This window comes from Urocitellus parryii, chromosome 11 (genome assembly GCF_045843805.1).
Source record: "Urocitellus parryii isolate mUroPar1 chromosome 11, mUroPar1.hap1, whole genome shotgun sequence".
Lineage (NCBI taxonomy): Eukaryota > Metazoa > Chordata > Mammalia > Rodentia > Sciuridae > Urocitellus > Urocitellus parryii.
The window spans coordinates 109,441,853-109,504,493 of record NC_135541.1 but is presented as its reverse complement, the minus strand read 5'-3'; the positions used below and the strand labels follow the sequence as shown (position 1 = coordinate 109,504,493).

The 62,641-nt window shown below is 40.1% G+C and overlaps 1 long non-coding RNA gene across 1 annotated transcript; it reads left to right on the top strand.

The window, feature by feature from the left end:
• Positions 1-4,256: 4,256 nt before the first annotated feature.
• LOC113195666 (uncharacterized) lies at positions 4,257-37,292 on the top strand. Its single transcript, XR_003302434.2, has 3 exons — positions 4,257-4,318; positions 18,353-18,462; positions 37,095-37,292. It is a non-coding gene; the product is annotated as an uncharacterized LOC113195666 (long non-coding RNA).
• The last annotated feature ends 25,349 nt before the right edge of the window (positions 37,293-62,641 follow it).

Here is a 62,641-nt window from a genome sequence, read left to right as displayed (position 1 = left end):
CACAGATTGCATGACACCAAGAGGGAAGCCTAATGTATAATGGACTTTGACTGATTGGAGCATGTTGATGACTCTGGTAGTGACATTGATAATGGGAGAGGCTGTGCATGGGGTGGGAGCATCAGAAGGGAAAGGGGAAATCAACTGAACTCTGAGGCCCTCCACGGTGGGTCTCCTTCCCGTGCAACTTCATGCACAGTCTTCTCTCTCTCTCAAAGAACAGCTGAGATTTCTTTCTGCCTCTCCCTTTGCTGGGGATGCTTTTCCCTAAACTAAATCCCCCAGGCCTTCTCCTCCCATTATCCCCTATCTTCCATCCCCCAGGGGCCAGTTCATGTCTTGCCTTCTCCAGGACTTCCCCTCCGGTCTGTCCTCCTCCACAATCTCATCACCACAGTTACATTTATTGAGCACTTGATTTTAAATGCTACGCACTGCTAAATCTTATGTAATCCTCACAACAACCCAATGAGACGTTGCAATGACCATCCCATTTTACAGATAAGAAAAAGGAAACTTAGAGAAGTGGAATACAACATGCATGAGGTAACAGAGTGGCAAAATGGGGATTCAAACCTGCATGGGGTCACTGTGCCTGCAGAGACCACCTGCTCTATCACTTACCAGTGTCTCAGATGGCTTCCTTTAACTTTTCTGATGAACATCTTTCCAAACATTACTTTCTCTTCCTAGATATAAAGATGCATGCTGCCCCAAATACATAGGAAAAAAAAAGGTTGCATGAATTTTATGTAAAATGTGCATAAATCAATCCCTTGGTTCTTAAAGTTATTAGCTACAGAAACAGGAAGTTTTGTCTTCCAACTCGATTTTAAATTCCTCAGTGTTCTTTTTACTTTTGGATATCCCTCTCTAGTGCAATTAACTCAGCACTAAGCACTCAGCAGGTGCTTTATAAATGCTCATTGACGGAAAGGATATAACAGAAAAAAAAAGGCTAATTTGCAGATGGGGGTTACAATAGGTTGTCACAAAGGCCCGGAGGATAGAAGACATGTCTGTTATCTCTCTATGGTCACTCACTTCTAGGTGACTTTGGGCAAAAAAAACTTAGGTGAGGAGGTTAAGAAATGAGCCTCCTGTCTTTGCAGCTCTAGAGGAAGGCCAGACACATTCGTCATGGTCATCAAGCCACCTCCTGGGGAGGGAGGTTTGGAGGGGAAGGGCGATAACATCTATCAATTGCTCAGAGCTTCCTGCAGAAGCCAGACCACACATGCTCTGAGGGTAATTGCAGGGGGAAGGAGTAGGGCAGGAACAGGAGAGCCAGTCCTTGTGCTCACCCAGCAGGATGTGAAAAATTCAGCTGGGTTCTTTTTATAGTTTCAATCATCCCTGGTAATGAAGATTCTGCAATTAGAACTCAGCTGGCAGTTGTGTTGGGGATGTGTGAGGCAGAATGGGATCTTGGGTCTGCAGGAGGGCAGGCCTGTTTGTCAGAAGACTTGAAGGCACCCCAGGGATAAGGACCAGAGCTATTTTTACAGACTTTTTCCTAGCCATGATCACACCTTAAATAAGTTCCACTTGGGCATTACAACTTTTTACATTTTCTTTAGCCTACATTCAGTTCTCGATTATCTATACAAATGGAGGGAGATATTAATATAATTAATATAAAATGGTGGCACCTCCCTCATTTATTTAGGCTCCCACTATATGTGAATTTGTGATAATTTTACTTGGGCTTGTTTGGAATTTACTTGTATGTACTCTATGAAGAGAACATTTGTTAAAAGCCATCCTAAATGGGTTAGCCTACTTAAGAACGTAAATTGCTTTCAAATACTTAAGCAGAGTGATAGGTAAATTTTTATTGAGCACTTGCTATGTGCTGAGCACTGTACTAAAACCTCTACGTATGTTATTATCCATAACTCACTTAGACACCTTGTTAGATAGGCACTTGTATGATTCCTAATTTATAGGTAAGGAAATGGGCCTCTTGTCCAAGGTCACATAGCTGGGGAAGTGGCAGATCCCATTTCTAGCCAAACCTGACTCAGCCACTCCTGCTCACAAGCATGAAGCAATCAGCTAGTTACAAACCAGCCTCCTCTGAGCACAGAACAGCACTGAAGGGCTCTGCATGGCATCACTGTTAGCAATTGGAGTCATCAACATGGCTGTTTGAAAATCTTTGCAGTAAAGGATGGGGAAGCAGCAGTTTCGCATTCCTTGCTTGTTTATGTACCTCATGGTTCCTTCTCTATTGAACTTAAAAGTCTCACTAGAACTCCTACACTCTGACAATCAAAATTTTATTATAAAAATGGAAAACACATCTGCTCAAATTGACACGTCCATCTGATGAGCCTCAAGCTGCTGTCAGAGTCTTGCACTGGGTTATGGGCTGGGCCGATGCCTCCTAACCCTTCTTCAGGTGAAAACTCTGGGATCAGATATACCATGATCAGGCTGCCAGGTTTGGGGCGGTAGAGGGTCATATGGAAAAAAAGAAATAGAGGAAGAAAGAAAATGCACTGCTTTTCAGGGCTTCCATAGTTATAGAATGCTATAATCTATTTAATGCTTTTTAGAGGAGGGGACATCTGGAGGGGCCCACTCACAAATGTGCAAACTAAATTCTGTCACATGAGAAGCAGCAATGCTCTGCGGGTACAGATGACTCTGATCAAATGTGCTAGTATCCTAGATCATGTGGGACCATCACAAAAGATTACTACACACACACACACACACACACACACACACACACACCTTCTGAACAGAATGTACCGGAAAATCACATTCTCCTGGTACTCTAAGCCTACAAATCAACCATCAAAATGTGAAGTCCTATTTTACACTCGTAGTTGTAGCAATGCAACAAGATTTAATAAATGATATTTAGTGCCAACATGCTAAAAATTGATAAGCTGGTAATGTTTCCTTCTGAAGACTGAACCAGAGAAAATGAATTGAAGCTTAAGAGAGTCAAGTAGCTACTCCTAAAACAAGAGATTTTGGATGCTTTGCAAAATCAATTTCACTAATATCTCTCTCTCTCTCTCTCTCTCTCTCTCTCTCTCTCTCTCTCTCACACACACACACACACACACACACACACACACACACTCACACAAGAATTTTATTCAAGGTAGGAAAGCAGTTTAAAGCAAGTCTGCTTTGGCCTTAGGTTGGATTTTTAGTTTTGCAGAAATGTGGCTATGTTAAAATAGAAAGAGAAACCTAAGTATGGCTTTAAATGTAATGAACTTGGCATTCCCCCCTGCCACACAGATTATCCTGAACAAACCTTCAACATCTGGTTGACTTAATCTCTGGTAGATTGTCCCCACCTTCCTCAGTTCTACTGCATTCAGTAGACAGGAAACAAAATATAAATTCATTTTCATTTAAGTAAATCTATGCTTGGAAAAAAAAACTACATTAAAAGGAATCACCAATTATCCTCCAAGGACAACTATCCAAAGCCCTATTTTTGTGATCATCTTTGTGCCAATGCTCACTTCCATTTATGTGGGTAAATAAGAACCCACAGATCGTAAACAGTGCACTATAGATATTGCTATGCACATAGGCAGAAGTTGGGGCAATGCGAATATATTCTCCTGAATTTATGTTAGGTAAACCGTGAGGGTGGGCTGCACATGGCCGTGGATGGGCCAGGATGAGAGAGGTGAACTGAAGAGATGGAAGGAGGTAGGTGAGGAACAAGAATCAAACCGTCGTGGAAATAGAGGGTGCCCAGTAATGGAGGAAAGAAACCAGGGGTTGTGCAGAGCTGCCCCCAGCCCACATGATGGCATTTTGGAAATTAGAGAAGGATGTGGCTCTGGGTAAATGCAGCCCAGTGGAGGAGTTCACAGCTGGGCGAGCACTACTCAGAATGGGTTTCAGTCCCCTCTGTATCCTGGGCTGGGTCTTGTGCTCAGGATGCAGACTGTTGTCGGGAGTCGCTCTGGACAGGACCTATGTACGTGGTGAGTCTGCCCCGGGCTGTGTGTGTGTGAACTATGAACACTGAGCACGCAAAGTGCACTGGACTGACGATGCCTCTGTTTGGCTGGAGACATGTGTCCTTTTTGCTCGCTGTGCTCTGACCCCCACACAGCACATGAGATAGGCCTGGCCTTCCAAGATGTCAGTGAATCTGCTGACAGCAGACATCACCAAGCTAGACTCAACCCTCTGAAACCTGACCCCTTGCCTCATGTGCATGGCTTCTCCCCAATAAAAGGGCTCAGCACATGCTCCTTGCCCTCTTTCTTGCCCACTGTGCCCCGCTGGTGGGAGTTACGGCTGAGGAGCAGTCACTGGACCCAAAGAAAAGGTACTTTCTATGTCTGTGTCTTTATTTAGTCCCCAAATTCACTTGGGGTGACCCTGACCCGTTGAGTCATGTGGTCACAATAGACTACAAATATAGAAGGTTGCCCTGAGGTCAAGGCGAAGAGCCTGGAAAGATCCTCTGAGGGATGTCAGGGAGACTTTGGGAAAATGTCATAAAAATAAAATTAAAAAAAAAAATATACACACCTAGCTTTGAAAATGTCTATAGGAAGAAATAAAAACAAAAATCCTTCTTGCTCACAAACCAATCAAGGAAGTTGATACTTTCTTGAATATTCTAGGGGAAAAAAAATGTATGTCTAACATGAAAGTATTTATATGATATCAAATATATGTGCGTGTGCGTGTGTGTGTGTGTGTATATATATATATATATATATATATATATATATATATATATATATATATATATATATATATATACACAGGTCATTTTATATTTACCTAAAGCATTCCTATTTTACATACCTTCTGCCCCTTGCTTTCCCACCTATTTTGACGTCGTTTCATATCTGTGTATATTAACCTGCCTTTTTCCTCTTTGTTGGATACCTGGAATCCCATGATATAGACATAGTATTGTTATTTGATATTTGATATATAGCCATCTGTTGTTATTTGCTGTTTAATTTCTCTCTTGTCTCTCACTGTTCTGGTTCTGCACTAATGTCCCTTCCGATCTTTCTCGGTACATTGGTTGAGTAGGGAAAATGAAATGGAACCACAGAGTTTCTGTGTTCTATTTATACTTCCTGTGGAGAGTGGCTCAGTGGACTGAGTTACATTGAATTATATGTGGCTCTGCTTCCAGATTTCCTAAAATGAGAAATTGAGGAAGAAGTTACATTAATGACCTTCCTTCTTGAAGTTTCAATCAAGTGATAGGAAAGCAATCTGCATAGTAATTACAACACCCTTCCAATTGAATCCTTGTGCCCCAGTGGAGGAGAGCGTGGAAGTCATATCTATAATGAAATTCAGACCCATCCGCTTCTAAACTGCAGGAAGGTTAATCAGGCTGTGCAGTCACACTCAGAAGAGGCATAATATATAAAATACTGGTCACTGGGACAGCTCACATTGTTCTTCTCAATGGTGGAGGGCAACAGGAAATAAGCTGTCACCTGGACAAGGTTTGTACTAACAGGGACCTTAATCTGGGACTTCTTAGTACATTATAAAGGTACTCCTGACCGTTCTGAATTATGAATGGAAGACACGCCTTTCCCAGCATCTGAGCAGAAAATATAATGTCCAGAGTCCTTGCCCTAAATCCTCAAATCAAAGAATTATGAGACTAATGGATGGTACTGTGCTTATGGGTCGTATTTGGGGAGAGTTAGAGATATTTAGTAGGAGGAGAACAGAACCCCACTGGTACTTCAGTTACTGAGAATGTGAGGCTGGGTGGATTTATTCTCATGGCATTCCTCACATTCTTACAGAGTGCCCTGATGAAATTTCACAAAGTCTTTCTGAGATTACATAATATTGCCTTCTAAAGAAGAAATAAATCTTTCGATTCTCAGGGCTTTGGTGGTAACTAGAGAACCACCACCTGGAGTTTAAAACCTGCTGACTGACATTCAGGAGAATTCCGTGGTCTCCAGGTTGCTCCCAGGGAGCCCTCTTTGCTTTTCCATTGCCAAGTTACCTCCAGTTCTGCTGAAGGCTAGCAAATAGATGAGACCTGGGCCACTGGATGTGTGCATCGTCCAGTTGGGCTCTTCAAAACAGAAGCGAGGCCTGGCAGGGTAGCTCTGTGATGGAGCACTTGTCTAGCAAGTGGTAGACCCTGAGTTCTATCCTCAGAACTGCCTAAAAGCAAAAAATAAGACAATAACAACCAAAATCAAGGTAAGTTTTATTCCTTTTTTGTTTATTTTTTTGTTTATTCCCAACAACTGCTCTAACCCCAACAAGATGTCAGAGAATGGTATTTTTCCCAGAACCCCAAAGCAACCCTTATCTTTGTTGAACTAGAGGTTCTGCTTGGTCCTCTGCAAGGCCTGGTGATCGGTGGTGTCACATATGAGGTGGGCCTGTATGGAAGTGCCAAGTGAGAGGCATTAGAGAGCCACCAGTTATTTTACATAAAATGGGACATCTATAGCATAAGATGCTATAGCTGGATAGTGTTGCTAGATTGTATTGCTTTTTAAAAAAAAATCACTGAGTGTGTGTGTGTGTGTGTGTGTGTGTGTGTGTCTAATCACCCTCTGACTCAACATCACAAGGATTGTATTTTGGGCCTACCCAGATAATCTGGGATAATCTCCTCATCTTGAAATCTTTAATCACATCTGCAAAGACCTTTTCCAAATAAGGTAACACTACAGGTTTCTTGGAATTAGGACCTCATATCTGTGGGAACTATTTTTCAGCCTATTAAAAAATGCTTCTTCTATATATTTCCTATATTGCGATGCCCGCCCATTAGCATTTTATAAATGCTTCCTTAATGGAATCGAACTTTATTGGAATGAACCCCATCTGTCCAAAAGATGAGCCTGAATGAATGACCTGGACAGGCGCCTCACACCAGATTTCTCACTTCAGGAGGAAGAAAACCTCTCTGCACTGCGTGTTAGACCCTGAACCGGGCTTTTCCCATACTTTGCCTCACTGAATTCTCTAGCTTTTGCCATCTACTGGAGCAAACCCAAAAACAAGAGATAAAAAGAGAATGAGGTAACCGAGTGAAAAAAAAGGAAGTGGGAAAGCAGTTTGGGGTTGTTTTTCTCTTGCACAAAAGGTGGAGGATGAAATTGAAGCCTCAGGGAAATGAACTAGAACATTGATTCACATTCTCTCTGCTCATTCACCCGTCTAATTCTGTTTACATGAACTAGTCCCATGGCCGCAGGAACCTCTGAGCATGACTGTCATGGAATACAGTGGCACACTTGGAAACAACTGCTGGCCACTCAAATTTCTTCTCTTTGATCAATCATAAATTCCAATTTTTTTCCTGATTCCCAGACCACTTCTGTTATCTACAGGGTTTTGCTGTGTAAGCCCATATATTCATGAGTCAACAGAACGTAACTTAGTTTCACCCAGGAGAGATGAAATGGCTTTGACTTTAGTAGATAACAACAACAACAATAACAAAAATCCAAAAGGAATCTAAAGTTTGGAGCTGGAGGAAGAAAATGCTTAGGTTCAGAATAAACTTTCAAGAATGTAGAGGTATAGGATGATTAGAGACAGAGAGAGATAGCTCACATAGGGATGCAGGACAGCAAAATGTTAGTTGAGGAGAACCGATTATTGGTTACATGGAGAAAACCATTTAGACTGCAGAAGGTAAAATATAGGCAGCCAAGCAAGGAGGAATGGTGTCTGTTCTCTAGTTTCATGCATATTTACCTTCTATGATGAAAAGTCTCCTCAGCCACTTCATAGAATGTTTTCTTCTTCTCCTTATCTGGCGTGAAGCCCATCTCTCCTTTGACATACGTGAAATAGGAGCTGAGGATTTTTAAGTCCCTTTTACCAAAGAGCTGGAAGATGGGTAGTCAGTGCCCATGCTGCTGTCAAACCAACACTCTTCTCCTTCCTGCCATCTGGTATTTTGTTCTCTGCACATTCTCATCACCAACCTTGCCAAAATCTTAAGTTCTTCCCAAACCGCCACCTTCCTAGATGATACCCATATGGACAGCCTATGTTGGACCCCATCACGCCACTGATCCTCTTCTCACCCAAGTCACTTGTGATCTGGTTACTAAACCCAGTGGAAATTTCCCCATCCTTAGCTTTTCTGCTGCATCTCTGGAATTTTGGCCATTCACCCCTCTGAAAGTGTCCTTACCTGGTTTCCACCACTCTCCACCTAATCTTCTCTCTGGATGTTTCTTTTTGTAAGTCTTGGTAATCCTTCAATGCTTTTTCTTCTATTTGATTTTTTTTTCATGGTTTTGACTACCATCAATGAACTAATGATTTCCAAATATTTCTTTCCAGCCCAGTTCTCTCCCTGTGGAGCTCCTGACCCACACAGAGAACATTTTCTTCCACTTGCAAATTCTTCCAACACTTCAATTTCAACCTATTCAAACTGAACTCACTGTCTATCACTCCAAACTAGCTACAATTCTGTATATTATTAGTTTGATTTTTATTGATTTATGTTTAATTGTACCATATGAAACATGGATGTTATTAGTCTTGTTATTTTTTTAGAGTATATTTTTTAGTTATAGGTGGACACAATATATTTTATTTTTATGTGGTGCTGAGGATTGAACCCAGATCCTTATGCATGCTAGGTGAGCGCTCTACCTCTGAGCCCCAGCCCCAGCCCCAGCCCCTCTTATTATTTTTTAAAGTAATTTGATTGGAGCACAAAATACAGAAAAATTGATGAAGTATATATAGATTGATGAATTATTAGTAAATGAGCATTAATCTAGTCATCATCCAGGTATAGAAGTAGAACATTCATCAGCTTCTCAAATGTCTATCTATATGCTTTCCCAATCACTTAACTTCCCTCTCCTCTTAAAGTTAACCTTATATCACAAATTAGTTTTATCTGTTTTCCAATTTCAAAAAAAATGGCATCATAGAGTATGCATTCTTTTGTGTCTGGCTTCTTTTGCTTAACATCATGTTAGTGAGATTTGCCCAAGTAATCTCTCTAGGTGTGGGTTCATTTATTTTCATTCCTGCATAGTGTCCATCCTGCAAATATATCATCATTTATTTACCCATTTTATCATTGATGGCATTTGGACTATTACAAGTTTGGAGATATTATAGATGCTATTTGAACATTCTGGTATGTACCTTTTGGCACATATACCTCTGAAAGCTTCTGTCCTTTGGTCCGTCACTTTTAATGCTTTAATTAATGACTCATTAGATCCATGAGTCACTCAAGTACATTAGGCAGTAAAGTAAAAAATTCAAAAAGCTCTCGCTATGTTGTAATAATTGGCCCAAAGTAATGAAGTTAAATTTAACAGAGATAAATGTAAAAATTTCCACTTTACTTCAACAACTGAATTATATAGCATACAATATTATACAATATTGTCAGTTTAAACTGAAAAGGCCTACATTATCCAATATTATGGGAATAGTTAAGTAAATAATTATCTTCTAAGTGAAATACTAGATGATATAACTAATTGAGAATTTTAGTTGTTCAAGCATAAGAAAAATTTATGATTAATTGCATAAAACAGATGTATATATAGGTTATAATTATAACTTAATCAAACATATATGTGGAAAAATTTTCATAAAATGAAAAAAAGTAGTAGGATGGTGAGACTGGAAATTAAATTGTCTTTTAATATCACCTTTAATATTTTTAGGGTGCTATTTCAATGAAAACAGAATTACTTAAAAGTTGTTGCACATGGATGGGACATGTCTGGGGAGGGGCAGGGAAACAGAAAATTTGAACCCTCTTGAGAAGAACAATGCACTAATCTCATAGACCATGACATTGGTAAATCCCTGCCTGCTGGCACTGGGGAGGATGTAAAGGGAAGTGTGGGTATGTATGATACAGGAAGGTCCATGAACTAACCATCATGGAAAAAATGTGGGCAGTATGTCTGTGATAGGATTTTTTTCTCATCTTAACCAAACCAACCAATCAACCAACCAACCAACCAACCAACCAAACATCTCCTCCATAGCATGAACATTGTAGGGCAGTAGGGAGGATGCAGAAGGGCAGCTTCATAAGGGATGGAGGTAATGGGGCAGGGCAGCAGTGACCGTGTCTCCTGCTGGAGCAGTATTGCACCTGAGGAGAGTCTGTTGCCCAGGAGCAGTAAAGAAGGGCAGTCTGGACAGAGGGTATCCTCCTAACAGTGACTTCGTGGCTGACATTCTCCATCCATCACTTGGGTAATCCCTCCAGGGATGCACCCCGAGATTGGGGTCCTGGGAGACATTTAGCCTTGCTGACTTGTAACCTGTAGATTGAATCTTTGCTATATATTTTCTTTATAACTTGATTCTTTTCTTCAAGTGACATCAATCAATGGAATGTGTAATATGGTTAGACAAGACACCAGTTGCCCCATTCAGCAAAAAGTCACTTCAGCACTTGCTCTGGGATGGTGATCACCCTTAAAATGGTGACCTTCAGCCCTCTCTTAGAGGGCTCTGGGACTTTAAACAAGCCTCCTCTTTATCTGACTGAAATAATTTCTGTCTCTGTCCACTGTGTCTATATTATAATGACTTCTGTGTGTGTGCACGTGAAATGTAACAATCCTACAGAAAGCTTCTTTAAATAAGTGTATGATCTTAACAATTCATAAAAACAAACCCCTGTGTAACCTATCTGTGTCAGGACAGAACATGATTAACACTTCAGAAACCCCTCCTGGTTGTAACCCCACCTTTCCCTTTTCCCCTAAAGAAAAATATTCTCTTGATTTATATACTATTATTTCCTTAAGCTTCTTTATAGTTTTAGTTCAAAAATATTTTTCCCTTTGAAAAAAAATTTATATCAATTCCAGCATATAGTATTTTTTTTTTTTTTTTTTTACTGTTCGGTTCTTTTAACTCTGTATTACATCTTCAAGATCCATTTTCTAAGGGTCATGTAGCTATACTCACCCTCCATTTCTCATGGAATAATATTTCATATTATGGATATACCACAAACTTTTGTTACTTATTCTGTTCTTGGTAGACATTTAGGTTATTTCTAGTTTGAAGCTCTTACTCAGTACCGTTATGAGCATTCTTAAACATGTACACAAAAGCATGGGTTTTATAGGGTATATGACCTGGAGGAAAATTGTTTGGTCCTAAATTATGCATCTCATATTTTACCAGATGATGTCGATCTGATTTCCTTGGTAATTGTGCCAGTTTATATTTCCATAGGCAGTGAATCAGCATTCTTGTGTCCTTAGTTTGATATCTAGTGAGTGAATAGTGGATACCTGTGCAGTGTTAGTGTTCATTCCCTACTAACTACTGCAGCTACAGGAGGTTAAGCACCTATCTGTGCTTATTGTTTAAATGAATTTCTTTTGTGGGGTGACTGTTCAAATTTTCTCCCCATTTATAAATTATCGCCCATTTTTGTTTTCTTTTTGATTTGCAGGTTTGTAGGAATTCTTTCTATCTTCTGAATATGAGCCTCTTGTCCGTTTTTAGATGTTTCACTTTGCGGCTTGACTTTTCTTTTTCTTCAGGGTACGTTTCAGTGAACAGGAGTTCTTAATTTTAATTTGTCAACTTTTTCAAACTTTCTTTTATGACAAAGGGCTTTGGATATCTTGTGAAATCTTTCCTGGCCCAGAATTCATAAATCTATTCCACTAGAAGTTTCTTTAATGTGTTTTTCCAATTTAACCTCTGATCTACCTGGAAGTAATTTTTAAACTTTATGTTTTTTTTTTTTTAATTTTTAATTGACACATAATAATTTCATACTTACAAGAGATACAGTGTGATATTTCAATACATGTATACAACATACAAGGATCACATCAAAGTAATTAGCATATCAATCACCTCAAACATTTATCTTTTGTTGTTGTTGTTGTTGTTATTTTGGAAAGATTCAAAATTCTATTTTAAAATATACAATGGTTGTCAACCATAGTTGTCTATTGGACTATAGAACATTGGAAGTTATTCCTCCTATCCAACTATACCCCTGTGCCTATTAACTATCTCTGTACCTCACCCAGCCTTCCCAGAGTCTGGTAACCACTTTCCTTTTCTTCCACTTCACTTCTCCCTTACGTCTATGAGGTCAACTTTTTTAGCTTCCATGCATAAGTGAGAACCTGTGGTAATTGGCTCTCTGTGCCTGACTTAGTTCTCTTAAACTAATGTCCCCCAGGATCATACATGCTGCCTCAAATATCAGAATTTCATTCTTTATTTTATGACCAAATCAGATTCCATTGTGTATAGATACCACATTTTCTTGATCCATTCTTCTGTTGATGGAAATGACCTCAATTTCATCAGCCTTATCCAGATGGCAAGTCTCTGAAATCCCTGAACAGAGAAGTGATCTACCAGATCTTTAAAATATTAAAAAGAATATATATATATATATATATATATATATATGTGTGTGTGTGTGTGTGTGTGTGTGTGTGTGTGTGTGTGTATATGTTCATAATATATATTACAAGGTATACATACAGTACTTGTATACATACATACAAATAGCCATAGTTATTTATCGAGAGCAGAAAAATAGATATAATCATCAAGGTGGCTATGTTTTTGAGAGAGGCAGAAAACAAGAAATCTGATGGAATTGCGGTAATAGAGAAGTCAGGGGTCTACTAATTGGTAGGTGAAGCTGACAGCTATTATTTTTTCCTGTCTTGAACAAGATGCTTCTAGAAGCCTTTCAAGGAAGTGTGCTTCTTGAGCTCCAGGCCTTGTCTATCTTGTTCATTATTCTCTATTCTCCAAATGGAACACTGTGCCTAGCACAGCAGAAACATCCCATAAATATCAGTTGAATGAATGAATAAATGAATGAAGTACTCCTAAGATCATGATTCAAATGGGAGCTATCATCTTTTCATAGACCATCTGCACAGTCTTAATGATAATAATGATAACTTTTGCTACTCGCTCCCAATGTGCTAGCCAAGATGCTAAATGATTTACATTTATCATCTCATTTATTCCTTGCAACCATTTTGCAAGGTAGCAATCATTCTTACCCACATTTTGTAGATGAAGAAAACAAAGGTGCCGAAGAGTTAAGCAACACCACAAGCTAGTCAGTGTTGGGGTCGATGCCGTAGTGGTCGATCTAATCCAGGTTTCCTAACCCTTGAAGCTGAAGCAGTAATGATAGTAGCTAATGATGACTGATTGCTTGCATTGTAGCAGGTACGATGTAAAATTCTTTTCATGTTTTATCTTATTTAACCATGACATAAACTGTATCCGTTGATACAATTTTTATCCCCATTCTACAGATAAGGAAATTGAGACAAGCACTTCAGCAACTTGTCCCAGATCATCCCACTTGTAGGCAGAGTATTCAGTATTTGAACTTCAGTGATTTGACTTTGCAATCCATTCTTTCACCTACATCCTATCAACCTTCCCTGAGGCCCAATGTGGCTTGTTTCAGAAAGGAATGTCTCAAACAAGCAAGACCAATCAGAGCCCTTCTCTGGGACTCTGAACTTGAGACTGTTTCTTTCTGGTGGGGAGGATGTGAGGCAATGACCCTCCACACATACACAGGCCAGCAGGTACCATCTCTAGTAGAAAGCCAGGCTGTTTGACACAGAGAAACCAAGAGATAAGGTAAGAAGTTTGGGGCTCCTTCACTTAACCCCTTGCTCTTCTTTTTGTTAGATAAGCTTTCCAACAGTGACGCCCCTTTTATTCTGCCTCAGTCAGTTCAACAGTGTTCTTGTCGCTATCAACCCGAGTAGTCCTAGCTGATACAGAAGACTGTGGCGCTCTCCCAAATGGGCCAACATTTATGAAAAAGCATCAAAGCACGTTGGAGTTTAACACAAACTGTATTTCCTGACTTTCTATTTGATGTATGAATGAGGATGATGACTTTGATAAAAGTGCCTTCCGTGGGTTTATAAATGAGTAATAAGTCGGATTTTGTTTTGTCAAATGCGGTAACATCTTGCGTACATCTTTCCAGTGAAGCAGATGGCCTGATACATACTTTCTTAAACTAAGATTTTTTTTTTTTCCAACCTGCTCATCTAATATGTCAAAATGCAGATCCTTTGCAATTGATAGCTTTTCTGGGAAAAATGGTCATGAGTCCTAGACTCCCACAAATAGATTTAAAGTGGCATTTCTTTGCTGGGTTTTGAGACTTTTTTTTTTAAATAGCTCTCTGAGTCTCACGTGCCTTATCTACAAAATGGTGGGACTGAACTTCAAGGAACGTTTATAGCTTCCAGGGTCCTTTTGAATTCTAAAATTCATAATTAAAATTAAGTTAAATATCAGCTCAAAAGGAATTTGAGGCCATTTGCTTTCTTGGGGCCTAATGTTGACATTTCTCATTTCAAATGTGATCTTTTGTTGTTGTTGTTGTTCAACTCTTCAATGTCTAGTGTCACATTTCTCCCAGAGTCTTCTGCAAGATGGCTAGACCTTAGGATGCTTCTCAGGAAACACTTTGTTCATTGATCAAAAATTATAGGCTCTCTCTTCTTAGGGGGATTCATGGGGCACACACACAAGCAATTTCAATGCCCTGAGCAATTTTTTCAGTTAAAAAAAAAAAACCCGATATAACTTACATTACCCTAAAATTTTCCAAACTTATTCGGTCACAACCCAATCTGCAAAAACATTGATAACACGATTGGGAACTGCCAGTTTAACACATTCTCTTTAGTTTTATATAGTAGAATAGTTGTCATGATTGCCTTCAGTGTGAGAATGTTTAAAATGTCATGATGCTATTTTTACCTCACTTCCTGGGTATAACTTTTTAAAAAAATTGTCTTGAAAAGTGACTGTTAGGTGATGATGATTTGATTCTATGACGAGGTACCATCATACTAATCCTTTCCCTGAACTCGAAACAGCTATAAAGATTCCTTTTGGTTGGCCAGAAGAGGGAAGCAGAGGACCTGAGATGGCATTGGAAACCCCTACAAGTGACTTGGGAACAATCTTGAGATAAGGCAGGAAGTCTAAACGCTTGCCTTGGAGAGACCATCTTTCAAGTACAGTGATCCATTTGCACTTCAACTGTGTCATCTTTGGAACTCAAGGTTCCATGGTTGGAAGCCATCACTTCCACCATTAAGTATTTCCTAGAATTTCCACAGGAAACAGGTTTCCTTAAAGTTGGGGAGCACCAGGAAGGGGTTGATGGCGGCATCAGTAATCAGAGAGACAAGACCAGGGCAGGAACAGATCTGGAGTGCACAGCAACAATTTCCAAGAGCTGGGGTCTTCTTGCTGCACCTATTGATATCTATGAGCCACCATTGCTTAGGTGGGCTCAGAGCAGAGTAACCATTTGCCAAGGCATTAACTCAAGTGGCCTTAAGAATGACAGCTCTGTTTTCATTCACGTGGCTTGTTTTGAGGGACATGATGTTTGGGGAGATAATAATGGGTTTGGATTCATGGTTCTGAACGCTGAATCCTGTCTTGCCAGAGTTATGCCCTTGCCCATGGGGTCTGCCAGGGTGACATCAAGTTCAGAGGACAGGGTCAGGAAAATGCAAGATGTTTTGGCTCCAAATACTACTCCAAACCATTGAGAAGCTGGGATAACCACAGAAGGATTCTCCATGTCTTGACTAAAGGCAAAATTAAACATCAAGCCTAAGTGGGTCCTTCTTAGCACCTTTCCCCCCTAAGTTTATAACTTTCTCAGGTTTCTGTGTTTTAACTTTTTGTTAGGGGAGGGGGAAAGGACGAATCCTAGGATTCCAGTGGAAGCACAGGGAAATGTGCTTTAAAATTTTGAGCAAAACAACTTCTTAGCACCTCAGAGGTACAAAAGAAAAATGCCCAAGACATGAACTCCCAAGAAGATGATGTGGCCCATAAAATGCCCATGAACTTACCTCATCCTCATTACCCTTTTACCACTTTACCTTGGACGTGTGGGTGGGAATTAATGAGAGAGAGGATGAGGCCAAGAAAACGGGGTGAGGAACGTGGGAGAGGTCATCCTCTAACTCCCCTTTCTTTCTCCCTCCACTGGCTTCCTCCTTTCCCTTTTTTTACCCTAATACCACCTGTCAAAAGCCCCTTCACGTAGACTTCAGGGGCACGGCACCCATGCTTTGTTCTGCTATATTTTCAGCTTCCCATCTTGCCGTAGTCTGGCTGGGCACAATTCAGGAGCCACTTGTCAAAAGACACGAACTTTATTTTTAGAACCACACACTCCAAACAGAACAGCTCCTCAGGGAAAACCCTTAGAGCCCAAATGCCACCACCGGCTTCCCCCAAGCCTCTCTCACAAAACAAGCCTCACCACCTCCCACAATCCTCCTGCTCTTGCAGCCGATTGGCTGGGTCCCATGGGAGGAGCCAAAGAAGTCCCCCAATGAGCATCACCGCAGAGGAGCCAATCAGCTAGATGTTGCTGGGGCAGCTGTGGGCCAATCATCAGCTGGCAGTCTGAAAGTTTGCTGGGGCCTCTTGGGCTGTGGCTCTCAACACCATCTCTTGTGGTTCTGTACGGAGGAGAGAAGGGTTTTACCGATTCTTAATGGTATTGCCCTCTCTTCCTGGCAGCTCTCTCATTTCAAGTGTCCTGTTATATGCCACTGGATTTCCAGGGGAGTTCTGTGCAAGGCAAGGAGCAGCAGCAAATGAGAATCAATGTAGGACACTGTTCACAGCTGAGCTAAGATCCTGATACTAGGGTCTCTGCTCAAGGATGCACTTGAGCACCCGGCTTGAGCCTCAGTGTCTCCCTGGATCTTTTTATTTCTCTTCAAATTGAAATGCTACGCATATTAGTTGATAGAAAAATCCCTGCCCTATGAGGTCATTTACCCTCTGGCACCATGCAGAGGAAGAGAGAAGAAATCTTACATCCCTTCTTATCTCCCGGTGGCAAGAAGCAGAAAGTACAGGAGAGCAGGGCTCATCTGCTGCCATTTCTACACAGAACCCACACCCACTAAAAATAGAAGCCAACTCAAAACCTTGGGCTGAGACCAAACTGTTTACCGACTTTCTTCCCTTGAGTTGGGGGCGGGCCAGTAGGGAGAGCTGTGGGGGATATGAACAAAGACAGGATCTCCATTGTGTATAGAGAAAACATTTCCCATACGGTTCTTAACATCTGAAAATAAGTCATTACTAATTTTCGACTCCTAGGAAGGAAATCAACATTTTCTGAATGTCTATTATGACTTAGACTGTATGAGGCAAGCTTCCTCACAGTGTCTGTCAGGTTTCTTGGTTGTAAGTAACAAAAGTAGTACTGACCTACTTAAAGTGGAATAGAATTTAGCAAAAGGATATCAGACAATTCAGAGAATTGGCCAGGCAAAGCAGGTAATCGAGTTTATATATTCTGTAGCCAAAATCAATTCCAGAAATCAAAGGATCTCATCTTTGACTAGGGGACAACTGTTCAAGTTGGTTCATGGGGACACTGAAATGTAAACTTTGGGAAACTTCTTTTTACCTGGGACAAGATATCCTCTGCTCTGCTTGTACTTTTCCCTTTTCAGGCTTAGAATCAGACACTTTTTTCAAAGGCGTTCCCATTCATTTGAAAAGGAAATGATGTTTAGAGGCTATAATCTGGCCACCAGTGGTCTCATTCCAACTGGGTTGGTCTTTTTTTTTTTTCCTCCATAGGCCTCTTTAATGGACAAATGCAGCATATATTATTTTATACATATCATATCATACATAATACATCATGAACTTGTATTGACTGAGGCTATAGTTTGAATATCCCTCAAAGCCATGTTTTAAAGACTTGACCCATAGCGTAGCACAATTGGGAAGTGGTAAAACCTTCAGGACAGGAGCCTAACCAGAAGTACGAAGGTCATGGGGGCTGTGCCCTGGATCCCATGCATTTTGTCTTCCTCTTTGCTCCCCAGCTTGGGATGTAAGCAGTTTTGTTCTGCCATGTGATCCCCACTGTCTAACCCCATTGTCAGCCTAGCAGGCCTATCAGAGGTCCAAAGCCACGAGTCTGCCTGATCATAGACAAGAACCTCCAGTACTGTGAGCCCAAATAAGCCTTTTCTCTTTCTAATTAATTATCTCACAGGTATTAAGTTTTAGTGATGGAAAGTTGACTCACATAATAGTTTCTATACAGACTCAGGAGTGTATGGTTTTTACCCAGCCTTATTGATCTTTCATCTATATTTTCTTTCTCCCATATCAAAATTCTCAATTTTCAATGGGACTGATATAGACTGAAATGTGTTTCCTCAGAATTCCTGTGTTGATGTTCCAACTCCTATAGGGCTATATTTGAAGATAGGGCCTTTGGGGAGGTAATTAAGTTTATATAAGGGTCATAAGAAGATAGACAGTTTTTTTTCCTCTTTTGCAGTCTACATAGAGGAAAGGCCGTGTGAGAACACATGTACAATCCAAGAAGATTGAGCTCACCAGAAACCAACTGTGCTGACACCTTTATCGTGGACTTCTAGCCTCAGAAATGTGAGAAAATAAATTTCTGTCGTTTATGCCACACAGTTGATGGTATTCTGTTATGGCAGTTGTAACAGACTAATATATTACCCTAATTATTTATATACTTTAGCCTTTAACACACACACACACACACACACACACACACACACCATTGCCACCATTCACAATATGACTCCTATATGACTCCATTTAATTTTTTAAAAATAAATAGTAAATAGTTTAAAATTATTTATTTTTGCAAATTTTTTATTTGTCTTTAGCATATATACCACCAGAGATACACAGTCATTACCTTGTTGGAAAGTCACTTTTACTAGTCTCTTTCCATGTAGTTAAGCTATCATTTAGATACAAATTAGGATTATTTCCTTTTAGCTTCTACTCTTAGGGATTGCTTTTTAAAATTTTAAATTGGTTTCATAATTATGTAAAATATTACATGATTCTAAAGTCAAGTCTACAAGACATGCTTTACTCATCAAATGCTGAATTAGCATCTCTATGTCCAACTACAACTCTGTTTTCCCAGAAGGCTAAGAATATATTTAGGTGGCTTTATAACAACCTCTGTCACAGTGATCATTTGTGTTCTCTCTCTGCTTAGTTTTAATTTTTCTTTTGGGTTTAATAATTTATCATAATTTGTCCAATTTTAGATTTCTTTATTTTTTATCTTGCGGAAGACTTAGTGTACTTATCACATACAAGGATTTACATTTTTATCATATCTGAATAACTCTCAATAACTTTCTCTTCAAATATTTTTGGTTCCTTTTAGTCATACATAACAATAGAATTTGACATAATTATAAAAACATGGAGTATACTTTTTGTAATTAAGTCCCCAGTACTTCCTCTTCCCCTCCTTTCCTCCCATCCCGGTTCTCTTCCCTCTATTTTTTTTGCTATTTACTTATAGTTATTTTTTTTAAATTAGTGTCTTGTGGTTGTATGTGATAGTGACACACTGTGGTATATTCATATATGTACACAGGAAAGTTTGGTCAAATTCATTCCACTGTCTCTCCCTGTCCCATTCCTCCTCCCTTCCCTTTATTCCCCGTTGTCTACTCCACTGATCTTTCTTCTATTTTTTTTTTTTTTTATCACCCACACCTATTTTGAACTAGCTTCCTCATATCAGAGATAACATTTGACCTTTGACTTGGGGACTGGCTTATTTCACTTAGTATGGTAGTCTCCAGCTTAATCCATTTACCAGCAAATGCCATAAAGTCATTCTTCTTTATTGTGTATGAATACTCCATTGTGTATATATATGCCATATTTTCTTTTTTTTAGAGCTGAGAATCAAATCTATATTTATTTAATTCTTTTTTATTGACTTTTTAAAAAAACTAAATGACAGTGGAATTCTTATTACACATATACAGCACAATTTTTCATATCTCTGGTTGTATATAAAGTATGTTGACACCAATTCGTGTCTTCATACATGTACTTTGGATAATGATATTCATCACATTCCACCATCCTTGCTAATCCCTTGCCCCCTCCCTTCCCCTCCCACCCCTCTGCCCTATCTGGAATTCATCTATTTCTCCCATGCTCCCCCTCCCTACCCCACTATGAGTCACCCTCCTTATATCAGAGAAAACATTTGGTATTTGTTTTTTTGGGATTGGCTCACTTCACTTAGCATTATCTTCTCCAACGCCATCCACTTACCTGCAAATGCCTTGATTTTATTCTCTTTTAATGCTGAGTAAAATTCCATTGTGTATATATGCTACATATTTTTTTTATCCATTCATCCATTGAAGGACATCTAGGTTGGCTCCACAGTCTAGCTATTGTGAATTGTGCTGCTATAAACATTGATGTGGCTGTGTCCCTGTAGTATGCTGTTTTTAGGTATAAACCAAGGGGAGGGATAGCTGAGCCATTCATCTGTTGAAGGGGCCTAGGTTGGCTCCATAGCTTGGCAATTGTGAATTATGATGCTATAAACATTGATGTGACTGCCTCACTGTAGTATACTAATTTTAAGTCTTTTGGATATGTACTGAGGAGTGGGATAATTGGGTCAAATGGTGGTTCCATTCCTAGTTTTTGGTCTCTTCAAATATTTCTTCTCTCTCATTTCCTTTAATCTTTCCTTTTGGAACTACAACTAATTGCTCCTCCTTAGTCTCTTTCCTGACTCTTAACTTGGTTTTTTATATTTACAATCCCTTTATCACTTGGTGTTACACTCTGATTAATTTCCTTAGATTAACCTTCTGGTAAAATAATTAGTTCTTCAATTGTGTTTATATCTGATACTTAATTTTTCCTTTGAATTTTTAATTCAAATTGCTAGATTTTTCTTTTAGGAAAGATTTTTCTAAAAGTCTATCTCCTCTTTTCACTTTGTTTTAAAAATACATATGTTATAGTCTCTTCAGATTATTGTTGAAAAGTTAACGTATTCTTCCAAGCTTCCAGAGTAACTCTTAATCAGAAAACATGTTGATTATGATTATTATGATGATTTGCAATTTTGTGTAATGAACCTGGATCTTTGTGTATGTTAGGCAAACACACTGAGGGAAATATAGTGAGTAGCACCTCCAGTCCAAAGGTGTGGAATCATTTTGGTTTTTGTTTGGGGGTACTGGGGATTTAACCCAGGAGTTTGTTCATGCTAGGTAAGTGCTCAACCCCTGAGCCATTATTCCCAGCCTTTTTTTTTTTTTTTTTTTGAGAAAGAGAGAGAGAGAGAGAGAATTTTTTTTAATATTTATTTTTTAGTTTTCGGCGGACACAACATCTTTGCTGAGGATTGAACCCGGGCCGCACGCATGCCATGCGAGAGCGCTACTGCTTGAGCCACATCCCCAGCCCTGTTGCTAGTATTTTTGGTAATTGCCATTCTGACTGGAGTGAGATGAAATCTTAGAGTAGTTTTGATTTCCATTTCTCTAATTTCTAGAGTTGTTGGACATCTTTTTTCATGCATTTGTTGATCAATTGTATATCTTCTTCTGTGGAGTGTCTGTTCAGCCCCTTAGACCATTTATTGATTTGGTTATTCATTTCTTCCTTTCTTTCTTTTTTTTTTTTTTTTCGGTGTTAAGTTTTTTTGAGTTCTTTATACATCCTGGAGATCAGTGCTCTATCTGATGTGCATGTGGTAAAGATTTTCTCCCACTCTGTAGGCTCTTTCTTCATGTTATTGATTGTTTCTTTTGCTGAAAAGAAGCTTTTTAGTTTGATATAATCCTATTTATTGATCCTTGATATTACTTCTTGTGCTTTTAAGAGTCTTGTTAAAGAAGTCAGGTTCTAAGCCTACATGATTAAGAGTTGGGCCTACTTTTTCTTATATTAGGTGCAGGGTCTCTTTCTAATTCCTAGGTCATCAATCCACGTAGAGCTGAGTTGTGTGCAGGGTGAGAGATAGGGGTTTAATTTCATTTTGCTGCATAGTGATTTCAAGTTTTCCCAGCACCATTTCTCTAATGTATGCTTTTGGTACATACATTGTCTAGTATGAGATAACTATATTTATGTGGGTTTTGTCTTTCTGTCCTCTATTCTGTACCACTGGTCTTTATGTCTGTTTTGGTGCTGATACCATGCCATTTTTGCTACTATAGCTCTGTAGTATAATTTAAGGTCTGGTATTGGGATGTTTCCTGCTTTACTTTTCTCACTGAGGATTACTTTGGTTCATTCTGAGCCTCTTATTATTCTAAAGTAATTTCATTTAGATTAGATTGCTTTTTCTATTTCTGTGAAGAACATCATTGGAACCTTAATAGGAATTGCATTAAATCTGTATAGCACTTTGGTAGTATGGCCCTTTTGATAATATTATTCTGCCTCTCCAAGAACATGGGAGATCTTTGCATTGTCTAAGGTTGTCTTCAATTTCTTTCTTTAGTGTTCTGTAGTTTTTATTGGAAAGGTCTTTCACCACTTTTGTTAAGTTGATTCCCAAGTATTCTATTTTCTTTGAGGCTATTATGAGTGGGATAGTTTTTCCTAAATTTTCTCTTAGCTGATTCATCACTGATATATAGGAATGTGGTTAATTTTATAGCCTACCACTTTGTTGAGTTCATTTATGAGTTCTAGAAGTTTTCTGGTGGAGTTTTTTGAGCCTTCTAAAAACAGAATCATGTCATCAGCAAATAGGGATACTTTGAGTTCTTTTTTTCCTATTTGTATTTCTTCAATTTCTTTCTTCTGTCTAATTGCTATGGCTAGAGTTTCCATAAGTACATTGAATAGAAGTGGTGAAAGAGGGCATCCCTGTCTTTTTCCGGTTTTTAGAGGGAATGCTTCCAATTTTTATCCATTTAGAATGATGTTGGCCTTGGGTTTAGCATAGGTAGCTTTTACAATGTTGAGGTATGTTCCTACTATCCCTAGTTTTTCTAGTGTTTTGAACATGAATTGATGCTGTATTTTGTCAAATGCTTTTTCTGCATCTATTGAGATAACCTTGGAATTCTTGTCTTTAAGTCTATTGATGTGATGAATTATGTTTATTGATTTCAATATGTTGAACCAACGTTGCATCTTTGGGATGAACCCCACTTGATTGTGGTACACTATCTTTTTAATATGTTCTTGTATGCAATTTGCTAGTATTTTCTTAAGAACTTTGCATCTATATTCATCAGTGCTATTGGTCTGAAATTTTCTTTCTTTGATGTGTTTTTGTCTGGTTTTGGTATCAGAGTGATACTAGTTCCATAGAATGAGTTTGGAAGGGGTCCCTCCTTTTTTATTTCATGGAATAACTTGAGGAGGATTGGTGTGAGTTTGGAAGGGGTCCCTCCTTTTTTATTTCATGGAATAACTTGAGGAGGATTGGTGTAACTTCTTCTTTGAAGAAGAACTCAGCTGAGAAGCCATCTGGTCCTGGACTTTTCTTTCTTAGTAGCCTTTTGATGGCATCTTCAATTTTATTGCTTGAAATTTATCTGTTTAATTTTTCTATATCCTCCTGATTCAATTTGGGTAGGCCATATGTCTCTAGAAATTTGTTGATGTCTTTAAGATTTTCTATATTATTCAAGATTTTTTTTACTTTATTAAGAGTATAAAATTTCAAAATAAATTCTGATTATCTGTATTTCAGTAGCATTTGTTATGATATTTTATTTTTCTCAAATTTTAATAATTTAGGTTCTCTCTCCCTCTCTCTCTCTTTATTAGCTTGGCTAGGGTTTATCAGTTTTATTGATTTTTTTTTCAAAGAACCAACTTTTTGTTTTGATGATTTTTTGGATTGTTTCTTTTGTTTTAATTTCATTGATTTCAGCTCTGATTTTAATTTTTTCCTGCCTTCTACTGCTTTTGATGATGATTTGTTCTTTTTGTAGGGCTTTGAGATGCAATATTAGGTTGTTTATTTGTCAACTTTCTAATTTTTTAATGAATGTGCTCAGTGCAATGAACGTTCCTCTTAGCATTGCCTTCATAGTATCCCAGAGATTTTGATATGTTGTATAGCTATACTCATTTACCTCTAAGTATTTTTTTTTTATTTCATCCTTGATTTCTTCTGCTATCCATTAGTCATTCAATAGCATATTATTTAGTTTCCAGGTTTTAGAGAATCTTCTATTTTTCATTTTATTTTTGAATTCTAATTTCATTCCATTATGATCTGATAGAATGCAAGGTATTATCTCTATATCTTTTGTATTTGCTATGAGTTGTTTTGTGGCCTAAGATAAGGTCTATTTTAAAGAAGGATCCATGTGCTGCTGAGAATAAAGTATAGTCAGTCATTGATGGATGAAATGTTCTACATATGTCTGTAAAGTATAAATTATTACTCATATTTTTTAGTTCTATAGCTTCTTTATTTAGTTTTTGTTTGGTGGATCTATCCAGTAGTGAGAGAAGTGTGTTAAAGTCATGCAATATTATTGTGTGTGATCTATTTGATTCTTGAAATTGAGAAGGGTTTGTTTGATGTATCTAGATGCCCCATTATTTGGGGTATAAATATTCATGATTGTTATGTCTTATTGATATATAGTTCCCTTAAGCAGTATGAAATGTCTTTCTTTGTCCCTTCTCATTAACTTTGGCTTAAAGTTTACTTTATCTGATATGAGGATAGAAACACTGCTTATTTGCATGATCCATATAAATGATTTGTTTTTTTTTCCCCCATCCTTTTACATTCAGTCTGCAGATGTGTTTGCCTATCAGGTGAGTCTCTTGGAGGTAGCATATTGTTCAGTCTTGTTTTTAATCCAATCCACTTATTTCTTTTTTTTTGATTGATGAGATTAGGCCATTTGTATTCAGTGTCATTATTGAGTTAGGAGTTTTATTCCCCATCATTTTGATTTATTTCTGGTTTTTAATTTGAATTAATTTCTCTATTGATTCACTCTTGTTTCAGTGTAGTTCCTTCCTTTGTGGTCTTCACTTTTATTTTTCATAAAATGTCTTTCTGAGTATGTTTCGTAGAACAGGCTTTCTAGTTGTGAATTCTTTTAACTTTTGTTTGTCATGGAAGGTTTTTATATATAGTAAAAATTTTTTAAAGATTAAAAATAAAAATGAAAGAATACAAAACAAAACGAAAACGTACTAATTAAACATCTTAGTCCTTAAAAAACTGATCCCTGAAAAATAACTGGCTTCAAAAATGCTATAAATGAGAAAAAATTATGAATATGTATAAATATCCATGTACCAATAATGTCAGAATTAAACAGAGGGAAAAAATGAGAGAGAGAGAGAAAAAAAAAAAAACTCGATGACAAGTTAAAGAATTCTTTCCATTGGAGTTCAAAGTATTCTCGGCTTCTCTTCTGAGTAGTTTTAGGTGGGGTCATCTGGAGCGTGGTGCTCCACCCTCTGGGATTGCTGGAGTGAGAGAGGTGATCCCATAGGCAAAATTCCTGGGGCAGGGTTTAGGTTTAGGTGGGCTCCAGCCTCTTGCTGAATGCCAGTTGGTCTGGAGATTTTACGTCAGTGCACCTCAAGGGCCTAGTAATTGCTGGTCCACGCTGGAAGACTGTACTCCAGGGATCTTTCCTGGGTTCCATTTATGTGATGGAGGAGCCAATTCTCAGTGCCCTACACCACCTGTGGCCCCTCTATGTTTCGTGGTCTTGAGTTCAGCCTCCAAACTCAATCTCTCCAACCCCACCCTTTTAAATTCCCAGCTGGTCCTATGGATAGTTAGGCTGGAGGGGAAGGGTGAGAAAGCCAGGGGAAGGGTTTCAAAACCAGTTGTCCCCTGTGAAAACCTCTCTCCACATCTGATTTTCTCCTGGTCACTTGGGCACATTCTGTCATGCAGTATGGGATTACCAGGCCTGTATTTCGGTCCAAATTTGGGTTTGCAGGAATTGGCTCCCTCAGCTGCCAGCCTCCATCAGTGGCTGCAAAATGGTTTCTTCCTTGGTTCTCTGAAAACCACCTGCAGAGATGGCAACTTATTCCCCACACAAGGATATTGTGTAACACACCTTTCAGTTTAGCAGGGTGATGTCCTTGATCTCTAGTATCCAGATACACCTCAGGCCTTCTAAAAATGCGGGTTCCTTTAATTCCCTTATTCTTCCACTTTGCTCATGGGGGGAACACTTTGGCCAGTGCTTCTCGCTTGGCTGTGGCAGCAGCTGTACTACTGGGGATGTCTTTCTGATTTTATTATATCCAACTTCCTGAGTCCCTGATTTGTTTTGAATGTCCATTTTTAAATTGCAGTAAAGTCTCTCTTTACTTGTGTGTGTGTGTGTGTGTGTGTGTGTGTTCACCCATCTTGCTGAGAAGCTGCCTGTCTGCTTTCTTAGTTTCATACCACAGAGCAGCCAGGAATGCAAACCCCCTCTATTCCGCCATCTTGAAATCCCCTACACGAGTGATTTAATATATTGTGGAGTCAATATATTGGTAGGTTTATGATTCTAGATGACTAAACATGATAAGAGTTGATGGTTTCCTTTCCTTTTATTTTATTTTCCTTTTTTGGTCATGTTTAGAATTAGAGCTATCTTAGTTCTATTATAAGATTGGTAGCTTTCTATATTTCTAAGTTTCATTTTTATATTTCTACATGTTTTTTTAAAAATCCTCGACTAGATGCTTATCTTCCATACTGTTGCTCAAAAATAACTAAAACTTGAATCTGCTTATCGATTCTATCTTTTTTGTTTTCTGCATTAATTTATTTTGGTTGTTATCTAAATTATCTGTTTTCTCCTTTTCAAAGAATTGTTATCTTTATGGTGCCTTGTTGAATGAACGATTCAATTATTTTTATCCTGTCATCAATAATAAGAAAATTTTGTTATGAATTTTTGCATTTCCAGCATCTGATTCTCTAACTTTGATACACAGTGAGGGTTGTCTCTCTGCTGTAATGTGCCCTTGGTGGGGCTTCATGGGCAAATTCTTCCTGATGTCCCTTAAATGCCACCTTAGTGAGGTCTTTCCAACCAGTTAGCCTCAGTCACATCACTCTGCTTGAGTTTTATTAAAGGTGATCAATGAGTTTTTATTACATGGGATACATGAAAAAAATGTTCTTATTTTTATTATTTTTCAAATAATCCATATCTGCAATTTTTATTTTACTTAGACAAAATAACCGTTTGGGGGTTTGCCCTCTACCTCAAAGTATTTATTTGTTTGTTTAATTTCCAGTTTTATTACTCCATGATATAATAAAATGGCTCATATAAATTTTATGCTTTCAAACTTATTGAGTTTATATTTTTGAGTTCTATTTATGATCATGGTCATATTTTGTAAATATTCCAGAAGCTTAAAAGGATGGCAAAGTTTCCCTTTTATAATGAAAAAGCTCTATGATTTAGATGTTGTATGTTTTTGATAGTTTTTATTTATTTGAGCTGTCAAAGGTTGAGATATGTGTCTTTAAAAAGTCTTCCACAAATTTTGTGTTTCGAGCATCCTTTTTTATTCTTATGTTTCCAGCATACTTTGTTATTGTCACATAAAGTTTCCAGCTGTTAGATATTTATTATAGATTGTAACTTCATTTGGTATAAAACTTTTTTCTTTGACCTATTTAAAGCTTTTTGTCATAAATCCTATTTGTCTGAAACAAGCCAATTCCAGCTCTCTTTTTGTTTGTTTGGCTAAAGAGATAACAATATGGGAATCTCTGGCCAACAGCTCTGATGACACCAGGAGCCCCATTTCTGATGTGCAGAAAATGATAAATTGATACTCAAAAAGCCAGCTGAATATGAACAGGGAGTTTAATGTACCCTATGTTTCAAAGGCTTCTCTTGTAGGGAAAAAAAAGTGGAACATACTAGTGAATCTCCCAGAAGTGCTAAAACCACAACTTTAATGGAGCCAGAAATTACATACCTGCTGATCAACTTATTGTCCGGATAACATTAATAATACCTTAGATAATACCTTAGTGTCCAGATAACAAGATTTTCTCCCACGTATCTCTGTTAGGGATTCACTCTGGACTAAGTAATTTGTACATATATCTATGGTGTGATGATTTAAGATAGACAGGTCCACAAACATACTTAAGGGAGATGGGTAGGGGTAAGGTGTAGGAAGGCCTGGGTGCTCTGGCGGGAAGTTCTGTTCCCTTGATCCTCTGTTAATTTGGTTAATAGTAGTTTGGGACATCTGTGCTGGTTAATTTCATGTGTCAGCTTGAGTGGGTGAAGGGATTCCTAGATAGCTGGGGTACACCTTGTTTGTGAGTGTGTCTATGAAGGTGCTGCTGGAAGGGATTAGCTTGTGAACCAGTCGACTGACTCATGTGGGTGGGGATCATCCAATCCAGTTAGGGCCTGAAAGGGATAACAAAGCCAAAGAAGGATGAGTTTGCTCTACTTGAGCTCAGACATGCATCTTCTGCCCTTGAGTATCAGTTCCCCTGGTTCTTGACTATTCATGGTCTCGCACTTGCACAGTCTCCTCTTGGTCCTTGGGCCTTTGGGCTTGGACCAGAACTGCACCACTGGCTTCTGTGAACCTTTAGCTTGCAGACAGCTTCCACAATTGTGTGGGCCAATGTCATATAATAAGTCTCTTTCTGTGTGTGTGTGTGTGTGTGTGTGTGTGTGTGTGTATCCCTTTGTTTCAGTGTCTCTGGAGAACTAATACAACATTCTTGTCCACTCTTACCAAATCCTAGTTCTGGTACTGGGGTGTTGGAGTAGAAGATCCCCATTGTGGGGCAAAGCTCTGAGAAGGTATTCTCCATGAAGCAAAACCAAAATCAATTTTTAGGTTGGGCATCATAGCATCTGCTTATGGCGGCAAACCCCGACTGAGTTGCAGGAGACTTATGTGGCTATCACCAACTCTGACCTGCCGTATGTCACTCTTCATTAGGTTAAAAATGGGCATGAGTGTGGTCGGGAGCCTCTCACTTAAGTCCCTTGTACAGGTGGATGAGAAAATGTGGTCGTTTGTGACACGGTAGGAAATGTTTGGATGGAAAATGCAAAATCAAACAAAACAAAATGGTGTAACTGAGAATAGTGAAAACTGCAGCCACCGCCATCCCACCCACCCTCTGTGGAGTGCTGTTGGCAGATCATCTATATGTGTCTGTTTTTGCTGCAGAGTTCTTCCTCATCTAGTACCCACATTGTCAGGGGCCCATGACTCATGACTGATTGGCAGAGGGGATTAAAGGCCCTGCCATTGTTGATCAAATGCAATAACAACAACAACAACAACAACAATGGCTAGAGGCATGGCTCAGTGGTACAGCATAGGCCTGGCATGCATGAGGCCCTGTGTTTGATCCCCCGAACTGCAAGAAATTTAAAAAATAATAATAAAAGAAATTTAAAAATGAAAAATAACTAAATCATGATAATAACAACAACAACAACAAAAACAACAATGACCCCAGACCAGAAAATTCCACAGATACAGTACTAAGAGACTGAAAGAGAAGGAGAGAGAAAACAGTTTTATTATTGAATAAGTGTTAAACCAGAATGTGGTGCATATCACAGGCGAACCATGAAGAGATTGCTAGGCAGGAGGAACCTCACCCCCTTCTATGGACAAGCAGATGTGACACATTAAATGCATCTTTTCAAGATCAATAATAACCAGTTCTTAAATAAGAGGACAGCACCTATTGTCACACATAGTTCATCTTAATTTTTTTCATGTCATTGGGGAGACCACCGTGTTAACTTTATGTGAAGGAAAAACAAACTTCACTGTTGAAGAGTCTAGTGATTTAGTCATCTTTCTCTTTCTGGTGAAGAGGGACAGTCCTGACAAATACTGATCTCTTTTATGGATGTGAATTTCTATCACCAAAGGGCAACTTTTCAGACACTCCTGTGACTGCAGTTTCTCAAAATAGTCAGGGTCGAATAATCAATATGCCAAAGAGACATATTTGAGGTAGAGTATTCTGGTTTCTACAGTCAGATTTTGAATTGGTTGTGAGATAGGAGTTTAGGAAGACAGAGAAAACATCGAATGTTAGTAAATAAATAAATAAATGCCATAAAACAAACAAACAAAAAACCACCCATGAAACTTTGGAATGCAGGAAATACCCAGAACCACTGGAATTCAAAACAAACAGCTGGAAAGCAACCCATCCCACACCACCCTGCAAGCAGCTTGCTGATTGGCTGATGAAAAGGCATCAAAACCTCAAGATAACCGCAAGGCCTCTGGTGGCAGGGTTAAAGCATGCCAGGGCAATGTGCACACCAAGGGAAACTGGAGCAGAAGTGCTCAGCCTGCCCAGACTCCACCTCTAGTGTGCCGTCCCCCCGCCCAGCTACTCTACACACATTAGAATCCCAGAGGAAGAGGTTCCCTCCCTCCCATCACCTGCCCTCCCTCCCTCCCGTTCTCAAGTATGCATTTCGCTCCACAAGGAATCTCTTGCTCTCTTCCTCATATGTGATGTGTCATTAAATTCTTTTCTGGGACATATCAAGAGCCTGAAAGGTCCAAGGAGAGGTCTCTTCTGCCCCTGGAGAGCCTTCCTCAAGCAACCACCCCCATCCCAGGTGGTGACAGTTCTGCCATCAGGACACATCAGTTTCTGCACTGGAACTGGAAGACAGGCAATCAGTCGCCCTCCATGTTTGCTCAGAAAGACAGTTGCCAGGTGCTTGGGGAAATATGTCTGAGTCAGGAGACTGACCTGTCAAATGAACATTACAGGAAGCCATGTTTGGGACTAGGTTCCTGCCCAAGGTTCCTACAAGTCAAACCGCAACTCAGCTGTTCTCTGACTTTTCAAGGAATCAGAAGAGAAAGATATAACAGCCACAGGGAAATTGCCTCTGCTTTAGTCCTGACAAAACAAAAACAAACCAAAAGTCATCTGCTAATCAATTCGTCCCGCCTTAAAGGAAAAGTGGCTTTGAAGTGACCAGTCTGCTGTTTGTTCTTTGTCTCTGCTCTCTCTAACCCTCCTCTGTCGACAGCACCAACCTCTCTGGTTCAGCCCATCAGAACACTTATTGCATTTTGTGAAATGAAGTGCTTCCTGGTTCTAGAACTGAGAACACTGTAAGCCAATTAAATCTTTAAGTTGTTGTAATTTTGTCCTTTGACAAGTCTGATTCAGCCAATATAAAGATACATACATTTGCAAGGCGTAGTAAAAAAAACTTTGAGAAATAAAAAGGAGATGGGGAGAAATCTCTTCCGTTATTTTGAACAGGAAGAATTAAGCCTCTTGTTCTTAATTTGCATTTGCCTTTATATATCATTTGAACTCGGGAAACTGAAGGGCCAGCCTACATTCATGACCCCTGAAGGACTCTGCCAAGGTCACCATTGAAATCATACAACCAGACTGCCTTGAGACTGGACCTCACCAGCAGCATGAGCCACGAGGAATAGTAGAGAATTCGTTATTCAATATTCCTTCCCCAGATATCTTGAGTATCAGTAAACCTCACTTTAAGGAAACATGCTTTAGGAAAATATGGGTTGTTTTTAGAGATTTAAATTGAAGGGAAATTTTAGTAATAGCTATCATTAATTTAGCACTTAATATGTGCCAGATTCCTGCTAAATACTTTGTATCTGTAAACTCATTTGATTCTCAGAAAAATCTTTTGAGATAGATGCTATTATTAGTTTCATTTTATAGGTGTTGGCAAATAATTTTAAAAAGGTTAAGTAATTTGCCCAGATTCATATCTAGGAGATAGTAAAGTGAGATTTGAAACTCAACTCTCTCTGACTCAAAGGATTAAAAAAAAAAAAAGGTTATTTAACAGTCACACAACAGCCCCTTGCAATGATGCTATAGAATGCTTCCCTTGCAGTAAATAACAAGTTCCTTTGTAGCACAGAGAAGAGAATTAGATTTGTCCAAAGAAGCTGGGGGCCATGTCATATAATTTCTAGAAAAGAGGGGACTCTTGGAGCAGCATAGGATTAAACCCTTCCTCTTAGACTATTTCCTTCCATATCCATGAAAATAGGTGGAGATAGAATATGAAGCACTTCTCAATATTCAAATATACCCAATATTTACAAATTATTATTTAGGACGGTAGTATCTACAGAAAGAATAATGGACCTTGAAAATAGGCCTTATCTGTAGCACAAGAGGTGAGGCGCCTTTGGAATTTCAATGCCTTCTTTGGCTTATACAATGATGCTAAGCAAAGGAACTTTAAATGTTATTTCTTTCTAAAACCCCTTCAAAGAAGAGGTACTGCTATCAAGCCATTTCCACTGTTCCAGTACCTCCTGCTGACCCTGCAGGCTTTCCTCTGTCCTAGCATGCCCACTGTGGCCTATGACTTGTTAAATCTACCAAAGAAATGTATCTCTGACTCTTTGGTCAGAGGAAGCAGATCTGCCTGAATGTCCATAGGAGCACTAAGACCCTCTAAGCCAAAGTAAAATGGTCAAAGTAGCCTTTCTGGTTCTCAATGTCTTTCCATCCTTGCTGAGAATTTAAGTACTACCTAAAGTACTGGTTGGGCAGCATTCCAGAGTTTTCATCCACATTTAAGCCCTCAGAGTCTCCTAGTGATCTCTCCAGGCCTGATCCCAATCTCATCACATATGCCACTTATGCCTGTCGAGCTGAGAAAGCACAGACCTGTCTTGAGTCAGAGGCCACACTCTCACATCAGATAATCTGCGCTGTCAGGGGAAGGGTGTTCTTTTAGACTCAACAGCCTAGGCGCCTCCTGGCTGAACCTGCATTGCCTCTGTGCATGCTCATTACCAGGGGCCATGTTCCTGCATCTTCCAAGGTTCTCCAGAATGATTCAAGCAACCAGCATGTTCCTTCTTTCCAATTATCCAGCTCCAGAGGAAGGCCACAGGGAACTAACTGTATGCCAATGCGCTATGCTAACTTCACACAGTATGTCCAGCGGGGAACAGGGAGCCATGAAGGACCCTGGTTCAGAAACTAGCTGACAGAAATGGTGTGCTTTTAGGAGATAAGTGCTGGCTTTGCTTTAGAGAGCTTTCTGGGTGTTGCTCTGACCAAGCACATTCAGGACTTCATGGTTCAGTGTTATAATAGGGGCGTTGCTAACTTGAACCAAGTATGATGTGTGTGGCATCGTGCTAAGTGCTTCACCTACATTATCTCAATCTTCCCAAGAATTCTATGAGGTCCGTGGCGGCAATTCTACTGTGGGTGGGGAGGTCACCTTGCCCGAGGCCACACAGCCAGGCTGAGCCAGGGTTCACACTGGTGTGCTTGGCTTTAGCATTCACCCTTGACTGTGGCTAGGCTGCAGATGCTGCATTGGCAGGCAAGCGCAGGAGCTGGATTTTGTTGAGCCTGGCAGTATTTTAAAAAAAATGTTTTAAAATGTGAGCCAATATTTAAAATGCAAGTAATTTCACATTTAAATGCATACAAAATTCTAACATCTCTTGTCGATGGATATCTAACGACACGGGGCCCTCGAAGTCTCCCATCTCCTGGAGCTATTAGCTTCCCTGTTGGAAGGGGCACGTGTTGCCCAATTTCCTAAAGAGCCAGTCAGCAGTCTGGTTCTGTTCACATACCTGTGATTCCTCCGTGTTCCTGAATTGCCCAGCTCTGCTATTCAAGCCCCTCTACTATGATTTTTGGGCGTTAGGTGTGCCCTATACCTTGTATAGCCCTAGAAATCGAATTCTGGGCTAACACCATGTCACAAGATGGCTAGCCACAGATAAACATTAAGTGTGAGCTGCAAATGGCTTATGACAGATAAATTAGTTTATGGTTAATTCCAAAGTCAGTTTATCTCCAAGGAGGGTGGCAGGGACTTTTAGAGATTTAAATTGAAGGAAAATTTTAGTAATGGCTATCATTAGGAGGACTAGGGACAGTGCTGCAAAGTGACCGGTGACCTGGAATTTACTCCAGGTTCTCTCACAAGCCACATTGAGTCTCTTCTCTTTTCTACATCTATAAAAGGGAGAGAGTAGAACAATGTCATTGTCAACTCTGGCTCTTCTATGCCACTGCCTTGGCATCAGTCTTCACAGAAGGGACTGAGTTTGGGAGTGCATCTTGCAGAGGTGGACAATGGGTGCAAATGCACAGGCAAGTAAGCAAATAACTATGGCTGGCTCTGGTTCTTAGCAGCTGGAGGCCGTGGACCCAACCCAGTAAAGAGAATCAGCTCAAGTCACGGCAAATGTTCTGGATACCAGAACTTTCCTTTACATTACTTGGCTCTTTATTTAGAGACCATAACAGGGACATCTGAAAACATTCTTTGCCAGAGGAAACACCTCACTCCAAATAATATCACTGGGAACTATATTAGAAAGAATTTCACAATCTTTCGGTACATTCAGAGGAACCCACAGGAACTATATTGTTTTATACTCTTTCTCTCACTCTTAAAATGCACAAACCTTATCACAACAAAGTGAGCCTGCTCCAATTAGAGAAGTCATGAAAAATAAACAGATATCCACAAGACTGCTGTAAAGGAAATCAAAATAAGTCAACAGATCAGGCAGACGTCCAAGAAAATTCTCCTATACATTTTCCTTATATGCTCTTTGGTACAGCTGCGATCCTATAATTCTCCCTACCCTGTCATAAACTTTCTGTGTATATTTCAGTGGTTGCTAAGAATAAACCTTATTTTCTCTTTTAGCAAAGTGGTATGTGGCTGCTGAGGTCTAGTTGCTTATCTGCAAACTCGACCTCAGGCATGACTTCCTGGTATCTCTCAAGTTTGGGAAGAATTGGGGATACAAATGAGGACTTTTGGGGATACAGATTAAGGGCTTTGGGAAATTAGAAAGGGGAGTGTTTAGAAAACAAAAATAACGTGCCAGACTGAGAGATGGTGCATGTGTGAGGTACACGCTGTCATGGATTCTGTAAAAAAGAAGTTAATGACCTAAACTTGCTATTAATCATGCTCTTTCATTAGGTCATCAAGCCCTTAAATAAGTCCCATTCTGTAGAATGACTTTCTTTGGTTCCTCTACGTAAACCCAGCATAACAGAGAACAAAGACCCCAATATTGCTGGGTGCAGGGGTGCATGCCTGTAATCCCAGTGACTCAGGAGGGCTGGAGATGTAGCTTAGTGGTTAATCCCTGCTAGGTTCAATCCCCAGGACCACCAACAACAACAACAACAACAAAAACAAAGCCCATATGTATATATCCTTCCTTCTACTGACACTAATTTCCTCTTCTTTTCCTTAAAAAAAAAAAAGCAAGATTTAATTTGGTAAACTGTTCGTCCATGTAGCAACCAATTTGCTGGCAGCTTCTGTTGCAGCTAGTAGGGGCATGTGACTAAATTCCTGCCACTGAAATGGGCGTGGAAATGATGTGAACATTGAAGAAAGGGGCTCATGCTGCACCCTCCATTTCTTATGGTGTGGATACGGCAGTAACTGCAGCTGCCACCTGTACCAAAGATAGGAGCCGTTCGGGAGGCAAGAGTTGACCCAGCGCCTGTGTCTTGGGATGACATTAGGGAACAGTGCATCTGTCTGCTCTGGACCTCTAGCCTGTCTTTGGACTCTTTAGAGAGGGAGAATTAAATCTCTGTCTTATTTGAGCCACTTTTTTTCTTTACAGGACAGTTAAGCCTGCACCCCAGCTCATATATCCAGGCTCTTCCTTTTAGTATGTTTTTAGCTTAGCTCATGACTGTAAAGTCATTTACCCAATTTGTCATCATCTTTGCATAGCTGCAGCACGAGGTTTCTCCTGAGTGACTTTCCAGTTTAAGTCATTTCATGATCTCCATCTGGCTGTTATTTTAACTCCTCCCTCTTTCCTTGCTCATTCTCTCCCTCTTTCATGGTTGACAAGCTCTAAATAATTGGAGAACAACCAGAGTCAGAAGTCATGGAATTTCTTGGCCCGAGGGAGGGTGGGCTAGAGGAGAAAAGTGATGTGAATGAGGTTTTAATGTGAAAATGAAGGCCTTAATTACCTGGAACTCGGCTCATCGTAGCTGCTATTAATGTGAATGCTTTTTACCAAATCTTAAGAAAGAAGAAAATCATGACTAAAGAAGCTGCTTAGGTAGAGATCATTCAAAAAGAACCAGTCACTTAGATCTGTGCCAGAGTTTCAGCCCACATCCGCATGTGATGTGATGAGAATGTGTCCTAGTGGCTCTGAGGCCATCTCAACATCAGAGTCCCTGCTTTGTCAAAACTGTTACATTTTGGAGATGAAAGAAGCTTCTCCCACAGAAATATTCTGCAGCTGGGGTTATAGCTCAAGGGTAATATCAGTGATTATCCAGCATGTGCCAGGCCCTGGGTTTGATTGCCCGCACCAAAAAACGACGACTCTATAAATGCGCAATACTACTTGTACATGGATGTTCATTGTAGTGTTTTTGCACTGATTAAAAAAAAAAAAAGAAATTGGAAACAACCTAATGTCCAATAGGAGTAAGATTAACTAAAGTATGGTTTATATCATTATAAAAGGCAAAGCAGCCCCTTCCTAGAAGATACGCCTGAAGGCCTGTATGTACTGACCTACAAAATTGTCCATAATGTATTGATAGTAAAAAATGATTATATTTTTGATAAAAATTTAAAACTGAGGTCTTTACACCTTAGAGTGTGAAAAAGAACTTCACATTCAAAGGTGAAAAGCCCTTCTGTGTTCATTGATTAAAAGAATTAATAGTGTTAAAATGTCCATACCACCCAGACAGATTTACAAATTCAATGCAATCCCCATCAAAATACCAATGGCATCCTTCACAGAAGTAAAAAAAAAAAAATCCCAAAATTTATATGGAAACACAAATGATCTCAAATAGCTAAAATAATCCTGAGGAAAAAAGACAAAGCTGAATGGATCACACTATACCTAATTTCAAAATATATTGTAGAGCCATGGTAAATAAAACAGTGTAGCATAGGCATAAAAACAGATGTGTAGACCAATGGAATAGAATAGAGAACCCAGAAATAGACCCATGCACCTTTGCCAACTGATTCTCAACAAAGTTGCCCAAAACATACATGGGAGAAAGTATAGCCTCTTCCACAAATGATACAGGGAAAACGGATATCCACATGCAGAAGATTGAAACTTGACTATTATCTCTGTACAAAAATTGACTCAAAATAGATCAAATAACTTCATGTAAAAACCTGAAGCTAGTAGAAGAAAGCAGTGGGAAAACATTTCAAGATATTGGCACTGGCAATGACTTTTTTTTTTTTTTTTGACAGGGCCCCCAAAGCACAAGAAATAAACACAAAAATTGGCAAATGGAATTATATCAAATTAAAGCTTCTACACTGCAAAGAAAACAATCAACAGTGAAGAAAGAGCCTACAGAATGGGAGAAAATATTTGCCGCCTCCATAAGGAACTCACAAAATTTAACAACAAAAAACCAAGTAAGCCAATTAAAAATGGGCAAATGAGCTGAGTAGACCCTTCCCCAAAGAAGAAATACAAATCACACTATTATATATTATATAATGAACCAATACAACTTTAAAAAAAAAACAAAGAAGAAGTACAAATGACTGATAAATGTATGAAAAAAAGCGAATGATGCTCCTTAGCCATCAGGGAACTGCAAATCCATACTACTATGAGATTCCACCTCCCCCCAGTCAGAAGGGCTATTCTTTTAAAAAAAAGTATTAGAAAAGGTTATACTCCATGAATGTATAATATGTCAAAATACACTCTACTGTCACAAGAAAAAAAGAAAAAACAAAACGAGCCAAATGTAAAAAGTAACAAATGCCAAGGAGGATGTGGAGGGAAAGGAACCCTTAAAACTATTGTGGAAATGTAAATTAGTATAACTGCTATGGACAGCATTATGGAGTTTCCTCAAAAAACTAAAAATGGATCTACCACATGATAGATCCAGTTATATTATTTCCAGTTATAATCTTAATATTAATATATCCAGTTATGTTATTTCTAGATATATATCCAAAAGAAATGAAGTTGGCATACTAAAGAAACACGTGCGTGTGCGTTTTTACTGCGGCACTATTCACAATAGCTATGAAATGGGCTATTCAATCAGCCTTGGTACTCATCAGTAGATGAATGGATAAAGAAAATGTACTATATATATATATATATATATACAGAATATATATATATATATATATATACAGAATAGAGTATTATTCAGCCATAAAGAAGAATGAAATCGTGTCATTTGCAGCAAAATAAATAAAACTGGAGGACGTCATGTAAAGCAAAAATATGCCAGACACAGAAAGACAAGTATGACATGTTCTTTTTCATATGTGTAAACAAAAGCAAAAAGACATCCTAAAAGTATAATAGTAAGTATGCAAGTCTGGGGAAGGGTGGGAAAGCTGGGGGGCCCCAGAAGAGATGAGGGTATAAGAAGGGAGAGTGGATATGATCAATGCATGCCATATGGAAAATCACAACCCCATTAACATGTATAATTAATATGTGGTGATAAAAAAGCCAATTACTGTAAATGAGGGAAATATGAATAAACTGTAGTTTAGTAGAGAGTATCATTACCAGTATTAATTTCAATATTAATCACTACCTTATACCTAGAAAAATAGTCTCGAAAGAGATTCGTTGGATTATTATATAATGATTACCTGTGATGAGCAGAATTAGGAAAGGTAGTGTTTTAGTCAGCTTTTTCGTTGCTGTGACTAAAGGATCCGACCAGAGCAACTGTAAGGAGGAAAAGTTTATTTGAGGGTTCTCAGTTTCAGAGGTTTTAGTCCACAGAAGTCTGGTTCCATCCCTCAGGGCTCCAGGTGAGGCTGGAAGAGTGTGGCAGAGGGAAGCGGCTCACATCATGGTGAGACTGAGCAGAGAGACTGCAGATCCAGGTACAAAATATATACCCCATGCCTTTATATGTTGGATATTTGTCAATTGCTTTTAATTTTATAGGAGCTCCCAATGCAAGGTTGCCTTGAGTCACAGAGAAGACTTTGAACTTGAACTTTGGGCAGTCTCGGAACTGTGGAGATTATGGCGACTCTTGGGAGTGGACTAAATGTATTTTGCCTTGTCAGATGAGTGTGAGCTTTTGGGGACCACGGGCGAAATGTTATGGTTTGGATATGAGGTGTCCCCCAAAAGCTCCCTGATGGGATTAACCAGATGTTAACTAGAGGCAGGTGGATGTGGCTGGAAGAAGTGGTTAATCGGGAGCATGGCTAGGGGTCTATATTTTGTGTCTGGAGCTGGAGTCTCTCTCTCTGCTTCCTGATTACCATGATGTGAGCTGCTTTCCTCCGCCACCCTCTCCTGCCTTGATGTTCAGCCACATCTCCAGCTTCCCCCCACAAGAATGGAGCTGGCCTTCTCTGGACTAAGACCTCTGAAACTGTGAGCCCTCAAATAAATTTTTCCTCTCCTACAGTTGTGCTGGTCAGATCCTTTAGTCCCAGCAGTAAAAAAGCTGACTAAAACAGGTGGGGTCGATTTTGATTTTTTTTCTAAGCACATATTATAATAACATGAAAATACTTTTGTTAAAACATTAAATGAACACAGATGTAAGTCTGCATATATATAAGTATAATGTATAAGTCTGTATATATATATATATTATGATCACAACTTTGGTTACTTCCATTTTCTCCAACCTTCCACAGCAAAAATCATCTATGCACAGAAAAATTGCCAGGAATTTAGAAGGATTTTTTCCTCCTTTCTATTTTTCCATATTTCCCAATTTTCCTGAGGGTATATTTATATGTATATAGACATAAGACATGCACATTCTTTCATAATGGAAAAATAAATTTTAAAAAACAGAATAGCATATTTCACTTATTTCCTTTCAATCTGTTTTTCACTCTCGAGATTTAAGAAATCCTACATAATTCTACATTACTTGAATTTTTTTTTTTTGGGGGGGGGTTTCACTGTGTTTCACTTCTAAGGTCAAAGAAGACCTTAGAAGATAGAAAGATCTACCTTGTTCTTGGATAGGCAGAATTAATACTTGAATTTTTTTAATAGTGGTAGGAATTCACAATGAGGCAGGGTCACACCTACTTCTTGCCCTGCCATGCAAATACAGGAGGTGATCAATAATACTAATAGCAGTAACAGTTATCTAGCACCCACCATGTACTAGGCACTATCCTGCGGTCTCTATATGTTAAGTTACCTAATTTGCATACATATGCCATAAGTACTATTATTGTCTCCATTTTACAGATGAGGAAACAGAATCACAGAGAGAATAAGCAATGTGCCCAGGGTGACTAAGTGACGGAGCTGGGATGGTATCCAGGCAGCTTGGCTCCCACACTGCACTTAGCCACTTTACTGTTATGTTGATTAATTGATGGGATGAACAAATGAATACATGTAGGCTGAAGGGGAAAAAAACGAGTTTTCTGGCTAAGTCTCCAATAAGTAGAAGAATCAATAAACCAGTAAAGCTCATTCCCAGAGCATTCTGCTTAATCAAGGTTTTACAATTTATCTTTCATTGGGCTGTTTACACTCAGAGCCTTCCAAATGCTGAAGAGACACTGATGTTAACAGCTGTTGATGAGTGTGATGAGGAAAAGCTGAACATTTTAATTTAAAGCAAGCGAAAGAATTAATTGCCACCAAATTAAAAAGGCTTCATCTGCCATTTCTCTGCCTCTTCTGTCTGCTGCCTTCCACCCAGAACAATAACAAGGGCATGGTGAGCTCAACCATGTCCCGCTGCCTTGGCCTTTCTGAGCCGCCTGGTTCTGCAGCTTGTGAAATAATCTTCACTGTGCTTATGCTTGGGGACTTGGAAACATAGGAAAGAATTCTGTAGTCCAGAAACATCTCTGACTTAAGAGACCCATGGACTCTTCCCCCAGGGAAAAAAAGGCTCCCAGACTCCTAAACTTCATTGTGTTTGTGTCCTCTGCCTCTGGCAAAGTGCTTGGCACACAGCAGGAACTTTACATGGGACAGGCTATCTGGTTAGGTTAGTTGATTTTTTTTTTTGGGGGGGGGGAGGTGGAGGGGGAGTGAGGGAGTGCTGGAGATTAAACCCAGGGTCTTGTGCTTGCTAGGCACCTACTCTACCGTTTGGCTACATCCCAGCCCTTAGACATTTTTATGGTATAGAGGAAGTTCTATGGAAAATAATTATTCTATAATTAAAGTAATGTTTTCTAAGTCAAAAAATTGCATTCACTCAGCAAATGGATTCTAAGCACCTACCCCATGCAAAGCACTGTGGGAGATTCAGGTGAATTCAAATAATTCCAGTCTTCAAGGGGCTTAGAATGGAGTGTTGGAATAGGCCCCCAGATGGCTGTAGTCAGGCTCCCTCACGGAGGTTTCTGGCGAGCTATGTTATGTTTTTAGCGTGTAATCAGGGCTGGGAACCCACTGTGTTGTGGTTAGTCGAGGGCAGAAACACTGTGATTCAGCGTATATATTCAACTTAATGTTTACGAAACGTTAACTTGTGAGCATGCGTCCCCTTATGTAACCTGTTGGCATTGTGCCTTCTTTGTTTGGCCTGCGTATAAAAAAGGCCTATGGAAAAGGACTGAGGGGGCTAAAATGGAGCTGGCTGGGGGCTGCAGCTGAAGGTGGAGGCTGGCTAATGGCTGTGGCCACCACTGAATAAAGTGTGCCCATTGTCCTAACTGCATCTTGCATCTTCTTCCATCTGCCGAGGGTCAGAGCCCCCGTGCAATATAAAGTCTGAGAGAGAGAGACACACATATGTGACTTTTTCAACACTGTGACTTTACAATAAGAATTTTATAACTTTGAAGTGAGGGAAATAAATAGTGTGCTCCCTCTCTTTCTAAGTATAAATAAGGAGCCATTTTGTGAGCATGTAAAGTTTGTATACATGCTTAAATTGCATGTGTGTGCTACAGGGTCATAAATCACTTCCCTGGTGCAAGTGAAAGGGGTTTCCTGGCAGTGGAGGTTGGTTTCTCCATGCACAGTTGTGCTCCAGGTAGATCTGCAACTCAGCACCTCTCTGAGTGGTAAGAAGGAAATTCCACAGGAAAAAGATACGTTGGCCTGTTGGATGGGACAAATTGGGGGAAGAGAGAAGGAGAAGAATGCTTACATTAACAGCAGTGCTGGTTGTCTGATCTTTGTGGACTTAACAGAAAGGACATTGAGTGTTAAATAACCGAGAAATAGCACTGGTAGAGTGAGAAAGGTACCTGGATAAAATTTGGAGCACTCACACTCGAAAATTTCTCAGAATGCAGCTGCACAAGCCATAGAGATGTCACCATTCCCAGTTTGTTTCCAATCAGAATCATTGTATATTTTTCATGAGTCTTTGTGTCTTCGAGGAGACTGCATTATGTATTTGGGAGAAGGGCAGGCATTGGTGATAGACTTAGCTGTGTTACCTTGGACAAGAAAATGTTATATAGAAAGAAATATATTCAAAGGGTTGGTGTTCAGATGAAATGAAATGATACATGTTAAACACACAGTACATCCTAACTATTCAACAACTGCAAGCCATTAACAGAAACAGTCATAACAGGAAGCAATGCATGCAGAACCTCAGGCGGAATCTCATTTACAAAGTCTTTTCATATGCATGCTTCCAGGGGTGCTGTGATTAAAGGTCAAACCTCCAGGTTCATACAGATCTGGGTTCAAATACTGGCTCCTTTGTCATTAACTTTGTAAACATGGGCAAGTTGGTTAACCTTTAAGGTTTGGTTTCTTCATCTGTAAAATGAGATAACAGTACCTAAGGGGTCTAAGGTACTTGTGAAAATTAAATAGTGTTAAGTTTTTTCCTATGCACTAAGTACTTCACAGAAGTGAGCAATTATTCATCATCCCATTTGTCCTCCTAAGAGCTCTTTTCTGAGGAACCTAAGACCCAGAGCTGTAAGCCTTCCAGAGCAGGACTGAGATCAAGCTCCAGCTCACGTGGAACACCTGGCTGAGAACGTTTTCCAGTGGTGATGTAAGGCAGGTGCTAAACGAAAATGAGTTGGAGGCATCCAGAAATTATATTCTATACCTGAGCTGGAACAAAGATTTTAGCCCCAGAGGACTTCGGGCCAACAAACCCCTCACACTGGAGGAAGGACCCCATTTGAATCTGGCAGTGACAAAAGAGATTTCTTCACTTCCTGAATAGGGGATTCTTTTCTTATCTTCTCTATGGCTCTCAGGAATTGAAGTGGGGTGGGAGAGGTCATGATGTGTTCTTGATGTGCCCAGAGGTTGGTTGCACTGGGTGTGCCTTAAATTAAAAAGAGTGTGCCTTATGGAGAGTACAAAAAACAGTCATGGGGTGGGGCCTCTCAGCCTTGGGTAGGCCCTCCAGATTCTTCAGGATGATGCATAACTCAGCTCTGAGATCTCTTGCTGAATCAGAGATTTTTCTCTTTGAAGGCACATGTAGCAACTGCAGTCAAAGACCTAAGGGGACTGAATTCTGTTTCTGTCTATCCGGCCTCTGTCCCCTCTGTTCACTTTCTCTTTTCCCCTCTATTTACCTCCCCAATCTCACCGGCTCAGATCCTACGTTCTTCCTTTATATGGATGCCTACTCGCTCACTCGATTTTGACTTTTATGATGCTTGATCCTCTGCATAGGTCTTGCATTTGTCTAGATGAGTGTCCATACTTGTCCGTGTAGAGGGTTCTCCCTGTGTGCGTATGAAGGTGTAACCTAGCAATGTAGCTATCAGGAACTTAAACCACAAGCATGAAACTAAATCCTAAAGAAAATAGGCTGCTTTGCTGAGCAAAGGTAAATCTAAGAGTCAAACTTTCCTTGAACCAAAGTTTAGAAGAAGATGGCTTAATTCCATTGAAGACAAACAATGGAATTTTAAAAAAATGATTTAGTATTTAAGGGAGATGATAATTTACATAATTCAAAATTAAGTGAAGATTTATACATATGTCTGTTCTTCACCCTTGTCGTCCTTGTGTTCAATTCTGGTTCACCTTCCCAAACCAGTAACCATGTAAATATCTCCCTTGAATGCTTCTAGAAATTTAAGAAATATTTACTACACAAGTAAATACAAACTTACAATTCAGTCACTTCCTTAATGCCCAAATAATCAATATTATTCTTTTTTACTTTTTGTTTATTTCATAATCCATCTTGGAAATCTTTCAATATCAATTCATAAGAAGGCCCCTCATTCTCTTTACAGTTACATAATATCCCATTATACAAATGTACCATAATCTATTTAACTAATCCCCCATGGATGGACATTTAGGTTGTTGCCAATTACCTAGTATAGTGACAGTGTTGCAGTGAATAACCAGTTTTGATGCTTACATTTCCCATCTGTATGTGGCACCAAGGACACCCACAACAGTAGTATAGGACAGTGCACATCTCCTCCTTTCTTGCTGTTCAGCACGCATTATTGCACCTATAATTTTATTAATTTGATAGTAAAAATGACACCTCGTCATAGTTTGAATTTGTGTTTATCTTAATAAGAATGAGGCTGATTGACTATTCATATCTTTAAAAGGCGTTTATGTGTCTTTTTACTGTGAACTCTTTGCATTCTTTGCCAGATTTTCTTCTGGATAAGTCATCTCTTTCTTATTGACCTGTGGGAACTCTTAAAATATTAAGGACATTAAACCTTGTCTGTGAAATGAGTTGCATATAATTTGTGCCTAATTCACCATTTGTCTTTTGTCTTTGCTAAAATTGTTTCTGCCAAGTGAAGATTTTTATGGAACTTAATTTTAAAATCTCTTCTCTTCTGCCTTCTAGATTTTGTATCATAGTTAGAAAGGTCTTCCCCATTCTGAATTTATGCAGGAACTTTCCTTTGAGTGCTTACTTTTTGCATTGAATATTTGATTCTTTTGGAATGGATCCTGGTATATAATGCATGAGGGAATGGATCCAATGTTGTTTTTTTTTTTTTTTTTCTAAATGGACCCACAGTTGTTCCAGCGCTATTTATTGAAGAGTCTATCATTTTCCGCACTGATTTGAGAAGGCAACTCTATCATATGCCAAATTCCTGTATATATTTGAATATACTTCCGAATTTTATATTCTGTTTTATTGATCTGTCAACAACAGAAAATTTAAAACTGTATAAATCACTGAGATATCAGCCAAAACAGAAATATAGAAAGAGCTGAGGAATTTGTGAAATAAAAATGATACCGAACTCAACACCTTCTATAAGAATACTTTCTTTTCACAAATTCACTGTAAGCCTGAGAAATGGGGCCTGAGGGGGTCAAAAAGATGTGCCTGTGTGACCCAAAGGCTGAGATCAAACATATCCAGAAGATTCTTGTGACTGCACCAGGAGCTTCAAGTCATAGATCTGCAACAGGGGTGAATATCTGACCCCAGCCAGAGCCCTTCGGAGCCTTTCATAGGAATTTCTGAACTTGTCATCAAAAGAGAATCAGACAGTTTTTTTTGGTGAAGGTGACCATAAAATGTAAACCCTGGGACTTCCATGGGACAGGCAGACTTCTGAGAAGATAGCCAAGAAGTGGTGAAAGAATAAAACTGACACAGGGAAATTCAGAGATGATAAAATACTAACTACTCAGCAATAAAAAAAGGAGTGAATTGTAGATTCATACAATGGAGTCATACTGCATGAATCCATCTGAGTGAAAGAAGACAGACAAACATAAGTACCTACGAGATTCTCTATAACTTTTGAGAACGGAAACTAATTTACAGTTCCAGAAATCAGATCCATCACTCCTGAGAAGAGTGAAGAGGAGAGGAGAGGCAGAGTAGGGCAAGAGAGGAATTATCAAGGGGCAAAGGAAGAAGTTGGGGGTTATGGGTGTGTCTGGTATCTTGAAGGCAGTGATGATTTCATAGGTGTGGACTTTCAAAACTTATCTAGTTATGCACCTTAAATCCCAGGGTCTTGAGCATGCTAGGCAAGCACTCTTCCACCGAGCTACATCCTCAATACAGGATGTTCTTCAAAAAGCAAGGACTTGGGGAAGGGGAAGCTAACACAGAAAGAAGCATATGTGGATGGTGTGAGTGGAGAAGGGAGGACAGTCAAGAGAAAGAGTGAATTTAGACTGAATTTGGGGTTTAGTTTTAGAAGCCTAGCTGCATCTCCAGTTTGGTTTCTTAACTCAAACATGGATTTTTAAAAAAATTTTTTTTAGTTGTTGATGGACCTTTATTTATTTGTATGTGGTGCTGAGAATCGAACCCAGTGCCTCACGCATACTAGGCAAGCGCTCTACCACTGAGCCACAACCCCAGCCCCAAACATGGATTTTAAGAGGAATATGCTTCCTGCTTTGTCCATACTGAGTTTCTGGCCTTTGATGACTGGATAATAGGACCGTACCCGTACCTTTCTCAAGAAAGACTCCCAGGAGTCTATTTGGTACCCCTTCTTCCTTACCGCTGATACCCAGTTTTTCACCAAGTACAACCAACTCTACTTCCTACACTTTGAGAGAATATTTGTTCTTTTCCATCCTGATCTGCCAAGTTCAATCTTCCTGTACTAGACCCTTCCTTCCTTCCTTCCTTTCTTCCTTTCTCTCTTCCTCTCTTTCTTTCAAACTGGTTATTGAACCCAGAGACATTTTACCAATGAGCTACACTCTCCAGTCCTTTTTATTTATTTATATTTTATTTTGAGGCCACATCTCAGTAAGATGCTGAAGCTGACCTTGAACTTGCTATCCTCCTGCCTCAACCTCCGGAGTCTCTGGGATCGCAGGTGTGCACCACTACAGCTCGTTCCACGTAGGCTCTTTTGATGCCTCCCAACGGAGCTTACCTCCGTCTTCTTTCCTCCATGTGGTTTCCAAAGTTACAGATTTAAAGCATAGAATTGATTCTTTCATTCCCCTTCAATTCCGTCAACGACCAGTGACCACTTCACATGGTGCTCACTGAACTGGCCACCTGCAGTGGCCGCATCATCCCTCTCCAGAGCAGCTCCATTAGACCTCAGACCTCAGCAAGCTTCTGACTCCAGCCACAGCAGATGGAGTTGCCCGGGAGTGCTCTTAATCTTAGTTGTCCACCTAACAAACTTCTCACATTATTGAAGGCCCAACTCAAATGTCGCCTATTTATAGCTCTATTTGACTCTCAGCTCAGTGAATTGTTTCTTCCTCTTGTTCCCACAGCTCTTATCATCTCCCTTGCAGTGATTGGATGAGTCTTTCTTTCGTGCAAGATGACAAACTTCCAAAGAGCAGAAAGTGTGTCTCATTCATCTTTATATCCCTAGAAAACAAGGTAGTTCACAAAATGTAGCAGGTGCCTAATTAATGCTTGTTTAATTGATTTAAGCAGAGGAAACTGAAATAAATAAATAGTTTTGAAACTTTAGAAATACCGCTTAGTGCAATTCTTTTTCTTTTCAAGACTTTTTTTTTCATAATACCTTTTTTTCTATTTATTTTTATGTGGTGCTGAGGATCAAATCCAGGGCCTCCCACAGTGCTAGGCAAGCACAAACCCTGAGCTACAGCCCCAGCCTTGCACAATTCTTTTTAAAAACAAAATGTTACTAGGAATCTTTTTTAAAATATTTTTTTAATGTCAGGTTTATGTATTTATTTATTTTCATGTGGTGTTGAGGATCGAACCCAGGGCCGCACACGTGCGAGGCGAGTGCTCTACCGCTGAGCCACAACCCCAGCCCACTAAGGAATCTTGATACATTTTCGGACAAAGGTGGAACTGATTTGGTGGATGAGCAAATTTGACCTCTGACTATGTTATTATTCTGGTTTTCAATAGTTTTCTTTCTGTCTGCATCTGTGTGGAAAAAAGAGATTGGTTTTTCTTCTCCACTGCCTTGTGAGGACTCTACTTGCCTATTTCTAGTTAGAAGCCTCTGTAACTGTCCTGTATTTTAGAATAACCCTAAATAACAAGTCTCCTGTGTCACCAGCTGCCCCAGGTCACAGCTTCCCTGTGTCATAAAAAATTCCCTCCCCGATACATGAGTTTATGAACAAAGAAATTTCTAACTGCAGAGAGAAACTGTTCTAATAAAATAAGCCTCTGACAGCTCAGTTGCTTAGTGTCCAAAAAAGTTAGATGCAAGAATAAATATGTCTCCAAAGTACCAAGGAGTCTAGGAGTTAAGCCGCTGCTGGTGGGTGCTTCTTCCTCTCCTTCTTCCTGCTTGAAGAGTCTAATTTAAAATTTTGAATCTGTGGTCTTGTATTTCCAGATTGCCACTTTATAGAATTGTTTCTGACATTGTTTTCTGCCTTGCTTTATCCAAAGAGGCACCATATTTGAATTCTTCCTGTAGTTTTATAAACAAAGCTGGCTCAATATAGAACTCAATGGGCTGCACAGAGAACCCCTAGGAAGCATTTAGAACATTTGTGGCACATAGAATTTATGACAAAAATAAAAGGGAAGCAGTTTCATTGTGTTTGTAGGCAAAACGAGGGCATTGGACCAGATGATCTCCAAGGGCTTTTCCAACCCTGAAAGTTTATGGTTTCTGGGCTGATGAGAACAATTTCAGGTGAATTGTGGGAGAAGTAAATCGTTTTTTGGAATAGAATATCATGGCAACAAATCTCGGGAAGAAAATTTCAAAAATTATCTTGGGTGCTTTATTATAGGCAGTTTCATTCTGTATTCCTTTTCTTGCTCTCTAAGAAATTCCACTTGCCTAGGGATTCAGATGTAATTCAGCAAATGATATATCTGCATGTGAGCTCTTCCATACCTTCAGGACAGAGGCCACAAGACCAGAAGCCATTTGGCATAGTCAATAGGACTCAGTGAGAAATCCAAAAAAAAAAAAAAAAAAAAAAAAAGTTTTCCAGCTACTAAGTATGTCCAGAAAGCAGTATTTCAAAAAGTTCATCTGTTGGTAGAAACTAAAAATATTTTTGTTTAAACCAACAAAGCTACATGGTTTGTTTATGAGGCCAGATTTCAGAAGCCTGTTTTAACCCTAAATAGAAAAGGATCATTAAAACTTTTGTATGTTTAGCCTCATTTATAGCATCATTTTCTTGGGAAAAGAAACCCATTTCTCATTCCCAGCAGTGACATCATAACCTGTCTCCCTGATTCCAGCAATAGAAACAGACCTGCTGTGGTGGGGAAGTTTGTGGGCAGAGGTCAAGGTGATGGTCACAGTCACACAGTTCATCCAAACTTTACATCTGCCTAAAAGAAGGCAAAACTTTCAGGCAAGAAAAATTACCTTGAAGGATGGAGTTCTGAGTAGGAACTCTCCCCATTTCTGCTTAAAATATGCTAAAAATTAAGTATTCACCAAAAGCTGTTTGTCATTGCATTCATTTAGAATCCTATTTTGTGACCATGATTGAGGACTCAGAGGTTTTTGGGGTTCTTTATTATAATTAGTAATGATTTTTTTTGTTCCTTGATTATAATAAATTTGTTTTTGAAATCCACTAAGATATCTAAATTGATTATTATCACAAATGGCTGTCAGTGCATTTCTTTTAGCAGAAACGAATGAACTAATTTTTTTTTGAATTAATATCTTGTGAGGTTCTTTTTTAACTACTGGAAGAAAAAAAAAAACAGAATGATAAAGTGCATTTTGAACCAAACATGAACTCAGTCATTCATTCTACAAACATTTATTGAATACCAACCATTGGGCTAAGTGCTTTGAAGTATATAATGATGAATAAATCACATTTCCTGTACTCATGGAACTTAGGAATTTGAGGAAATAAGACAGATAACTATAAATAACTCTGCTAACGGTAAAATGAATAAATGCCTTAAGAGATGACAGAGTTCTTTGGGCATCAAAGGAGAAAGGGCCACGTTCAGCTGAGACAAGAGAAGTTTCCAGACAAATTGGCACACAGACTGGTCTCTGTGGAGGGGCTGGATCTAAAATATGATGCAAGGGTATCCCAGAGGGAAGGGAATGGAAAACCATTGCTGGCTTCAGAAAGGAGCTATTTGGGGTGACATGGATTGGCTGTGTCATTTTAGTAGCAGAAAGATACTAATTCAGTGGCTACTATACAAATGAAGTCTTCTGCCTTAGCCACAAGACTGCAAGTAGGAGCAGAGCACACAAATTGTCGAGATGCTAAGGAAGCAGAATCTACACACCTTGGTGATCCCGTGGGAATAAGGGGTGGAAACACAGTGATCAGTCATCGGTCATGTGAATCATGAAAACCAAGAAGAGTGGTTCTTAGGCTTACCAACCTCAAGAATTACGTGGGGATCTTTTTTTAAATACAAATTTCAGGCTCAACGTGTGGTGAGAACCCATCAGATTCAGTGTTGGGCCCAGGAATCTGTATTGTGAAGCAGCACCAGAGGATTTCCATGCAGGAGCTCCACTGCTCACATTCTGGGAAACTGCTGTGGAGTTAGCAAGAGTGCAGGTAGCCGGGAAGGGAAGGAGAATCTGCAGCCTTTACTATGGGGCATGAGGTGCTCCTCCAACACAGGCCTCACCTTCCCGGAGCCCACGTTCTGATGCAAAATAACACACAGTAGACAAATAAACACGTGAATAAATAATATGGTTGATCAGACACAAAGAGCCTCTCAGGAAGTGACGTTTGAGCAGGAACTGAGAAGGGCAGGGGCCCTGAGAAGATGTGGAGGAAGAGCACCACAGGCAGAGGCAGGAGATGCATGAAGATCCCAAGGAACAGCTTTGGTGTTTGGGGCATGGCTGCAGGGCCAGGGGCCAGTGGAGCTGGAGCAAGTCCAGGCATGAGAGGACAGAGAAGCTGGCAGGAACCAGGCCAGGGAAGAAAGCCTTTGGGTAAGGATCTTGAACCTTATTCTAAGATGTGTTGGGAAATTCATTAGAGGCCTGGGTAGGACTGCGACATGGTCTGACTTTCTTTTTTAAAAGGACCACTTGGCCTGCCGTGGATTGCAGAGAACAAGTGTGGAACCAGCTAGCAGGCTATTGAACTTGGTCTTGGATAGCATGAGGACAGGTTTGAAAGGCAGAAATGACACAATTGGCTAGTGGCCTAGCCATGAGAGGAATTTTGAATTAAAAAAAAAAAAAATTTGTTTGTAGAAAGGACAATTAAACATTTAAAAGATAAAGATGATATAATGGGATTGAGATAGAAATTTAGGGACACAGAAAATACCGAGTCTCTAAAGAAAAAAATATCCCTGTTAAAATATTGAACAAACAATTCACTCATAAAAAAAAATCATGGCCACACAAAGGAGCCCAAGGGTCAGAAAGGGGCCAAAATGTATGATGGCACTAAACAACCCATAAATACTTCACAACTTTCCCTATACGTTTTCAGGGTTGTAGCAAAACAGGAACAAGACCTCAACAGAAAGAGACCATGAAGCTCGTGAGAACAGGGGCTGACATTTGATTGGCCCATGATCATCTGGTCTGATCACCAACGGACCGCTCATCTGCCTGAGACAGAGACATGGATGTGAACGGAAACATTCAGAACCCCTCACTGGAAACACGATCTTGTTTACTATTGCCCAATCCCAAGGGAATTGACCTGGCCTGTGGAGTCATACATATTCTGTCTAATTATACACCCTTAATAAAAGATGCCACTTTAACCCCTGGAAGTGCATCTCACTCTCAAAAATGTTCTAGTCAGCTCTTCACTGCTGTGACTAAAAGACCTAACCGGAACAACTGCAGAGGAGGTGAAGTTTATTTGAGGGCTCACAGTTTCAGAGGCCTCAGTCCATAGACAGCCGTGAGCAGAACGACATGGCAGAAAAGCATAGCAGAAGAAAGCAGTTCACATGGTGACCCGAAGGCAGAGAGAGACTCCACTGCCAGACACAATATATATATATATACCCCAAAGACATGCCCCCAGTGCTGTGTCCTCCAGCCACACCTTACCAGCTTCAGTTACCACTGAGTTAATTCCCATCGGGGGATTAATTCACTGATTGGGTGAAGAATCTCACAACCCAATCATTTCCCCTCTGAACCTTCTTTCATTGTCTCACACGTGAGCTTTTGGGGGATACCTCACATCTAAACCACAACACCCATATTCTGCTCTGAGAGTGCATATCTTCACTTTCTACTTTCTAATGAAGCTCTTCCTCTCTTTGCTAAAACCTTATGCCTCCTTCAGTTCTTTCATGTCAAGAACCTGGAAATTTCAAGTAGAGATCTCCTCGGCCCTCTGGAGAGACCTCCTCAGACTCCCCTGTGGTGACAGGACGGAGGTCAAAGGAAAAGAGGAGTTTCAGTCTTCTTTGTTATGGTATTTCTCATGCCTCAAGTAATAAGCTCTTAACAAAGTTTCTTGAATGAATTATGGGTGACTTAATGCTGTAGAAAAGTTAGGGAAGGGTGGACTTGGAAAAGTCATTAACTGGTGTAACTGAGAGGTTGTGGGAGATGGAGCGGAGGGGTGTGTTATTAGGCAGATGGAGGGACATAGAGGAAGCTAGAGTTTGGGGGCTACAGGATAATAGATACAGATGAGGAAGGCAAGAGCTTTTGCCTGGAAGAGTACCCAAGGCCAATCTGACCCCTAGAGAAAGCACCATACGCACATGCTAAATGATTCTTTCACTTTCTTAGGGGAACAGGTGTGTTTTGTAGGTGAGGAGTAGATCCATGAGAACAGTGTTTGTTAGGAGCAAAGGATATTTATATTCATGGGGATATCTATCTGTGCCAGCAAATTGCAATTTTTTTTTTCAGTACTGAGAACTGAACACATAGTAAGGTCTCAATGCATGCTAGTCAAGTGCTACCAGCACACACACATACAAGCCACATATGTGGTTTTATACTGCCTAATAGCCACATTAAATATGTAAAAAAAAAACACCAGGGGATATTAACTGAATAATACATGATTACATGAAACATCCAGAGGGCAGAGGAGATCTCTACTTGAAATTTCCAGGCTCTTGACACCAAAGAACTGAAGGAGGCATAAGGTTTATTTATTTATTTTTTTTTAATATTTATTTTTTAGTTGTAGTTGGACACAGTACCTTTATTTTATTTATTTATCTGTGGTGCTGAGGATTGAACCCAGGGCCTCGCACGTGCTAGGCTCAGGATATTTTTCCTGAGCCACAACCCCAGCCCAAGGCATAAGGTTTTTAGCAAAGAAAGGGAGAACTTTATTATAAAGTGGAAATGAAGATATGCACTCTCAGAGCAGAATGTGAGCGTTATGGTTTAGATGTGACATGTCCCCCACTGAACTACATTCCTGGAAATTTTTATTTTGAGACAGGATCTTGGTAAAGTTGACTACGTTGGCCTCAAACTTGTGATCCTCCTGTCTAGGCTTCCTGAGTATCTGAGTGTGCAGGCACATGCCACTGCCCAGATGCAAATTACAGCTCGCTCTCTCTCTCTCTCTCTCTCTCTCTCTCTCTCTCTCTCTCTCTCCTTTCTCCCTTTCTTTCCCAACTTCTTTTAATTTCAGTAATAATTTTTATATTGATCACACGTTAAAGGAATATGACTTTGGATATTTCATGTCATCATGTATTATTACAGTTAATGTCACCTTCTTTGTTATATATTTAGCGTGGCTATTAGACAGTATAAAACCACATATGTAACCTGTGTGTGTGTGTGTGTGTGTATGTGTGTGTATGTATGTGTGTGCGTGTGTGTGTGTGTTTCTTTTTATGGGCTGGCACTGCTCCAGGGCCTCATGCTTTCTCCACAGCAATGACTCTGTCTAGTTTTAAAGATCTCCAATCAATGAGCTAAGATAATCCTTTAGAAAAAGGCTCTAATTAAAATATCCCCCTTAATAAAAGGGGTATCCTAACCAATATCAGACCTTCACAAGACCCATGGACAAATGGGAGTCGCTGTTAGGCTTCAAGCTGAGTGGGTGATGTAGTGTGTTTCCAAAGAGACCTGCTGAGACTAATTCTAGCCAATAAGTCAGTGGATTTCACTTCTTGGAAGTGTTTCTAAGCATAGGTGAACCTTGGGTTCCCGTCCCTCTGTCCCTCCTTTGAAAATTTTCATTCAGAAAATATAGTGGAAAAGGCTCACCCCATTCCAATCAACAGCATGCATTATTACTTAATGGATAGAATTCCGAAGAAGTAGTTCATTTATATAGCATTTGATCTTTTCTAGGATAGCTCACTGAATTATTTTTAAGAATCTCATAAAATAAAGCCATATCCCAACTTTGTGTTGCTATAAAATTATCTTTAAATAATCTATCTTAAAGATTTTTTGTCTTGATATTAAAAACTACCATTTTAATACAACTCCTTGAATTTCAGTAAATTGCCATATCTAATTGAGCAATAACTCTGAAGTCTTTTTTCCCCCTTCTTCTTCAGTGCTAGCGATAGAATGCAGGGCTTTGTGCATGCTAGGCAAGCACCCTATCACTGAGCTACAGCCCTAGCTCAGGAGAATGGTTTTTCATTAGTAAAGCAATCTGATTATTCTGTGCAAACTTTCCATAGCACAGTTACTGCCTTGCTAACCTAGTGCCTCATCTGTTTTAAAAGACCTTTTATACAAGTTTTTGTTTGCACTTATTTATTATTATTATTATCATTATTATTATTATTATTTTTAGTGAGAGTGGTGGGAACACCAGAGATTGAACCCAGGGGCACTTAACCACTGAGCTGCATCCCCACCCCTTTTTATGTTTTTACTTTGAGTCAGGATCTTGATAAGTTGCTTAGAGCCTCACCAAGTTGCTGAGGCTGACTTTGAACTTGCAATCCTCCTGCCTCAGCCTCCCAAGTCATTGGGATTATAGGTGTGTACAATGGCAAACACCTGTTTTTGATTTTGAAGATATATATGTAATTGCTGGGTCATGTGGTGATTTTATGTATAACTTACTAATGAATTACCAATAAATGGAGATTATTTTAAAACATCCTCTCTGAAGATGCTCTTGAGCTATGCTTTCCTCTTCCACCCAAGTTTTCATTCCTTCTGTTACCACTGTTGCCAATTTAGACATCTCTCCTAGCACTTGAACTTGAGCTTGATAACTATATTACCTGAATCCTATCTGTAGAATGTAAACTCTTAAAGAGTCAAACTCAGGCCTTATTTTTCTTTGTATAGTTTATCCTAACACCATAATAAATCTTTGTCGTTCAAAAATAAAATAAAAAGTAGAAGACTGTTCTGGATGCAGAAACGACTCAACTTCAAACAGAGAGACTTTTTATTTGGGGAACTAAGATCTTGAGATGCTATAAAGTGGTAATTGCTGTTTTTAGCTCTAATTACTGAGGCTATGCTGGCATACCAAGGTTGCTATTGTATTTACTTAGACAAAGGAAGAGAAGGCATGTGTATGTGTGTGGGGAAGGAGAGGCTGTATTTTGTATACTGCAGCTTTTTGACAGTAAGCTACATTTGCAGAATCTGTCTCAGCCAAACAACCTCTACCACGGTGGGGAAAAACTCAGAATTTCATCTTTGAGCAAGCCTGAGTTGCTGGGCTCCTTCCTGGCTGCTATGCTGAGATCTCAAAATGCTGCATTTGATAAACCACGGTTCCGCCTAGAGAGACTAGAATTTTTGGCAATCTTGCAAAATCACAAGAGTTTTAATTAAATTGCTTTCAACATAGCTTTACTTAATGAGTCGTAGGACAAAATGTTGAATTAACACAAAGAATTTCCTAATGGAGTGAAAACAAATGGGAGGTGGCTTCTCTTGTGAGCTTCCTGTAATTGGAACCACCAATCAGAGGTGTCGGCTGAGGGCTCCCTGATGGAATTTTTTTGTTATGGTTTCTGAGTCAGCATACAAGATCAAATACTGAAAAAGGGTTGACTTCCAAGTGCAAAATCGTTGAGGGTCAGGCAGAGATGTATAAGGCACCACTTGCTTACTAAGAACTTGTAATCTAGCTGTGGAGGTGAGAAATGGACATGTAGAATCATGGTAAATTTAGGTAAAATGTAAATGAGGTAAAGGAAAGATATAGACAACTGGTGGCCTAGGTGGAGTGGAGGGTTGTGGGTGGGATCACTGCAGGGCTTGGTGGGGATAAGTATCCCTGCGGCTTGAAAGGCTGAGACAGGAGGATCGTGAGTTCAAAGCCAGCCTCAGCAAAAGCAAGGCACTAAGCAACTCAGTGAGACCCTGTCTCTAAATAAAATACAAAATAGGGCTGGGGATGTTGCTCAGTGGTCAAGTGCCCCTGAGTTCAATCCTTGGTACCCCCTCCCTGGCAAAAAAAAAAAAAGTGGAGATAAGTACAGTAAGACAGACAGAATGGTCTTAAGAGTTCCAAGTGAAGAACGTGATGTCTGTCAAGGGCATGCAAAGGTTAAGGCCTGTCAAGTAAACTAGTCTGAATAGAGCAGGATATTTAAGGAAATATGTGGATGCGAGAATGGCATGGGTAAACTGGGAGTCGGATTTAAAAGCATATAAAAAAATAAATATAAGCTTAGATTTTATCCAGTAGGGCGTGAGAAGCCATTTGGGTTTCTGAGCTGGAGAGTGACACATTGACAGTTATGTTTATGGAAAAGTAATCTAACAAGGCATTATAGGCAGGCTGAAAAGGAGAAGATAATGGGCAAGAGAAATAAGCAAAGAGACAGTTGAAATAGTTCAGCTGAGAACACAGAACCTGGTCTTGCACAGAGGCAATGGGGAGATAAAGAAAGGTGCAATCGGGAGGTGGATTCAATAAACACATCTGAGCTTTGTTTCGTTTTAGATAAATATTTTTAGATGTTGATTTTTAAATTTTTAATTAGTGTACTTCTACTTCCATATCCTCCAGATACCATTCTGTCGCACATCAGAACCCTTTCAGCTGACCATTCAACAGCGATTTCAAGTAGCTGAGGGATATAATCACATGACCACTCTTCGTCATGCTTGATGTCTAATCTCAAGTGGGTCGTGAGTGTTGTTTGGAAACCTGAGCACATTTCTCTGCTCAGTGAGGTCACTGGAGGGTGAGGTCTGTGGTCAAGGATGTCTGTTCTGCTCACTGGCCTATCCCAAGTGCCTACAATATTCCCTGGCACACAGCATGGTCAGCGGACAAATAATTCACACTTACTCCCCTTTCCCCAGACCTCAAATCTTCTCATCACATTTCACATTTAATTGTTGACCTTGCTGCATTTTTCCCTACGAAAATATAATTGATCTGAAGAGAGCACCCATTTACCACCCCCAACTAAGTCAACCCGCCCAGTTTTGCCTTTACTCATATTGGCTCCTTCTCACTTATCACAAAGGACAGCTTGTCTTAGCTTCCATCAAAGTAAAACCCTCTGAATTGTCAAATCCAGTTCTTAGGTCTTTCGAACACCATTTGACTAGTGAATCACTCCTCCCTCCTTTCCCTGACTGGTGGCTCCATCTCAGCCGTATTTGTGGTTTCTTACTCAGCTGTGAGTTGTAATCTTCCAGTTTCTGCCCTCAGACATCTGTTTTCTGTAACGTTAACTTCAACACTTCATGCCCTATCTATATGCTGATGACTCTCGAATTATATCCAGGCCCTGAATTTAATACTCATGTATCCAACATCTCCCCTTGGATTTTTGAGTAGACATTTCTCTCTCTCTCTCTCTCTCTCTCTCTCTCTCTCTCTCTCTCTCTCTCTCTCTCTCTCTCTAACTTCAGGTGCAAGAATTGGGGGTGTGGCTCAGTGATAAAACATTGCCCTACTAAGTGTGAGGCCCTGGCTTTGATTCCCAGCACTGAAAAAATGAAATTCAGGTGCATAGAATCATAACATTGGGTTGATGACATAGTTGTTTTTTTGGTCAACGTTTGGCCCTCTTTTGATGAACTGATTTACTTATTTTTCAAATAATATAAAAATTACTAATGAACCCATTTCCCATTGCAGAAAATAAAACATTGACCCAGGATCTGACCTTCTGGGTCCTCATCTACTCCCACCCTCCTCCTTGTTTCTTTGATCTGAAATCTTTGAAGTTGCTCTTCCAATCTCTGTGCATCTCTCATTCTGTTGAAGTGGATGCTCATCAGGGACCCCCTCCTTAGCCAATGGCACAAGCCATCGTGGAAACAGTGCCAGGTGGGTGGTTTGACTGGGGTGGTACACCTGCCAAACAGTGATGCAGGTGTCCTGAGCCAGCTCGGGAGGGCAGAAACCTCCTGTGGTGCAGAAGGGCAAAAGCTCACTAAGTCCTGGTTTTTCAGGATGAATACAGGCGGTGAAAGCAGAGCCTCATGATCCTTCTGACCTTCTGGCTTTCAGCAGGAGGTAGGTGTCCGAGAAGTTGCACAGGGATAAGTGGCTGACGGCAGCCAAGCCTTCATAGAGCTGTCCCTGTTGGACCTGGCCGTCTGCTCTTCCTTTCGATGTGAAGCAGAATTTGTCAACCACTGGACTGTGTGTCTAGTGACCGGGAATGTGAGCTGGGTTTAGACCATCGTGAGACAGGACTTTCCTTGACTCTCTCTCCATTTGACAATAATGTGATCCTTGCATACATTATGAGATTGGAGAGTTTTAGTGTTATTTCCCAAGATGATTATAAAATCATCTTTTCCAAGGTAGCGGTTACACAAAGGGTACATCTGTCCTGATGCAGGGCTCTCAGCCCTATTGGACACATAAAGGAAAATAAATGAATCCTCAGTACTTTCCCCTTCAAGTCCAGTGACTGGCTACTTAAATTCATATCTTGTATAAAATGAGAAACAAAAAAACATTTTCAAAAAGAAAAAGAATTCCTTTCTAATTCCAACTCTCTTTTTCTCTCTGTAACCCCTCATAACTGACTCTGTGTGTATCGGTGTACTTATTGCCTGTCCCCTGTACTCAATCTCCAGGGGACTGAGTGCTCCTTAGGGACAGAGACCTGGGCTTGTTCATCATTCCAACTCCATGACCTGGGACAGAACTTAGCACATAGTAGGTGCTTGTTGCAGTTTGGGTTCTCTGGGAAGTAGAGAACCCAAGGCTTCCTTCCAGCAACACTCTCAGGAGCTGAGGAGAACGTTGCTTCATTTCTGAGGGCAGGGATGTGTGTAGCTCCTCACAGGGCCAAACAAAGCATCCAATAAGGTGGTCAAACAAAGGAACTTACCGTGATCCAAAAACAGGATGGATGGGGTAAATCCTCGTGATATGCAAGAGAGAAAGCAAGGCGGAGTCAGGTGAGTGAACCTCCATGTCCAAAGTCCTCTGTTTGCTCATTCATCCATTGCTTAGTATAAATCAAGCCCTGTGCTGGGTGCCATGAGCCAATGGCACTACAGACAGGTGCCTTGGCCTCATGAAAAACAAGGAAACATAGCACAGACATCCAGGGTAGAAAGCAGTGTGCTATGACTTACACATGTAGAAATCGAGCTTACAGGGAAGAGAGAGGAAGGGGCGTCTCTCAGCTAGGGGAACACAGGGGGAGGGCTGAGGAAGACAGTATGAGGAGGCTTTTAAAGCTTTTAAAGGGGAATAAGACTTTGTTGGTCAAAGGAGGAGGCAGTGGGCAGGAAAAGTGTTGTGGATCAAAGGTTCATAGGTAGGAAATCCCAAGCCAGGTGGCCAAGAGTCTTCTCCGTGCTCTGATATTGAAGGTTGGAGACTTCACTGCACATGAATCCCTCAAAGGCCACCCAGCCTGTGTCCTCAAGCCAATTCCTGAAAGAGCCTTTCCTCTTGGCTTGCTAACCCTACCAGCCTCGGGAGGAGACAATTTTCGGCCATTCTCTGTGACTTGTTCCACTTTGAAAACTGTAATGAGCCAGTAAATCCAATCATTCAAACTATAAAATAGTCCATTGTATTTGGGAAACAGAGTGTAATACATACAGAAAAAAACCATACCTTTCTGATGAGAAACTGAAGGAGTGGTAGCTGAATCTGGCTAAAAGAAAGTTCAAAATCAAATAAGTAGGCACAAAGCTCTAACCCTACAGATGAAGGAACCAGGCAGACAAAGGTGAAGGGATTTCTTCAAGGTCACACAGCAGATCCATGTCAGAGGTGGAAGTCAGTGATGAACACACAGCCTCTGCATCTTGTCAGTGACCCCCGAGTCTTTTGCCAGAGCTCCCCAAAAGATGCTGCTGCCCTCTTTTTTTGATCAATGGCAACAAGAGCCACTGGCCGACACATTTGCCTGGTCAAATGGCAGCCCTTATCTAATCATAGCCACTGTCAAGAGGAATGACAGCATTGAGCTGGTTTAGAGTCCGTTTTCCTGTGGCTCATGAATGGCAAGCAGAGCAATAAACTATGGGCTTTATTGTTGGGGTAAGAGAATGATTTACAAGGCCCTGGCAGGGGTCACCGGCCTTGGCTCTGACCAAAAAAGAACAGACTCTAAGGCTGTGATTTCAGAGAGTGACAAACAGTTGTCACGTGAAACCATGGTTTCAGCTTCAAGTTCCAACTGGGCTTCGTGTTTTCCCACCAGTTATTTTCTGTTTGCCTCACCAGATCAAACTGAATAACGGCTTACTGTTGGGCTTCTAAAAGAGTCTTTCCCCAATCACACACACTGCTAGAAATGAACCCATCATTTCTTAAAGACCGAGATTACTTTGCTTGTTCAACTGCAACCTCAGACATCGGCTGGGAATGTGTGGGTCATCTTGTGACCAAAAGACCAAGATGAGAACTGAGTGCCAACAACGAAGCGCTTGACCAGCCTAGATCAGAACCGTGATGCAAAATGACACTGTTAAAATTAGGCCCAAAAGATACAAAAGACCCATAGATACAATTAGACCAAATATGATCTCAGGCCTCCAAAAACTTAGAAACAGGTAAGATGTTTATCATTTACTCCAGATCAATGACTCTTATATAGTGAAGAAAGGTTTAACTTAGTGGTAGGCTACATGACCTACATCCCTGGGTATGAGCCATTCGAATTTTTTATTCAAATTATGAGACAAATGGTTTAAGTTTGGCCTAAAGTGCAAGCAGGAATCAAGTGACACTTTTCTTTGATAATTATTATTCTGTTTGTCAAGATCTTCCATGATGTCCAGTTTCAAGATGAAACGTGGGTGAAATGAAACTTTAGAGAATTACACTGAGTTTCAAATCTCATCACTAATAGATAAGCCCAGCTAGTATCAGACCAAGCGAAAGAGTGACACAACTATTGTGGTTGTGCAGTGGACCTGAAGAGTCCCTGCGGCCTCCGACTAGGTCATCAGATAACAAGTAGATGTGTTTTTGTTTTCCCTGAAATCTGTGACAGCTGATCCCTATGGGTCACACTTTGGAGTTTAATGTGTCATGCATCAGTGCCTCGAGTTACCATCCTCCCTGTCCTCCATTTCTCCATGCCCAACTTTGTCAAATGGTCTTTTTCAAAGGAAGGTTAACAAGGCCAGTAACTTGTACCTTCTTACTGTACCAGTCACCTGTTTTTGTCATTCTTCACCTGGCTACAAACCTTATCAACTCATTCACTTCTTAGTATCAAGATTCAGCCAAGACGTGTCACGTTGGTGATGATGGTGGATGGTGTATGCGACCGTGGGTGACATATATGGTCTTGCTTCATCCTAAAAGCAACTGTATGCGCTTGTATTTTACAGGTGAGGAAATGAGAAGAAGAAGCAGTGAATGACTTAGTGGGCAGGGACCAGATGAATATGGACCCCATAAGCCATGAGGGAGCCCATACGCCAGCTGCAGTCAGAAACCACTGGAGGGTTTTCAGCAGGGACATGATGTGATATGCTTTATTGCTGTCAATCACGGTGGCTGCTACGGTGTCAGGTGCAAGAGTGGCATCGGGGAGCCAGAGAGGTACTTCAGGAGAGAGTTCTTAGCCTGCTGTTGCCCACCGCTAATCAATGATCCTCACTCTTCCTGCATCTAAGAGTAAACAGAGAAAGCGTTGGCATTGACTGATAGCAAGATGCCAGTTTTTCTCTGACATTCCCCTCCACCCATTTCTGCTTGAGCACCCTCTGGGTATAGTACTTGAAAGCAGATTGACAGGGCCAGATGCTATCAATCTCCTGCCCTTCTAGAAGCCCCTAGGCCAGAATATCTCTAGGGGTCAAGATGCTAGATAGCCTGCCTTTTTGGGGTGAGTGGGAGTGGGGGAGACAGGAATTATGAGATGTGGTGGTATGGGGGCAGGTGGCATATAGAAACCAAAACGGGGTGAGAGTTAGCTATCCTGACCATTGGAAGAGACGGGAGGAGAAGAGAGAAAGGCCCAGAGAGTGCCTAATTTTACCAAAGATTTTTTATGAGGCCACCAATCTAGGAACTGTGGAAATAATGAAAGAGGCTTTGGGGTTTAGTCCTACTTTTGCAATCCTTCATAAATGCTTTAGGGTGGGAGATTCTGCTTCATGAAGAAGGCTGCCAAGCTATGTTTCTCTCTGCTCTCTCTTTCCCTCAATCTCCCTAGTGCCCCTCTTCTCTCTCTCTCTCTCTCCCTCCCTCCCTCTCTAGCTGAACAACTTTTGTTCTGCAGTGCAGCAGATTTCAGGATGATTTTCTTTTTACATGTTTAAGTCACTTCCTCCACCAAAATGAAGCCTCTTGAGAGCAGAAAATTGGGTTTTATAGTTGTACCCCTCGAGGTGCTTGGTACCCCTTGAGGTGCTTGGTGCACCAGTCACAGACTGATGACCAAGTCACAGACCAACTGATGCCAAGGTCTCCCCTCTCTTAGATGGAATGTTCATTCTGCCTTCCAGGTTTGCTGGGAAGATTAGATGAGATGGGTGTGATGTTTCCTTCCGTGAGTTTGTGAACCTGAATTCATAGGGTGTGTTCTGCCGTCATCGGGTCATTTCTGCCACCAGTTATTTGGGTTGGGCAGAAGTGGCTTCAGTCATCTGTGTCTAAAACTGTCCTTTGGGAGGTGGGTACCTTGCTTGTTTGG